At 37.3% G+C, this 72089-nt stretch overlaps 1 long non-coding RNA gene and 1 pseudogene across 1 annotated transcript; both read left to right on the forward strand.

The window, feature by feature from the left end:
• The first annotated feature begins 5709 nt into the window (after positions 1 to 5709).
• On the forward strand, positions 5710 to 51243 carry LOC149241571 (nucleobase-ascorbate transporter 6-like; annotated as a pseudogene).
• Positions 51244 to 52367: 1124 nt separating this feature from the next.
• Positions 52368 to 52998, forward strand: LOC149241572 (uncharacterized). Its single transcript, XR_016245642.1, has 3 exons — positions 52368 to 52646; positions 52743 to 52801; positions 52906 to 52998. It is a non-coding gene; the product is annotated as an uncharacterized LOC149241572 (long non-coding RNA).
• The last annotated feature ends 19091 nt before the right edge of the window (positions 52999 to 72089 follow it).

Genomic DNA, 72089 nt, shown 5'->3' on the forward strand with positions numbered 1-72089 from the left:
CCTCAAAAGTGAGGTGAGACAGACCATTGCCATGCAACTTGATACATTCTGAATCTAGGAAAAGAAAGAGGAAGCTGAGAGGGCTTTGGCCATCTTCTGTCCTAGGTGTACAAGGAAGCACCCTAAGAACGAGTGTCCATTACACTCGATAGAGGCATGTTTCGTTTGTGAGGAGGATCACCCCACAAACCAATGCCCAACCTTACCTGGGTTCAAGGCAATGTACCAAGGAACCAAGGCACCCACTGAACCTCTCTTCTTCCTCAACCAAAGGAGGCCGCATGGACCTAGACCTTACCAACAAGGGATGCAAGGGACATCCCAAGCTTATTATAGCCCCAACCAATCTGCTCCTATGCCTTCTTGGGGTCCCCCTGCTCATCCTTCCTGGTCCGTGCCTCCTCCATGGTCTTACCCACCTCAATACCATACTCAGCCCACTACTCATTCGTTTCACTCCCATGTCCAGCCACAGCCTCAGTGGAATGCACCTCAACCGGGGTGGAGGCCCCAGTACAACACTCCTCCCGCCATTTTTCCTCCACCACCAGTTCAACCACAACCATTACCTCCTGCTCCTCCAAGACAACCCCAAATGCCTGCTCAACCGAACCCGAACCCTAACAACCGACAGACCCAGCAGGTATATACCGGGGAAACAACATGCCCTACCTATGTTGTGGAGATCTAGGAGATCAACCTGTGATCCAGGAAGACTCTTCCGGATCGCCAACCTCCTCCCCCAGAGGACGAGGAAGATAAACACGAAAGTGAACCCAAGGCCACTCCACCCTTTCCTGAAAGAGTAACAGTCACCACACAACTCGACCCAGAGGAGAATGAGCTTCTAGGAGAACTCAAACAGTTGTGTGTGAGAATACCACTTCTCCAAGCCATCAAAGATGTACCGATATACAACAAATTGGTTAAGGAAAAGTGTTTCAGGCACCCAGGCAGGCGAAAAAGAGATGCCTCAACCATCAATGTCATAGGACAACTGTCTGATCTTATGTTGGGGCAAGTAATCTGTCCAAAGTATTTGGATCCTGGGAGCCCTGTAGTTGATGTCCACATCAATGGCACCATCATACCCCACACTTTGATTGATTTAGGGATACCATTAATGTGATGACCAGGGATACCATGCTCAAACTCAACCTTCAAGGTTCCTTAAGGAAGACCTCGATGGTCCTGCAGTTGGCAGATCGCTCCACCGTGACTCCCGAAGGGATTGTGGAGGATGTCTTGGTCTCTGTTGACTCTTGGGAGTATCCTGTGGACTTCTTGGTTCTTCAACCAAATGCAAAGCTTACTAGATACCCCCTTATTTTGGGAAGACCTTGGATAGCCACTGTGGATGCTTACATAAGCTGCCGAGCAGGAAACATGACCATCAAAAATGGTCCTATGTCCAAGCAGCTAGTCTTATACCCTCCTGCCCAACCTCTATTAGAGCATGACTTACCACTTTGGTTGGAAGAAGGAGAAGAGTATGAGGTGTACTCTGCACCCTTGTGCACCTTAGAAACCAGCAGGGGAGGTCCTCAAACCGAGGATGATTTGATTGAGACCTTGATTCAGAATCAGCCTCCCACTGCATTTTCCTTAGAGAAATTGGTGGAAGATACTCAAGCCAGCACCTTAGTGGACCTTTGTGTGACCGATCCACTCTCTCCTAGAGTCAAAAATGTGGAGTTTGGCCCCGAGAGAACGTTAAATATCAGCTCCTCCCTATCTCCTTCCCAGGAAAAGGATCTGTATAGTCTGTTGGCCAGTCATCTAGATGCTTTCGCTTGGAACTATAAGGAGATGAAAGGAGTCCATCCTTCGGTCTGTACCCATCACATCTACATCAAAGAAGATTGTAAACCGATCAGGCAACCTCAGAGGAGAATGAATCCAGCCCTTAAGGACATTGTCAAAGAAGAGTTGCAAAAACAGTTGGATGCAGGATTCATCTACCCCATCTCGGATAGCGAGTGGGTGTCCCCTCTGGTGTTGGTACCCAAGAAAAATGGAAAGTGGAGAATCTATGTGGACTACCGAGAACTGAACAAAGCCACCAAGAAAGACCACTTTCCTCTGCCTTTCATAGATCAAGTGTTGGATGGACTGGCGGGGAAGAAGTTTTTCTCTTTCCTAGATGGGTTCAGTGGGTATAACCAGATCCAAATCACCCCGGAAGACCAAGATAAGACCACCTTCACTTGTCCTTGGGGTACCTTAGCTTACTGAGTCCTTCCCTTTGGGCTATGCAATGCTCCTGCCACTTTCCAAAGAGCAATATTGAGCATCTTCTTTGAGCTGGTCCATGATTCGGTGGAAATCTATATGGATGACTTCACCCCTTATGGGTCCAACTTCCAGGAAGCATTGTCCAATCTATGAAAAGTTCTAACCAAGTGCATTGAGATGAACCTATCCCTTAGTCCTGAAAAATGTGAATTCTTGATGACTGAAGGGACCGTGCTAGGACATACCATTTCTCGCCAAGGATTGCAGGTGGATCCTAATAAAATTGCTCCCATCAAAAAGGTTCCACCTCCTCAGAAGGTAAGAGATGTTCAGAGTTTCTTAGGCTTAGCAGGATATTATAGAAGATTTATTAAAGACTTCAGTAAGCTAGCCTCGCCACTGTTTGGCCTCTTAGCAAAGGATGTTGAGTTCAAATGGACGGATGACTGTCAAAGGGCTCTGAATGAATTAAAGGATAAGTTGGTGTCCACCCCGATATTGAGAGGTCCAAACTGGGCCCAACCTTTCCACATCCACACTGATGCCTCGAACAAAGCCATAGGGGCAGCCTTAGGATAGGTTGAACAAAAACTCCCATATGCCATATACTTTGTCAGCAAAAACTTATCCAAGGCAGAAATGAATTATACTGTAACTGAGAAAGAGTTCTTGGCCGTGGTCCATGCCCTGAACAAGTTCCGCCACTACATCACTGGCTATCAAACATTTGTACATACTGATCATGTTGCAATTAGATATTTAATGAATAAACCAGATGTCAATGCTCGTATTATTAGATGGTTACTTCTATTGCAGCAGTTTGATTTAACTATCGTTGACAAACCAGGTAAAGAAAATGTTGTTGCTGACTTCCTATCTAGACTGGATTTACTTGCAGGTGAAGATGGAACAGTGGACGACCAGATGCCAGATGAACATCTGTTTGCTATCTCAGTACTCTCTCCATGGTTTGCCGATATAGCAAACTACCTGGTCTCAGCACAGTTCCCTCTGCATCTATCTTCAAAAGAGAAAAGCAGAATTGTAAGGAAGAGTGCCTCATTCACTTGGATCGGGGGCAACCTGTTCAAACTTGGCCCCGATCAGATCTTAAGGTGTTGTGTCAGGGAGGAGGAAGTCTTTGACATCCTCCTAACCTGTCATGATGGCCCTTGTGGAGGACATTTTGCACCAAGAGGACTGCCTTCAAAGTTCTACAGGTAGGCTACTATTGGCCCACACTTCATCAAGATGTCAAGAGATATATCAGCCAATGTGACCGATGCCAAAGGATGGGGAAGCCGACCCCAAGGGACGAAATGCCTCTCCAACCTCAAGTGACTCTTGAACCATTTGAGAAGTGGGGTATGGATTTTGTGGGTCCTATCAATCCTCCTTCGAGGCAAAGGTCTTACATCATTGTGTGCATAGACTATCTGACAAAGTGGGTGGAAACCAAGGCAATCAAAGCAACGACAAAAGAGAAGGTGGTTGAGTTTTTAAGAGAAAACATCTTCTACAAATTTGGCTACCCAAGAGAGCTAGTCACCGATCAAGGAAGCCAGTTCACCTCCAACTTAGTTGAAGACTTGCTTGCTCATCACAAGATCAAGCATAGGACTTCCACCCCCTATCATCCTCAAGCAAATGGGCAGCTGGAAGTCACCAATAGAGCACTAGAAGGGATTTTGACTAAGGTGGTAAGCAGTAGCAGAAAGGATTGGGCAGATCGCCTGGTTGAGGCCACTTCGGCTTACAACACCACTTGGAAGACCACAACCGGCTTCACACCTTACGAACTGGTCTATGGGTAGAGAGCTTTGTTGTCAATTCAGTTCAAGTACAACACATTGAGGATGGCAGCTCAGCTGGACCTAGATCTCAGCCATGCCCAAGAAGAAAGGTTATTGTAGCTGAATGGGCTAGATGAACACTGAATGCAGGCCCTTCTCCACTCAGAAGTGGTTCAACTCCAGAGGAAGATATGGCATGACTGGCACCTCAATGACAAGCAATTCCAACCGGGAGATTGGGTGCTGCTGTATGATTCCAGACATAAGGATTTCAAGGGGAGGCTGAGGACAAGATCGCTAGGACCATATGCAGTGGAGAAGTGTAATGATAATGGGTCTGTTCTTATTCAGACCATTGATGAGGAAGCCATCCCCATGCTCGTCAATGGGCATCGACTAAAGATCTACAGGAAACCTCTTTCGAGGCAAGAGTTCATCAAAACTGTGGAAAAATCAGTGCTGGTCATAGAGAAGGGTTTTGCCTCTATTTCGGGCATACCCTGAGCATAAAAAAGAAAAAAAAATCATAATAAAAAGATCCTTGGGTGAAAACCTTTCTGAGGCTCCGAAGGCAGATGGTAGGGGTGAAAACCTCATTGAGGCACCCTTGTTGTCTCTCTGAAAAAATTGGAATAAAAAAGACCCTTGGGTGAAAACCTCTTTGACGCACCCAAGGCAGATAGTAGGGGTGAAAACCTCCTTGAGGTGCCCCTGCTGTCTCCTAAAAAAAAGAAAAAACAAGGGAAAAGGAAAAAAGGAAAAAAGAAGGAGGCAGAAACAGAAAAACAGGCTCAATCTTTGGAAATTAATGCAGGTTGCAGGTATTCCATGCAAAAAGGAGGCCTCTCAACTCAAGAACAAGGGTCCCTACCATGCTACCAGGCGACCTCACCAACATTCCCTCCATAAACACTCATCTCTTCCAAGGTTTGGGCACAATATGGTCATAGTTTAGCCTTCTATAGGAAGCTACAGGACTTTCTACAGGAAGTTCTGTATTTCTACAGGAAACTTCCTGTAGAATCCTTGGACGGGCCAGGACCAACTATGTAGAAGAATTTGAAGCTCGAAACCCAATAAGGAGGCATGCAACCAATGTTTTTCTCCATCACCCACTGCTGTCATCTCCTTCCACCACCATTGCTACCATACGATTGAAATACCTGCACAGTCATACCAGAACATTGGACTCTCAGAAGAAATAATTTTCAAATGGAAAATAAAGCATGCAGAGGCCCAATGCGCTACCTGTCAAGGCGATCCGAGGACCCTGCACCTGTGAACGTGACTCCACCATTTCGGCATGCACCCTAGGAGGAGAAACGGCTACAGGATGTCCTACAGGAATCCTGTAGCAGTTGATCCGGCTAGAGCACACACCATGAAGGAACCTGCAACTCATAAAGCTGGTGCATTCACCATCCACAGCAAGGAAACCAGTCTCATAACTAGTAGCAGTCAATGAAAAGGAGCTCCCATGCCTGTGCACGAAGCGGCAGCAAGCGGATCCGTCACCCCTCATCCTGAAGCATGAGAAAAATCACGTCCACGGCCGCACAGTTAAGTGCCTCACCCTGTTTCGTCAAATTACATGAACGATGCTCTAAAATGTGTGTAAATATGAAAATGAATAGATTGAACAAGTCAGGTAGCCATTCAACTGGCCACCACAACCAGCCCGATGGCCTCGTCCGATCCGAAAAGCTTTGGTTGTGTCGACGAGACAGGAAATGGAGACGTGGGAAGCGTTCAGTCGGAGAGAAGCGGCGATCTAACAGGAGTGGCGGTGGTAGATATACAGGGAATGATTTGGCGGTCAGGCAAACATGCAGTGGAATGATAGCAGGTGATGTCGGCCAACGGGCCGAGAGGGACAGCTCACCCCCGTGCCACGAATTCTGCAGAAATTCAAATCCGCCGGCTAGATCACGTATGGCGCACTGCACTCATTTATTCTCAACCGCTTTGCAGCCGAGTACGCATCCTAAATTTTCTGAAGGTTGTTACTTCGAGTTCTCGGCCTGTTCCAACATCCTGTTGTTGCACAGAAGGCCCAGAACCACTGAAGCGCTCCCCAACACCCGTGCACGACTTCTACAGGAAGCTGCGCTACAGGAAGCTCAACATTATGGAGGAAATTGAACTGTTCATGTCGAAGGTGGCAATTCGGGAACGAGGTAAGCCTAAACATAGTCCTCCCATGCAATTGGTTCGAAAGGTGGTGAATTCGACGTGTTAAAGGGGTAAGAAACCGTGAATTACAGTCTGTGCATGAATTTGCAAGCGTCTTCTTAATGCTGCATGAGAATTGTCGTCGTAGTGTGTATGCCGGATTTTCTCCAGGGTTTCATTCATAATTGAGCCACTGTCAAGGCTCACTCGTAGACAATCGTGAATTTTATAAACTGTGTGCATAACAGAGGCATAGCTCTGCGCTCTGTCTAAGGAAATCCCAAAGACCCACTTTTGTATACGAGCAGGCAAGCTCAAGCCAACACAACAAGTGTTTACCATGCCAGGAGGGTTCATTAGAAAAGAGCCTATAGATTCAAAGAAGTTACGGGAAACCCCTCAGGTGGTGGACCTATTTTCTCGTGCATGATGGATGTCCTTTTGTGACAAGCTTCAAGGTCACGATGACGAGGTTGGAGAAGAATTCCTGTGATCCTTGCAGCCAAAGTCAAAGACGTTGGCCGTTGTCAACTTCAGAGGATTGACCCTCAGACTCACCCCACAGTTCACTAGCAGAGTCACTGATCTACCGATGGGGGTACCTTGGGATAAGGAGGAGAGAAAACTGGGTTAGAAAGCTAAGAAGGAGTTCTTTTTGCCAGAGGAACAATTCTCAGAAGACAAGAATGGATTTCAAAGAACCAGCCTACAGCCGTTCTGGAGTGAGGTCAGCCTCCAAATTATGAAGTATATCACGTGTGAGGGGCGATTCAGCATCGTGTATGGATATCATTTCCGTCTGCTCACAGAACGTTGGCACCAAATGGACCTACCCTCAGAGAAAAAGTTGAGCATTCCTTACTTCCTCCTGCAATCCATGACTGAGTGTGCCACGAAATTGAGAGAGGGAACGCCAGACTAGATAGCCCATCATGGGCTCATTAAGCTCCTCGTGGAAGATGCACTCCACACGTACATCGTCCCTCTCTCCTGGGAAACCTTTCGAAATTTGACTAAGGATGACGACATCCGAGTGTTCGTTGAGGAGCTCACCTCCTCCAGCAGTGAGGAGAAGGAACCCATTCAAGCAGAGAAGAAAGGTAAAGGCCAAGAAACCATGGCCAAAACACCAAAGAAAGAACACAAGGGAAAACAAGAGAAAAACCAAGCTTCCAAAACAGAGGGTGACAAAACCACACTAATACCCAGGGAGAAAAGACTATAGAGCAGGGTGGAAAGGACTGAAAAAGTCCATGTCAGTGAGGGCACCTCTACGGCAGCCTTAGCAAAATTGAAAGAAAAAGCACCCTCAAGCCAAGTAGGCTAAAATAGTGCGTCTGTTTCTACAGGAAAGTTAAAAACGGCTTCTACAGGAAGCCAGAAATCAGCCACTACAGGGCTTTCTACAGGAAGTCCTAAGAAAGGAAAACAGAAGGAGAAAACGGCCGAAATTCTTGCTAGGGAGGTAGCAATTGTGCTGGCCACCCTAAATACCTCTCCCAAGCCAAAGGAGAAATGAAAGAGGGAGACTCCTCTGTATTTCAAAGCGAGGAGAAGTGTAAGAATTAAAACTGGCAGGCCCCAACCTCCATCCAAAGACCCAATTACCATTGAAGACACCCCTACCTCGCCAAAGGAGAAGTCCCCCTCCAAAGTATCAGTCACTTATGAGCGAGGGAGCTCGAAGAAAACTACCTGGAGGGAGAGAATGGAAAGGTCAACATCAAAAACCCCTCTACCGGATGCTGAAGCAATTCTACAGGAAACATTAGCCAGGCTCAAGGAGACCGAAAGAATGGAGGGGGAGGTAGCCACATCACCACAAAGGGAAGAAGAGGTAGAACACATTATGGAGCCTAGCCCCCAGCCCAGCTTGAGCTCTTATTATAACTTTTTGGAGGCTGGGAAAATTATTCCACAAAAATTCACAGTGCCGCTTTTCTTTGCGCTGGAGGAAGAAGGAGTGAGGACCCACACATGGATGAGGATAGCTAAATCTAAAGGAATAGCAGATATAGGCCCCTTTGAGGAACAACTCAAGGAGGCAATAAGGGAATTATCTATGGCAAAACACGTGGGAAACTGCCAACGAGTATTTCTACAGGAAGAGAATGAGAAGCTCAAACTGCAGCTACAGGAATAGAGGAAAGAAAGGGGCATAGCATCAGAGGACACTACAACAGAACCTCAAGGCAAAGAAGGAATGCAAGCTAATCTTGAGGAACTAATCCAGCAACTACAGGAAAGGGAATTGCAAGCAAATATAGAGATACAAGCTCTCAAACAACAGTTGCAAGAAAAAGAGGCACAACTGGCCTGCATGGCCAGTTGGTCTATGGATGCTCTACAATGTAGGCAGCCGGCCAAATCTTATGGCCTATACCTACAGGACCAGTGGCTGCAATTCCAAATTAATGCATTAGCACAGAGGGGTATCTCCCAGATCTAAAACGCCCAGCAGTTCACAGATTTATGCAACAGAAGCTCCACAGAGGACAAGGCCAAGCTATCAGAGTTCTACCTCCATAATTTGGCCCTTCCTAACGTAACTTCATGGGACCCCAACACAGTCGTGGGAGATATGCAGCTGATGGCATTTACCTCATGGTTAAACCACAAAGAAAATAGAGCGACAAAGGTCAAAGATGTTATGAACCGAGAGTTACATGAACCACTGTTAATTAGAGCAGAGCCAGGGGACCCCACTGCATTGATATCTGCCCACCAACACCTAGCAACCAACCCTCAGGCTTTATTAAAATACATGGATCAGCAGGCTCAGGCTGTAGCACATTTCGAGGATATGGAGCGATTATTAGGGGACAATTGTGTTCATGCTTGCACCCGAAGGTGGAACACATTGTCCCACAGCCTCAAAATCAGGGAGTATCACACTCCAACTAGAATGAGGGAGGGCATAGTACGGGTACCTCTCTACAAGAAGTGGCCTGGATCGACGTCAAGCTAAGCCCACCGTTTCTTTTGGGATTGGTAGAAGGAAGCACAGAAAAAGAAGAGCATAAGCAGTGGGAAGAGGTGGAAAAGAAGGTCGAGTTCCATGATAGTGAGGAGGATACTACTTCAGAAGCCTAGGATGTGAGAGTGGCGTTTAAAGCAATGAAGGACGAGGAGCTAGACTAGTTGCTCAGGGATGAGCAATCATTTTAGCAAGGGGGTGATGATGAGCCCCAAATTTGGTAACATTTTGGGCTCATTTGGCCTAATTACCCTTGTTCAATCCTTCATATTTCATAACTTATGCATTATTTTTTAGTATGTTTATGTCATTTGTACGAATAAGGGTAGTCACTATTCCTAGGTAGCTAACACGTGCTCATTTCAGGATTTTTTGACACATGTTGGAGAAAAACCGAGCAGACATGGGCTAGGAGACAGCCAAGCTTGGGTTGAGGATTTGTAGGGGGGTTGTCTATGGCATTAAATAGCCTCCCTTGGGATCTTCACCCCAAACTCCGAGCTCCAAAGACCACCAAAACCGGATCTAGAAGGCAGCCAAACAGATTTCTTGGAAGGAGCTGTTCACTCACAGTTTGGGTAGCCAAGTCCCATAGATTTAGGAGGCCAGCTAGGGTCTCCTGGTGTATAAATGTTAAGGCCTCAGCCTTCGAAAAGGAATTTTTGAAAAACTCTTGCATATTTTGTACTACAGTGCTGCTAGCTCTATTTTGTTCTTTTGTAGCCATTGTTGGCATAACTCTTGACTTATGATTATTTTTTGATAATGGGAAGCAGTCATATTTGATATCAGCTTTGAGTTTTCTATAGGAGCCATAGCTCTTGGGGTTGGGCCCAACCTGAGAGCCTAGGGCTTCCTTCTTTGTATTGTTATCTTTCCTTTAAGCACTGTGATTTTCCTTTTATGCATTTGAAACGTGGTTTTGTTGAGCAAGATTTAGTTGTGTTGGTTAAATAGGTCATTGTTGAGGAATAGAATTGCTTCAGATGTGTAGAATAGATTGATAGGATAATAATTGATAAAAGCTCCAGAAAAAAGGGTTGCCTGCACTCTCATTTTCACCTCTCCCTTATTGGATCAGGGGCTGGAATTGCAGAAACAGTGTTGCCCAACAAAAACAATAGTTTGCTTGACCATGCAATCTTTGGTGTAATGTCTTCATTTGTAGAAGTTAGTCATGCGTTCAGACCTTTGTGGATGTTTCTTTGATTAAGTGTTGTACATGGTTCTCTTTGGAAATAAAGCTGTTGTCCATTTGTTTCGTTGATAGTTAGGATAGATTGGCTAAGACTTTCATTGTGTGCAGGATTTGGTTGATTCAGTTAAGTACACACCATGTAGGGCATATCCATCTCTCTCTCATCCACCTAAGCTTCGTCTAGACCAGCTGCTCCATCTCCTAGTTAGCTTCCTCGTCTCACAACTACTCTTCTGCCCACGTAACACTACCTTCTTGCTCTTCCATTGCCTTAGCCTTCCTTAAGTCAAGTTAGCTTTCCACATCCTCTCATCAGTTCATCCATCAGTCACTGGGTCATTTCAGACCCCTACCCTACCTCTTTATTCATTCATGCATCCTCTTTCACTCACCCATCCTCCAAAATCCAATTTTAGAACATCTTGTAGAAATCCCTGAACATCCTGTAGAAATCCCTGAAACATCCTGTAGAACCCCTGCAGACTTCCTGTAGAAGCTCACAAGTGAGGTTGCTGGATAGCCAAACTTTGTGAAACTCTCTAGAAGGGTGTTAGGGACTCCTTAGACCTTCTCTGAGCCTTCCCAACCTTTTCCAAGCATTCCCCTTCCCTGATCCACCCCCGCACAGTAAAAAGGCAGTTAAAACACATGCATGATAATTCTGATAATTTATTTGACAACACAAAAAGATGTTTCCTTCAGATAGAGATAGCCTAGGCATGTGAATTTTACCTTCATAAAAGTAACGACATCTCTTCTAATAGTTTGCATTCTCTCCTCTGCATTAGTAGGACTAGCTAGTAGAATTAGGGTTTGCTAGGGTTTATGTTACTTTTTGGCTTTCAGTTTCTTTCTACAAGTAGATCAGCTTCCTCTGAGTTAGCTTCCATCCAAGTTTGTTACGAACTACCGGGTTGATAAAATTAAAGAAGGGAGTTCTAGGAGTTGCAACATTATTGCTGCAATACTGGGGTCCACCACTACCCTTTCACCATTAGTAAGCATTTCTTGTAGAAACTTTGTCAAATATGTCTTCAAATCTTCCATGCCTGTCTTCAAATGAATCTTCAAATCGTCCATCTTAGCTTCCATTCCATTCATCTTAGCTTCCATACCCTTTATCTTATATTCCACGCCATTTATCTTAGATTCCAGGCCATTTATCTTAGCTTCTGTTAGCTTTTGTGAGAGTGACATTTGTTGCACTTGGTCTTGCAATTTTGATATATCATGTAGCATTTATTCCTCTTCTTCATGAGTCATGCTAGCACTTTTAGGTTGCTTACTAGGTGTTTTCATTTTCTTTCCTCGGGGCATCAGTTACCAATAATAATGCTCTACTATGCCCTATGAATTATTCAAAATAATTTTTCAAACCAAGCTTAAGAAAAAATTTAAAAAAATCTACACACCTTTTTTCACTTTGTAGGAGCTCGATATTGCCTCTGATGTATCTCTGTAATTTCAGATCATCCAGTTCTAAAATTGTGACCTACATTATCCCTTTGTGTCCTCTTTCCAATGGCACCAGTCTGATCCAAATTGGATTCTCCAAGAAAGAGTTATGCCAAATATCCCACGGTGACCTGATCATAGACTAGTTCAGTAGAGCGAACTTGTACGATGTACCACGAGTCACTGTTTTGACCTTTTTCTCTAAAAAAAATATAAAAGAAACTACAGTCTGTCCTCTTTCTGTACCTTCTTATGAAATTTCAATCCGATGCTCAGAGAGAAAGTTATGATGATTTTCCCCAGGTCACCTGTTTGGAATGTAATTCAGGAGTCTGCAAAAAGACCAACTTCCTCAGACAATATCTCTGCAAATATAGCGCGAAAAGATCTGAAATTTGAACCCAAGGTTCAGTGCCATTTCTTCTTAAATGTATTTTTTTTTTATCTTCTGAAATGTCATAGAAAAAAATTTATAGCGAGAATGCCACGATCACTTATTTGGAGCAATGAAACCCTAGAATCTAAAGCTTTGATACCAAATGTTATGAAACCAGCTCAAAAACGATAGAATGGATAGATCAACACCTTAGAATTCAGCCTCTTCGAGGGGGCAACCTCCTTTACATTACATAAATGAACAATTCTTGGATGGTTCAAAAGACAAAACCTCCTTTCTATATATAGGAGTCTAAGGAGTCACAATATAACCCAACCGACCTAACAATAATAATATAAAGCCACAAAAATAACAATAGAGGGATTCTATGGGTCACAGTAATAACAATATGGGGATAATAGGGGCACAACAATATTAATAAGGGATACAGCTACAATAGTAATGGGGTAATCACTAGTATTATAGGGACCTAACATCATCTCCTAGGGTTAGGTTTTTGGATGTTTAGGGTTTTCCATTGTTTCTGAACAATAAATAGGCCTTTGAGCCTCATTTTAAGACAGTTCAGAGGCATGTAGCCTCCACATCTCTTCTCAGAGATAAGCTACCATCGCCCTAGCTAGTCTATTTCCATTTCTGTCTATAAGCATATTTCAGTATTTTACATTAATGAAATGAAGTATTTTTTATGCTGCATCTCTATATTTATGGTTATATCCGTAATTTGTTGTGTTCCTATTTAAATCTGGATCACCCATGAAAACACTGAAATAGGGTAACACGTATCCTTTGTCATGTCGTGAACCATACTGCCACGTCATTTCTGACATGAGCTACCATGTCTTCTTTGATGACCAATCAGAGGCCACCACGTGGCCCCCTGGAGGAGAGAAAAATAGTTCTTCCCAGCCTCGGTTTTGCATGGAATTCCTTTGTATTTCCGAATCAGCCTTCCCCAACGATTTCATATTAAATGGTAATGTCGGTGGTTTTGTGATGTTTCAGAGCTGTGACCTCGCCAATCACTGATCGTCGATGCCATGTGGAGGAGAGAAAAATGGGATGCACGCCCCTTGTTTTGTCAACCATTTCCTTTGTATTTGGTTTTCTTAGCCCCTTAACTGTGCACCAATTTATCACATGATCAGTGGTTCCCACGGTATCGACATTCAGTGATAGTTCTGGCCTTGCTCTAGTGTGCACCCCTCGAGCCTGCAATCACCGATCTGCGATATCTACACTCGGCCTTGAAACCCACTAATAACATAAATATGAGACCTAGGTCCTGCTAACCATTGATACGCGATTACGATCAGCCTTGGACCTCTAATTGTGATTTTTATTCTACACTTAGTCATTTTTTTCTTCATCAGCCAGGCTTTTCGAAGTTAATATTCAAAATGCTTTATCTTCTACTCCAAGAGTCCATTTTTGGACTTCCATACTGTTGGAAAGATTTTTCTAAGCACTTAGCAATGAAGAGGGTCTGATGAAGCTTTGATAGCTTCTATGTCCTGAAAAATGGCTTTAACAACACTGCACTTGGGCAATCTTAACCAATTGAAACCCACAAGGCAGTGAGTGACCATAGGGACAATGATCATAATGTGATATCAAGAGCATACGATATCAGTTTTGAACGATTCAAGTTTTGTTGGATTTAGGTCACTAATTGATCCAAATGGATCTAGAATAGACTTCTAAGTATAAAAATGTTCCTCACAAAGGAAAATGAAAATGAAGGGCTGCTCTTTGAAATAGTCCCATCGCATAGATCTTGTCATTCTGAATCTACTGCAATTTGAATAGGCTAAAATGGATTTCGAATGAAGAAGTTATCATAGAAAGAAGATTTCCTATTGTCCTTTGAAAAGGAGGCAAATTCTTAGAAAAATTGCATTGGAGGGTTAAAAGAAGGACTTAGACTAAAGGTGGAAGGACTCCCCCGATTAGCGATCTCCGATATATCAGGTCGGAGGTAGGTTGCATGCGATATTGGGACCCAAGCAAAGCCAATTGCGATAAAGCGACATTGGATCAGAGGATCGGGTTGGCATAGTCCATGGTATATGGAAAGAACCCCCAGGCTGTTACATAAGTGATATGTCATGATGCAATATCGACCGTCGGATCAAGGAGTCAGATCAACTGTCCAGATCTGATCGGAGTGATCGGTGATCCCCATTACAAAGTTCCAATGCACATTGCGACTTGTGATTGTGATATGGCGATAAAGGGCAGACCCGATGGGAATTATAAGCGCAAATGCATAAAATTTGAAATCCGTTTTATTTGGATATTCTTTGTATTTCCTGTATATTGAGGTTTTGACCTCCAGCCTAAGCGATTGCGATATGTCGATAGAAGGCAGACCCGATGGGAATTATGGATGCGATTTCATAATATTTGAAATCCAGAAATTTGAATTTTCAATGTATTCCCATGTATTGGGTTTTTTGGCCAATACGTCATGCGATTTCAATTTGCAATGGAATGGTGGATGCGATAGGTTTATAGATTCGGTTGCATTCTATTTAAAGTCTGGATTTTCCCTCGATAGTGTATTTCTGATATATTTCTGTGTATCAGAATTTTGTTTCGTTTTTGGGTTTTCGCCTGAAGAAAGGCCCTGATTCCTTCGTAATTGTCCCTGATCATTGTGCCATGCTGCAAGCGAGTGTTTTCTAACAATGATGTGTTTGTAACGCGCAGAGCCACAAAGCCAAAAGCCACAGGGCCCGTCAAAGAGATATAGGAATGATTACACACAGAGAAATGGACAGGAAGTCGTAGAGCTGGAAGGATGCCTCATAAAAGCCAGAGAACACAATTGACAAAAGCAGAGTTTTTGGAGTCACTTGGAGGTTGAGCGAAACACGAAAGGGACAGAGAGCCCAAGGACTAGAGCGCCACGAGCTAGAAATCTTGAGAGCTTCAAAGGCAGAGCCATCGGAGGTTGGAGGTAGAGCCAGACGGATAGAGCCAGGATAGCTAAGAGAGCCAAAGCCAAATGAGCCATAGAGCTCAAAGCCCGATCCAGTTAGCTAGAGAGACAGAGAGCTCAAGCAGACTTCTAAGAGCCATGGAGCTACAATGAAGCTACAGAACAGCAAAGAGATCAAATGATCAAGTTGTTGCTGGTGCCCAAAGTGTGCTGAAGAGAAGCTCAAGAAGCTTAGAGAATTAATTGAAGGAGTCAAGTCCAGAGAAGCCTAGATCTATCTGCAAAGTATGGACAACTAGTGGGATAAGATGGTATTCTAAACCCATAGGTTTAGTTGTAAACCAACGGAGCTGAGTGTGGAGCTTGTAAAAGAATCTATGCCATAATCCCAAAGAACCTAGTTGAGTTAACTAGAGCTCATGGAGACGTAGCCCAAGAGGTTTGGGTGAACTCCATATTATATTGTTGTCTTACGTGTTTGATTTTTTGTTGCTTTATTTACTATTATGTGTGTTTAAATATCAGCATAAGCAAATGTACATAAGCACTTGAATAGTCTAAAAACAAACACAAGCATACACCTATTTCAAGCACTTTTTAATTCCGCAATTGGTTAATCATAAGGTCTTGAGAATTAATAAGCTTTGGAGTGGGAGAGGTTCTTGTAAGCTAACAAGAAGCCTTTAGAGCCCCATTTCAAATCAAGCGGTATCATAGCAGGATGCGTGATTGACAGAGAAATCTATATGCTTGTTTGACTTGAAAGGTGTTCAAACAGTAGAAAGAATTTAGTTGTTTGATTGTTTGTAAGCTGACTGTTTTTTGAGTTTGCAAATGTTCAGGGAAAGCTACTGTTAGCTAATTCCAGGAGAGGACAAGAAGGAAGAAGGGATGAAGGCATTCTTCTTATCCCAAAGGACCTCAAAGCAATCCTTGAAGAACAAAAGGTTTGTTGCAAAAGGTTGCTTGAATAAGCTCTTTGTTAATCTTGTTTGAAGTTATTTTTATCATTAGCATAATGACAACTTCCACAAGTGAGTCCTCAAAATCTTCTTTCTTCACAAGATTCTTTGATGAATACATGAAGCAAGACTTGTTCATCATGATGGAAAAGGTGAGAGAAATGTATGAGGATGGAAGGAAGAGTAGCATTCTTAGAGAGCAGTTGAATTCCGTGGAGGAAGAGAAGCAGTCAAATTCATATTGCAAATATGAATCTGAAAAGGATTCATTAGTTGGAGACACAGCTCTTTGTTGCCAAAGAAGCCTTAGTCAAGTATCATCTTGAAGAAGAGGTAAACAATTCCTGTTTGTCTTCAAATTCTTCTAAGAATGCTTATATTGGTTCTTTTGAAAAACATACCAGAGGCATAGGTTCCAAGTTAATGTCCAAGATGGGGTATGAAGGAAAAGGCTTGGGTAAACATGCGCAGCATATTATTGAACCAATAATGGTTGAGGAAAGGCCTAAGTATTTGGGTCTTAGCTATGGACAGTCTTATGGAGAAAGTTCCAAAGCTACCATGAAGGCCATTGAAACAGCTGTAAGAAGGAGTTTCATTTCAGGTCTTCTACCTCAAGAGTGTGAAGATTGTATTCTTGGGGAATGCAATGGTGTGAATCATACCTTGCAGAAAGAAGGTGTATATTAGCATACACTTGAACCAGAGAGTTGTGGAAACTCCAACAACCTTGAAGAGATGGATGGTGTTTCAAAGGGAGCTACTTCTTCATTCAATTCACCTCCTCATGAAGGCAATAAAGGTGAAAAAGAAAGGTATAAATCTGGTTCTAATCATATTCCTCTTGATTATGTTCAGCATGGTAAATTTCCATATAAGCATTGGAAAAGAATTGCATGTTCCTTTTGTGGTTGGGATAACCATCATATTTCTAGATGTTGGAAGAGAATGGCCACATAAAGGAAACTTTTGAGGGAAAAGAAGCAAGAAGCCAATGTCCACTAGACAAGGCAAATCATGCTATCAAGAAGGTGCACATGTGTTGCACTTACTGCCATAAGCAAGGACATGTTGCTGAAAAATGTTGTACTCTGAATCCAATGATGCTTCCATGAAACTTGAAGAAGGTGGAAAGAGAAAATGGCAGGAATGGAAAGGAAGTTTCCATGAATGATGTGTTTCAAGATGATTCACATGTTGATTCTGATGTGTAGACAAAGGTCCTACCTTTGAAATGGATTGGCAAGAAATGGTTAGAATTATTATCTAATGAAGATTGCATGTCTATTGATATAAGGCATCTATTTACATTTCTTTGTTAATGAGATGCAAGTTGCAGGGTTTTACCAAGAAGGTGAATGGAAAAGTTGAGTAGGAGACTCACTTTATTGCTTCAACATTATATTTCATTTCAGCTTTGAAAGTACAGTCTGCTTAAGAGAAAGTTGAAGGATGAAATGCATGCATAAGAATGATGTACATGAACACAGGGATCTTAATGATTTCCGTGTATTTAAACATGTATATGTCATTAACTTGAAGGGTTGATTACTTTGTTATAAACATGCATGTAATGCCATATTGACTTAAGAAAAGTTGATTTGGTCTCCAAGATGGAGATAATGATGAAGTGTTTCATCTTTTGAAAAAAGAGTCCTAAAGGTCTTTTTCAACATGCTTGACTTGAAGGGTCAATTGTTTTAAAGGAATGTTTTTTTGGCTTGTTATCTAGTCAATCATTTGTATGCAGATGTAAAGAGATGAAGGTGTTCACAAGATGCGAAATCTATTTCTTTTGTTGAAGTAGGAGTTTAGGCCATCCAGTTGTTGTTTGTAATCTTGTTGTTGTTAACAATTGTTGTTAGCAATATGTCAACAGATACAAATGAAAATTTTGTGAAGAAAATGTAACTTCACATTGGTTTGAGCCACCTTGGATCAACGATCAAGGTAGAGAAGTTCAAACTACCTTCTGTGACCTTCTTAGCTGGAGTTCTGCAGGAAGTCAAGGAGGAAGACAATTCTCCCCAGGAGGACCAACACATCTAGGAAGGAAGTGGTCAAAGGTTTTGGTTCAGAGGCACTATGCAAGGAAAGTGTATGGAGGCTGAAAGAAGAGGGTGATGCACTCTCATCTACTGTTTAGATCAGTATATCAAACATTTAGGGACCAAAAGTTCTTTTAGTGGGAAGGTGTGATCCAAAATGGATCTAGAATAGACTTCTACGTCTAAAAATGTTATTCACAGAGGAAAATGAAAGTGAATGGCTACTCTTGGAAATAGTCCCATTGCATAGATCTCGTCATTCTGAATCTACCACAATTTGAATGGGCTAAAATGGACTTCGTATGAAGAAGTTATCGCAGAAATAAGATTGCCCATTATCCTTTGAAAAGGAGGCAAATTATTAGAAAAATTGCATAAAAGGCTCTTTAAGGAAAAATCACATCGGAGGGTTAAAAGGAGGACTTAGATCAAAGGTGGAAGGACTCCCCTGATTAGCGATCTCTGATATATCGGGTTAGAGGTAGATTGCATGCGATATCGGGACCCAAGCAGAGCCAATTACGATAAAGCGGGATCGGATTTGCGAATCGGGTCGGCACAATCCATGGTATATGGAAAGAACCCCCGGGTTGTAACATATGTGATATGTCGATGAAATATGCCATGATGCGATATTGACCGAGTGATCGGTGATCCCCGATACAAAGGGCCAATGCACATTGCGACTTGCGATTACAATATGTCGATAAAGGGCGAACCCAATGGGAATTATAAATGCAAATGCATAAAATTTGAAATCAGTTTATTCATATTTTCTTTGTATTTCCTGTATATTAAGTTTTTGACCTCCCGCCTAAGCGATTGAAATATGCCAATAGAAGGCAGACCCGATGGGAATTATGGACGCGATTTCATAATATTTGAAATCCGTAAATTCGGATTTTCAATGTATTCCCGTGTATTGGACTTTTTGGCCAATATGCCATGTGATTGTGATTTGCGATGGAATGGTGGACCCGATAGGTTTATAGATGCGGTTGCATTCTATTTGAAGTCCGGATTTTGCGCCCAATAGTGTATACCGATATATTTCTATGTATTGGAATTTTGTTCCATTTTCGGGTTTTTGCCTGAAGAAAGGCCCCGATTCCTTTGTAACTGCCCCTAATCATTGTACCACATTGCAAGCGGGCATTTTGTAACAATGATGTGTTTGTAACGCGCAAAGCCACAGAGCCAGAAGCTAGAGGGCCAGTCGAAGAGACAGAGGAATGATTACACACAGAGAAATGGATAGGAAGTCGTAGAGCCAGAAGGATGCCTCACAAAAGCGAGAGAGAATAATTGACAGATGCAGAGTTTTTGGAGTCACTTGGAGGTCGAGTGAAACACGAAAGGGACAGAGAGCCTAAGGACTTGAGCACCAAGAGCCAAAAAGCCCGAGAGCTTCAGAGCCAGAGGGCCGAGCAGAGGCAGAGCCACTAAAGGTTGGAGGCAAAGCCAAATGGACAGAGCCAGATAGCTAAGAGAGACAGAGCTAGATGAGCCAGAGAGCTAAGAGCCAGAGCCAGTTAGCTAGAGAGCCAAAGCTGCAGAGTCAAAGAGCTCAAGCAGACTCCTAAGAGCCATGGAGCTGTAATGAAGCTACAGAACATCAAAGAGTTCAAATGATCAAGATGTTGCTGGTGTCCAAAGTGTGCTGAAGAAAAAATAAGGAGTTCCATAGACAATACAGAATTTTGAGGGGGTCAGAGAAGCCAGAAGCTCAAGAAGCTCAGAGCACTGATTGAAGGAGTCAAGTCCAAAGAAGCCTAGATCTATCTGCAGAGTATGGACAACCAACGAGATAAGATGGTATTCTAAACCCATAGGTTCAGTTGTAAACCAATGGAGTTGAGCGTGGAGCTTGTAAAAGAATTTATGCCATAATCCCAGAGAGCCTAGTTGAGTTGACTAGAGCTCACGGAGACGTAGCCCAAGAGGTTTGGGTGAACTCCATATTATATTGTTGTCTTATGTGTTTGCTGGTTTTCTGCTTTATTTACTGTTATGTGTGTTTAAATATCAACATAAGAAAATGTACATAAGCACTTGAACAGTCTAAAAACAAACACAAGCATACACCTATTTCAAGCACCTTTTAATTCCGCAGTTGGTTAATCATAAGGTCTTGAGAATTAATAAGCTTTGGAGTGGGAGAGGTTCTTATAATCTAACAAGAAGCCTTTAGAGCCCCATTTCAGGAGCCCCATTTCAGACCATCAATATCTACGCTTTGGTATAGGTTTCGAGTACTCTCGCACACTTTGAATTTTAAGCACTAAACTGATCCCTTGGATCACTCCTCCCCACTCGAAGCTTTTGGACCTCCAAAAGACTACTTTTAGTCAACAAATAGATGAGGGTATAGTTCCCGCACCATTCCAATATCAACCCATTTGTCTTTTCTTGGATTTGTGCCTTTGAGTCCCACACAAAGGTAATCCACATTCCCTCGTTTTGAAGTTCTTGTTCTATTGTCAAGGATAGTATCATGTTGCAATTCCTCAATAAATGCTAGAGGGAAATATTCTATTGAAGGAATCTGAACATTCTCTCCTTAATCATCAACCAAAGGAGGATAATATAATCTAAAACTATCAACATTAACAACTGCATACATTTGCATATATGGAGACAAATCCAACTAGAAGGCATTATTACCAATATTTTCTAGAATCTTAAAAGGTCCATACCTTATTTTCTTCAATTTTTTTAAGTTCTCCTTTAGGATTCTCCTTGCTAATGTAAAGACAAACTTCATCTCCAACCTGAAAACTATGGTGAACATGATTCTTATCATGCCTTGTATTGTACATGGCTTGGCCCTTTTCCAACTGTTCTTAGATGATCTGATATACCAATTTAACTTATTCAAGGAATCACTTGGCCTTATCAATGTCATTATGACCATCAATAGAAACATCTTTCAAAAAGATGAAACCAAAGGGATATTTTGGTAAGTAACCAAATCATTCCTCAAATGGAGATGTTTGAGTCGATGAATACTTTGCCCGATTATAAGCATGTTGAATGCAGTGTAAGTGGTCATCCCAAAGCTTGGGATGTTTGCTGTAATAACCATGATGATGATGATGTACTACCATTATGTTCGCCACTTCTGTCTGACCATCGGTTGTGGATGGAATGTTGTACTCTTTTTCAACTTGGTATCCATGAGTCTGCATAAGCTTGACTAAAATATCCCAACAAATCGAGAATCTCGATCGGAAATAATGGATTCGGGCAACCCAAAATGTACCCATACATGTTGAAAGAACATTTGTGCAGTTTGTTCAACTATAACCTACTTCTTACAAGGCATCAAAATACACATCTCACTGAAACGAGCCACCACAACATAAATATAATCATGATTTTTTTTGGACATATGCCCTAGGGAGTCTGCCTACAAAGTCCATAGAAACAATTTCCCAACGACGAGAAGGAAATGGAAGTGGAGTATATAATCCTAACTTTATATTGCTAGGATTACTTGCAGCACATAAAAAGCATCCTCTTACATATTTTCACACACTTTCATTCATTCTAGGACAATAACAATACCTTTGTAATTGTGCCACCATTCTCCCTACACCAAAATGGCCAACAATAAGAGAAGTATGCACTTCCCTTATGATGTTGACTCTTGCGCCCTGCGGAATGCATAGCTTGCCAAGATGATACAAAATTTTATGATGCACATGGTAATCCAATTCCTTTACTTGGTTGCCTTAACAAAAAGTTGCATTTACATCTTTAAATTCATCATCTAAAGCATATCGTTCAACATATCTCTCAAGCATGATAGAATTATGCTTAAGAATAATTGAAGCACTAACAATTGGTCTAGAAAGCATGTTAGTAACCTTGTTATAGATACCTTCTTATACCTTATCCTCAAGTGGAATTATTGCAAGGAACCCATCCATTTGAAATGTCTCGTTTGTTGTAGCTTAGTTTGTGATTGCAAGTATTGCAATGGTTGATGATCAATGTGAATGATAGTTTCCTTTCCCATCAAACAATGTTTCAACAATTTCACACTTTGCACCAATGCATACAGTTCTGTGTCATATGTAGGATAGTTAAATACTGTACCATTAAAATTTTCAAAATAGTAACATATGGCCTTACCATGATGCATCAAGACCACTCCCATGGCATAGTCACTTACATCTGTTTGTATCTCAAATGGTTGTCTGAAATCAAGAAGTGAAAGAAATAGAGCTGTGTTGAATCTCTCCTTCAATACATTAAAGGATTTTTGCTACTTGCCTCCCCACTGAAAAACATGCTTTACACTTGTCAAGGCATGTAATGGAGCTGCAATTGAAGAAAAGTTAGAAATTAACTTTCTCCAGTATTGGGTTGCTCCCAAAATGTTTCTAACCTCAGTTACATTATTGGGCTGATTCTAATCTACAATGAATTTGACCTTTGAGGGATATATCTTCAATTCACCCCCTCCAACAATATGTCCCAAATACACTAATGAGGTCTTTCCAAATTCACATTTAAACATCTTTAAAAACAAATTTTCTTTCTTCAAGACATCTAAGACTTGCTTAACATTCCTAACATGTTCTTCACGGGTTTTACTAAATACCAATATGTTATCTAAGTAGACAATCACAAAATCATCAAGAAAAGGCCTTAATACATCATTCATAGCTCTCATGAATGTTGCAGTAGCATTACAAAACCCAAAAGGCATAACTAACCATTCAAACAAACCTTGCTTTATTTTGAAGTTTATCTTCCATATGTCTCCTTCAACAATTATAACCTGATCATAGCCACTTCTCAAATCCAACTTAGTGAAATACACAACATCTTTCAACTGATCAATAAAATCATCAATTTGAGACAGAGGGTAATAATTCTTTACCGTAATATTCTTCAAGGCTCTGAAATCCACACACATGCACCATGTACAATATTTCTTTGGTAGTAAAACAATTGGTGACCTGCATGGTGATGTGCATGGTATGATGTCCAGTTTATCAAGCAACTCTTGGATTTTTTTCTTGATTTCTGCATTCTCCACAACTGACATCCTGTACATGCCAATATTTGGAACAGGACAATTTTGCTGCAATTGGATCTCATGTTTGATTCCTCTTTGAGGAGGCAATCCTTTGGGTTCTTGAAACATCTCATCATAGGTGTTAACAACCTCATATAAATCAGATTTTAACTTTGCATCACATCCTTGGAAGACTTCATTTTCAACATTCTCTTTTGGTTTGATCATCAAGAGTACAAAGTTCTTACTAGCATTAACAAGCCTCTTAATTTGTCTAGCATTCACAAGTGATAAATTCAATTTCTTTCTATGTTATCTAACAATGTACTCAACCTCATCTTTAAACAAGTGATATTTGTTCTAGCTATCCTATCATATATATATGGGTTTCCCAAAACAATACCACAAATGTCAAGTGGAAGGACATCAAGCTCTACCTCATTTACAAAATTTGTAGTAATGGAAAATCTCAATTTACATCCTTTTGTCACATGTAATTTTGCATTGTCACATATCCAACCTAAAGGATAAGGTTTAGGATGTGGAGTGGTTTCCAAATTCAATTTCTTAACAATGTATTCTGAAATAAGGTTTGCTTGTGATCCACTATCAAATAATGTATCTATCTTGGTATGTTTTAAAATGACTATAACGTGGAAATTCTCTATTATATCTTTTCATGTTGAGTTTCAATGAGGCTACTTGAGGAAATAGTTCTTGCAATAGAGTCCTTACCTTTGACTCCGATGGATGTAATCTCTGTTTCATCCTAAATCATGTTGTGTAGTTGCAATAGTCTTTTTTATCCCTTTGTTGTTAAACTTTTTGGGTCTCATTTGAGGACGAAGTTTCCAACAATGGTCTTCATCATGGCATTCTTTTAAACAATCTTTACATGTAAGTTTTTCTTCGTCTTTCTTGACTAAATAATTCTCCTTCCCTTTTCCTTTGAATTTCCCCTTTCCTTTGTCTCCACTCTTAAATGGCTTTTTGTTTCCCTCTTGAGAAACACTCTTCCCTCTTTCTTATAAATGAGTTTCATGTACAAAAATTTTATCTAGTTTTCTAAGGTTAAACATGGGAATTGTATGTCTTGAATAACTATGTAATCCTACAATGTATTTGAGTAAAGTGTCTTGAGAGAACAAATATATACCCAAAATCAAAGCCCTTTTCCTGAATTCTTGAGTATATATTTACACATTTTGACCTTTAGATTGCCTAAAGTTTTTCCAATACATAATAGATTTTTTCATGCATGCTACTAGATAAAATTTCCTTCTTATTGCAACAAAAAATCATTCCAAGAGGATAAAACCTTACCATGTTTCTTCATGTCCTCTTGAGTTTTGGCGTCCCACCAAATAAGAAATTGAGCGCCTACCAGATTCAGCGTAGACACAAAGGTTTCTTGAATATATTACAGAAAACATTCGCATTTGCTGTTTTCATTTTGAAAAACTGATTCACCTTCCAATCTAAGAGAAGCAAGCTGAATTTTGGTGTCATCATCCTTGATTCTTTGTATCGTACAATACGCTTCAATCTAACAAACCCAATTATCAAATTTCTTAGCATCTACCTCCCCATTGTACATTGTCAATTCAAACTTTATATCAAGCTTTAGCAAAGGAGTTTTAGCATGTGCCTTTGGTGAATTTGGAGGTGTTTGTGAAAGGGTTGAAGAAGTAGAGGAAGATGAGGATGAAGATGAGGATGAGAATGGAGGTCATGGTGGTGGCTTGTCACCATTCCCTCCATTCCATTTTGGAGGATTGTCTCCTTTTCCTCCATCTTCTTTTGGAGGCTTTGAGGTCTCTCCATACAACCTTGAATTCCTCTATTCGTAAAGAACATTTACTATTTTAGACATCTCAAAGAAACATTTTTTAAAAGTTATTTTGTCTTCAAAAATCCCTTCAGGACATTCTTCATGTGACATGGCTATTGAATCTTGAGGTGTGTTTGTTCTCCTTGAAACATTTAGAGATCTTGGCTCCACAAGTTCTCCTTCTCCTGTTTTAAGCTTCAACCTTTTAAACATTAGAAAAAAACTTGCAAACTAAATAAAACCTTCACAATAACCTTGACCTCTGATACCAAAATGATCTAAAATGTAAACTTGAAGGTGATAGTTAAAATTGGAAGTAAAATTTTATTTATTGTAGGTGATGGATCACTTTGCAAAACACATAAAATTATGGTTTTTTTTCTAAACTCAGTTAACAACAAAAACAGAGACAAAATACTATATCAGAAACACATAACAACAAAAATGATAAAGGAGTTCACATCTCTCCTGGGTTACGTCTCCTGGTCCAACTTCCAATGTTGGGCATATTTCATTAAGTGCTCAAATTTGTGTTTACATGTCTTTAAATTGCTCAGTATCCAATGGCTTAAGAACTATCAAAAACCCCCATCAGGGCTCCTTCTGCACCTCATTTGGCCAAAAACTGAGAAAGTTATGCTTCTCCCAGGTTTTTCCAATTTTCCACAGCTAAGAGTCCTACAATTTACCCCAAGCCTAGCTTGAGCACCCCAAACCTGGAATCAGCGCAAAAATTCCACCTACAATCATACACAACGATGCAAATTGTCAAATGTTTTAAATGCCCTATAACCCTTAGTTTTTGAAAATAATGGTCGTATGGAGGCCACATGCCTAGGGGTCGGGGCTAACCACTGGCCACTATTGGCAGACCCCCAAGGAACTAGCGATTGGTTACAATGGGCACATAAAAGCAGGAACCTTGGGCCTAAATCTATGCACCCACCTTTTTGTTGGAGGACGTGGTAACATTAATAACCATGTGGCCTGGGTTAGGCCGCTCTTCCCACACGCTTAGTGGTTAGCCCCTCCGTTAAGCCTCTCATTGTGGTCGTATTGGTCAGGCCCGTGACTTGGGGTTGGGGTAATCCCTGGCCCTTGGTCCCACCTCTTGGTTCTGTGGGTGCAGGGACCAGGGTTGGGGCTTAGCCCCAACCCAACCTCCAAAAACATTTTATGCTCAATTTAAATATAACAAGGCAACTTATATATTTAAGTCATAACGTATGGTGTAGCGGTATAACGCCTTGTTGCTTGGGAATAGGTCTTTTGTTCAACCCCGGCGTGGTCCCTTTGGACCCTTAACAAAATTTTAACATGCCACTAGGAGGCCACGCGGCAACCATTCATTGGCCCACGTGGCTTCCCATCATTGGACCATAATAAATGACAGCTAGCTAATTAAATAACAAAAAATTCAAACCAACCAGATTCTAGCCATTTTTGCACCAATCTATAGAGAACAAGTGGCAGCATGCCATTGGCCCAAAAATGTACAACCAACCTATCAAACCTACAATTTTTTACCTATTTGGGAAAATGATTAGAAAGAAATATCAATAGCACATGATATTGGTTTGAACAATTCATGTCGTGTTGGATTCAGGTCACCGATATCTACACTCTGGTACATGTTTCGATCACTATCGCACAATTTGAATTTTGAGCACTAAATTAATCCCTTGGATCAGTTCGGGATTTAGTTTTTCTCTTGATCTCACCCAATGCTCTTATGGAGTCTCTCCAATAAAGAATGGAGATCATCGATTCAATGAACAACCAATGGTTTAATTTCTCTCACGCACTCTCTCCACATGGGATACAAAGATATTAACCTATTAATGATGCTACTATGGACTTCCATGATAGCTTCTAATGGAAGCTTAACTCCTCTCGACTATCATCACCCCCTTTGGATGATTATTCTCTCTTTGCAATAGAGGTGCTCTCTCTTTCTAACATGACTTCATTTTTCTTCAATGTACATACATTCAGACATAAATATAAACAAAGAAAATCATGCCAAATTCTATTAAACATAAAGGAACTATTTAAAGAGGAAGTGCCATGGATCACTTCTCGAGATCTTCTCTCTTCTACAAAAGCTCTATTTCATCTCACTCTACATCTACACATATACAATTCTTATTTGTGGGAAAAATATGTTTCTAGACAAAAGAACTGAACATCTCTCCAAAACTTCCCAACACCTAAGCTAAAGACTTGTCAAAAATTTACAAAGACTCACTTCAAGATATCTTAACAACTTAAGAATCCAGATTTCTCTAGAGTTAAAATAATTTTCTTTATAATAAAACCCCTCTAATTCTAGTTTATATAAATAAATTAGAAAAAATGAGACCTGCGTCCAAAATTGTAAAACAATGGAAGGAATACATCCTTTATTCTCAACTTCCTCCCACAAATCTTGTAACTCTTTATTCTCAACTTCCGCTTCCACAAATCTACTAACTCTGAAAACCAAAACACTCTCCTCACTATGAGAATTTATTTCTCCATTTCGATGATGTTCTTCCATTGTTTCCCAATGACCTCCTAAAAGAATTTCCCGCGAAAGAAAACCACAGCGACGATACAAAACCCAAGTGGTATATTCCTGCAATATTCAATGTGGTTAAACAATTGAAATGACTGTTGCAAAGGATTTTGTTTTTTAATGATAATATATGTGACACATGGACCTCTCACGATTATCAAGTCCATTTATCAAGATCTCGAAAACTGATCAAATGTTAAAGTGTGAAGTCTTATCGTTTCCTACCCACAATTTTTTGAAACAGATATGGTGCATGGCACTCTAATTGAACATATCTTTTGAACATATGGAGAAACATTAAAATAATTAGCAAGAAAGCTTGCTATTTCAATTTTAGGTGAAGGAAGAGTTGTTGATTATTTTAAAATTTTAATAGACCGTAAGAATAAATTATTAAAAGAGTCTGCTAGACATATCATTAAACCTGACTTAAATATTAAGTATTACATAAAAAAATTAATGATTCGTTTATTTCTTTCTATCTTGATTATTAATTATCATATTATCCTAGTAATAAGTTAAACAAATATTTAAATATCATTAACTTACGCTATAATACGAAAATGACATTGCCAAAAATTAAAAATTATTCAAACTTTAAACACTGTGGATTCCTGGTGTATGGGCGAACAGTAAGTACCCGACTGCTCTGCATGGTTGGGTGTGGCCCATTGAATCGTAATTGTGAAGTATGGACTCCTTCAACGGGGATCATAAACTCAACACTGATGTTGTGTCGGGATTCTAATTCGTAGAACAGAAATGTGAGCCCTCACCGAACCATATTTGCAAATTTATGTATTCTTTAATGATATTTTAATGGCTCGGCATTCATCAACAAGGGGAGCAACTAGCGTAAATAACAACATTGACTTCTTAAGCAGTTTTCATTCTATTTAGGTACATGTTATAATATTTGGCGGGGAAAAGATTTTCTGTTTCATAAATTAGGTAAAAATCTCTAATGTGTGACAACAATAGGAATTGGTCGCTAGATTAGCTCCAGGTTGTTGGGAGGGAGTTAATGCATCCTAAATTTGATGTGAGAGGATTTATGAGGCAGTTAGATTCTCCTTGCTATAAAACAGGTATCCATACGGATTGTTTTTTAGTGTGAGAGTTTGTGAGGATTTAATTTATGTAATCCCCTGTTTGATTAATAAAGAATTGCCGATGCCTATGTTTGGTGGACGTAGCCCAGATTGGTTGGGTGAACCACGTTAAATTCCTGTGTTGCATGTGCATGATTTTATGGCTGTGTATAAGTTTTATTATCTGTTGTTGCATTTACTGCTAATGACGATGAACCTTTGTGCTATCAGGAAGCAATAGAAGGTTCGAAAAGTGATAAGTGGAAAGCAGCCATGAAGGACGAAATGATGGCCTTGGGTAAGAACGGCACATGGGATCTCGTTGAGCTTCCGAAAGAAAGGAAAAATGTGGGGTGTAAATGGGTGTTCAAGCTGAAACGGAGTGTGAGAGTTTGTGAGGATTTGATTTATGTAATCTTCTGTTTGATTAATAAAGAATTGCCGATGCCTATGTTTGGTGGACGTAGCCCAGATTGGTTGGGTGAACCACGTTAAATTCCTGTGTTGCCTGTGCATGATTTTATGGCTATGTATATCTTTTATTATCTGTTGTGCATCTGATCTTCAACAAGTGGTATCAGAGCAGTTGGAGGTGGAGCGTGTACTGCAGGTGGAGCGTGTGCTGGAGGTGGAGCGCAAAGGCGTGTTAGTGACTGCTGGTGCATTGAATGGTCCTGCGTGGCGAGTTTTGGACCTGCGTATATCAGCAATTGTTCAACTGCTGTCCACTGTTGTTTCCAGCCTGCGTGAAGTGGTGTGTGTTTAATGTATCAGCAGAGAGGGCAATCAGAATACGACTGTGTGAAGTGGTGTGTGCTGTGTAGTGAACCGACAGTGAAATTAGTATACAACTGCGTGAACACAAGCCTAAAAACAACGACCAAATCCGAGGCAGAAGAGCGGTAACCGAGTCTGCTAGTGGAGGTATTACCTGCGTGTTAATGCGTGAAGGTTTTTTTTTATTATATGCAACTGCTGCGTGCGCATTGTTATATTAACAAGCTCCAATTAACAAGTGTTAATGCGTGAAGGTTTTTTAATTATATGCAACAACTTACAAAAGCGTTAAGTATAGAACAACAACCCCTTTTTTTTTGAATGCGCATTGTTAAATTAAGTAACAAAAGGAGCAGAAGCGTTAAGTATAGACCAGAGATGGTTGCTGCGTATATGATTGCTAGAGCTTTTAATTGGTTTTGCTGGTGCGTATTGCATTGGTTTTTTTGTGGTGTGCGCATTTCTCCATTGCACTTTGCTCTACTCAGTTGTGTGTTGTAATATGCACAGCACAAATAAAACAAGAGTTTTGTTTTGAGATTATTTTTTTTGTTGCCCAATTTGCACAGTAAAAAAACAAAAAAAATGTTTTTTTTTTAAGGCAAAGGCATTGTATTGATGAAAGGCATTTTTTAAACACAAACTTCATTTATTTAAAGTTGGTTTTGGAGATTATTGTGTTTTTTGGTTGATACAAAATGGCGAAAACTCAAAGTGCCCGGTTTGAAATTGAGAAGTTTAATGGCAAAAATAATTTTGAGATCTGGAAGGTGAAGATGTATGATTTGCTTGTCCAACATGGTGTGGCAAAGGCATTGTTGGGCAAATCCAAACAACCTTACAATATCATAGATAATGAGTGGGCCGAGATGGATGAAAGAGCGATAAGTGCTATTCGACTGTGTCTAGCTGATGATGTCCTGTTTAATATCGTGTCGGAGACAACAGCTGCTGGTTTGTGGATGAAACTGGAGAAACTGTACATGACCAAATCCTTAACCAATAGGATTCTCCTGAAGCGATAGTTGTACAGTTTGCGAATGAAGGAAGGTACATCGATTGCTGATCATTTAAATGCTTTTAATACTCTTCTTGTGCAATTACAAAGTATAGAAGTAAATATTCAATCCGAGGATAAAGCTATTACTTTATTGTGCTTGTTGCCCGAATCATGGGATCATTTTGTTACTTCTATAAGTCTTAGTTCATCAGAAACTATTGAGTTTGATGATGTAGTTGCATCCTTATTATCGGAAGAAACAAAGAGAAGGTCGCATTCCGAAACCTCTACATCAGAAGCTATGATGGTTAGAGGTCATTCAAAAGAAAGACACTCCAGGAGGCCGAGCGACTCACGTTCAAAGTCGAAAAGGAAGAAGAGTAAGCTAAAGTGTTGGTTTTGTGGCAAATCAGGGCATTTAAAAAAGGACTGTTGGAAGCGACAACAGCAAACTTCAAAAGCAGATTCTTCGACAGAGAAGAAAGAGGCAAATACGACAGATACAAGTTCGGCATTTGGTTCAGGTATGAGTGATGAAGTATTATCAGTTAATGTGTCAAATCATGGTAAACATTGGTTGTTAGATTCTGGTGCATCAAACCACATGTGTGTTCATAAAGAATGGTTTAAGACATATAAATCAATTGATGCTGGTGTTGTTTACATGGGTAATGATGTAACATGTAATATTGTGGGAATTGGGAGTATACAACTGCAAATGTTTGATGGGACAACAAAAATATTAACTGATGTGAGGCATGTACTAGATTTAAGAAAAAATTTGATTTCATTAGGAGCACTTGATTCAAATGGATATAAAACTGTAATTTAAGGTGGAGTAATGAAAATTTACAAAGGTATTTTACTAGTTATGAAAGCTAAGAAGGTAGGAAATCTATTTCAGTTAGAAGGAAGTACAGGGTCAGATTATGTGTCTACGGTGTCTGAACATGACAGTAGTTCCATTCACTTATGGCATCAAAGATTGGGGCATATGAGTGAAAGAGGGTTAAAAATTTTCGCTGATCGCAAGTTACTTCCAAATCTAAAATATGGAAAGTTAGATTTTTGTAAGCATTGTCTGTTTGGAAAACAAAGTAAACAAAAATTTAAAACAGGCAAACATATTAGTAAAGGCATACTTGATTATATCCATTCTGATGTTTGGGGACCAGCCCCTACAACTTCATATGGTGGTTCGTCTTATTTTGTATCATTCATTGATGACTTTTCTAGGAAAGTGTGGGTCTACATGTTGAAAAGGAAGTCTGATGTTTTTTCAGTTTTCAAGCAGTTTAGAGCATTGGTAAAAAATAGCACTGGTAGAACAATAAAATGTTTAAGAACTGACAATGGTGGTGAGTTTACTTCCAAGGAATTTGACAGCTATTGCAAGGATGCAGGGATCGAGAGACATAAGACCACAGTTTATACTCCTCAGCAGAATGGAGTTGTTGAACGCATGAACAAGACTCTTCTAGAGAGCAAGGAGTATGTTGAGTAACGCCGGGTTGCAAAAGGAGTTGTGGACGGAAGCAGTGGCAATAGCTTGTTATGTGATAAACCGATCTCCATCAACGGCGATAGGCTGCAAGATTCTGCAAGAGGTATGGAAAGGACACCCTTGTGACTATTCTAAACTTAGAGTGTTTGGTTGTGATGCATATGCTCTAGTGCCTAAACATCAGCGAACTAAATTAGATCCAAAGTCTAAAAGGTATATCTTTGTTGGGTATGGTGTTGGAACAAAGGGATATAGATTGTGGGATCCTACTATCCGCAAAATCATCATCAACAGAAATGTAAAGTTTAATGAATCCTCTATTGTACAGTTAGATGTAGATAGTAGATTGAAACAGGATGATGTATCTGATTTTCAGCACATTCAGTTTGATAGCATTTCTAATGATAGTCATGATGACCATAGTTCAGATACTAGTCATGAACAGGTTTCAGAATCAGAACATGAACAGGGTTCAGGTATAGATCATGAACAGGTTTCAGATACTGGTCATCAAGAAGTTCCTACAGATGGTAGTCAGCCAATCGAGGAAGCACCAGAAACATCATTAAGGAGGTCGACAAGAATCAAACGGCCACCGAGAAGGTATGATGATTATGTCACTTCTGTTGCATTTACTGCTAATGACAATGAACCTCTGTGCTATCAGGAAGCAATAGAAGGTTCGAAAAGTGATAAGTGGAAAGCAGCCATGAAGGACGAAATGATGGCCTTGGGTAAGAACGTCACATGGGATCTTGTTGAGCTTCCGAAAGATAGGAAAACTGTGGAGTGTAAATGGGTGTTCAAGCTGAAACGAAGTGTGAGAGTTTGTGAGGATTTGATTTATGTAATCTCCTGTTTGATTAATAAAGAATTGTCGATGCCTATGTTTGGTGGACGTAGCCCAGATTGGTTGGGTAAACCACGTTAAATTCTTGTGTTACCTGTGCATGATTTTATGACTGTGTATATGTTTTATTATCTGCTGTGCATCTGATCTTCAACATTTAAATGTGTGTGGAGATTTATAATTTTTTGAAAGATTTAATTGATCTATAAAATTCAAATATATTTTAAAGAAGAAAAGATAATAAATAAATTTTATATTAAAAACTCAAAATTGCTTAAAGAATCACAAGTTGTGAACACAAACATTTTAAAACTTTTAATTAGTTTCCATACAACACAAACACTATATTTTAATGGCACGGCGTTCATCAACCGGGGGAGCAATGATCTTAAATAACAACATTGACTCCTTAAGTAGCTTTCATTTAATTTATATAGAGGTTAGAATATTTGTCGAGGATTATTTAAATGTGTGGAGATGTATAATTTTTTTTTAAGATTCAGTTCATTTATAAAATTCAAAAATAATAAAAAAAATATCAAATATATTTTATATAAAAGAAAAGAAATATATGCCGTAAAACTGCTTCTGCTTGGCTAAGAGCTCGTCTTCCTCGGACGTAAGGAAACAGGTTAACGGCCCAAGACCCAGAGGCATCTGGCAGGAGTGAAAACCTGCTCCCTTACGAACCACCAGCGGGTTATTACAGGTGGCGTGGTTTTCCTTGATAACGGTGATGAGTCAAATCGACATTCGCGGATAGCAGCCAGAGATGGTTGTCCTCACTGTTGGTTTGACACCTGAGTTTGATAGGTTTTGCCACCTTCGGAAAAAAAAAAAAAAGAAGAAGAAAAAAAGAAAAATATAATAAATTGATTGAAAATCACAAATTGTGATCACAAACATTTATATTTTTTTAATAAGTTCCAATACAATATTGTGTTGATGAATGTGAATCATAATGTGAAATAAGTGAATGATAATGTGAAATAAATGAAAGATGCTATTTTGAAATGAATAAATGATTTTTTAAAATGTGTGCAGTGGTTATGATAAAATTAAAGTAATATAAAATTAAGAAATGAAGGAAAAGAAAATTGCAGGAATATGTCAACATGATCCTAATTGTTATTCTAAATAATAACATATGATATTATAATACATAAAATTGAATATTTTTATTGCCACAAGAGGTGTAAATATTAATATTCTTTAAAATAAAATGATATTAGAGAAAGTTTTAGCATTCTTTATCAAAACTTACACATTGAGTAATAAAAAATAATATTTGAAAACATAATATATGATTGTAAAAAAAATGATACCAGAATAACGTTTTACGTTTATTGGTATAAAATAAATATTATTTAACAAAATTATTGCTAAATATCGTTAATAAATTATTTTTTAATTTATGTTTTAAATGATCATTAAATTATTAATATGTATTTTATAATAATTATTTTATGTGTTTTGTATGATTTTTTTGGATTATTATATATGGGGTTTAGTTTTATTTATTTATTTAATTTTCAATTAAAATTTTGAAAAAATTATCTTAATTCTAAATTTCAATTAAATTTTTCAGAAGTAAAAGTCATTATGCCACTAAAAATTAGAATTGTGTCATTGCATTTCAACTTAAAAATTGAAACTTAAAACAATTATTTTATATATATATAAATAATTAAAAGCTATACATTTTTATATAATCACTATGTATCTGATAGTATACTAACTTTTGTATTTTTTAAGATAAATAAAGTTTATAATTATAATAATAATAATTATTTCATTTTAAGGTTACAATTAAGCTAGATACTAAATTAGTGTAGGGCACTCTTAAAACAACCTTGTACTTATATTAGAGTTTATATTTGTCTTAGTGTATATATATCTTGGGTTTATAATATTAATCCCTTGGGTTTAATATGATTATCTTGGTTTTATAATACATTGGGTTTTTAGTATTAATCACTTAGGTTTATTGTTCGATTGGGTTTACAATATCAATGCCTTGGGTTTATTAATTTCAGGGTTAATGTTCCTAGGGTATAATATTTTTCATAGGGTTTATAATATTATTGCTAAGGTTTAATATAAATATGTTAAGTTTATAATCATGGTCAACCATGGTCCAATGTCAAATTGGGACAAAGATTGTCTCAATATGAAACAACAATGGTCAACCATTGTCAACCACGATCGAGCATGGGCAACCATGGTACAACTATGCATTTAGACAAATATTTCCTCAATATGGAAATCAACCATGGTTAGTCATGGTCAATCATTATCAAGTATGGTCAACTATGGTTTACTATGGTCCAACGTCCTATTTTGACAAATATTGTCTCAATATGAAAATCAATCATGGTCAACCACGGTGAACCAGGTTTGACGCCATATTGTGCCAAAGATTGTTTGAATATGTAAATCAACCATGGTAAACCATGTTTATTTTAGGATTTATAATATTTATCATAGCGATTATATACCTTGATTTATAATATTTATCTTATGGTTTATAATAGGATTTTCTCAATATGGAAATTGATCATGGTCAACGAGGGTTAGCCATGGTCCAATCTAGCATTGTCACAAAATTTGTCTCAATATGAAAATCAACCATGGTCCAATGTCAGATGTGACAAATATTTCCTTAACATTAAAATCAATCTTGGCCAACCACATTCAACCATGGTCCAATGTCGCATTATGACAAGGATTGTCTCAATATGAAAATCAACCATGGTTAACCATGTTCCAATGTCGCATTGTGATAAAGATTGTCTCAATATGAAAATCAACCATGGTTAACCATGGCCAATCATGGTCAATAACCCTAGTCATATTGTGACAAGGATTGTCTCTTCGTCCAACGTCACATTGTGACAACCATGTTCCAATGTCACATTGTGACATAGATTATCTCAATATGAAAATCAACCATGGTCGACCATGGTTACATTGTGACAAAAATTGTTTCTTGGTCCAACGTCACATTCTGACAACCATGGTCATCCATGGTGAACTGTGTTTGAACATTGCATTATGACAAAGATTTTCTCAATATGAAAATCAACCATGGTCAACCATAGTCAATCAGAGTCAACCAAGGTCAATAATCATGGTCACATTGTGACAAAAATTGTCTCTTGGTCCAACATGACATTGTGACAACATGGTCATCCATGGTCAACCATGGTCCAATGCCGCATTATGACAAATATTGTCTCAATATTAAAATCAATCATAGGGAACCATCGCCAACCATTGTCCAACATCACATTATGAGAAAGGTTGTCTCAATATGAAAATCAATCATGGTCAACTATAGTCCAACATCGCATTGTGACAAAGATTTTTTTAATATGAAAATCAACTATGGTCAACCATGTTTATTTTAGTGTTTATAATATTTATCTTAGGGTTTATATACCTTGGGTTTATAATATTTATCCCTTGGGTTTAATATTATTGCCTTGAATTTATAATCCCTTGTGTTTTTAGTATTAATTCCTTGGGTTTATAATATTAATCCTTGGATTAATATCATTCCCTTTGGTTTATAATACCTTGGCATTTTAGAATTAATCCCTTGGGTTTAAAATATAAATCACTTTGGTTTATAAATCTAAGGGTTCATATTCCTAGGGTATAATATTATTCATAAGGTTTATAATATTAATCTTAGGGTTTAATATAAATATTATGGGTTTATAATCAGGGTCAACCATGCACAACCATGGTCCAACGTCGCATTGAGAAAAATATTATCTCAATATGAAAATCAACCATGGTCAAATGTCGCATTGTGACAAAGATTGTCTCAATATGAAAATCAACCATGGAAAAACATGGCCAACCATGTTTATTTTAGGGTTTATAGTATTTACCTTAGGTTTTATATACCTAGGGTTTATAATAATAATCTTTTGGGTTTAATATTACTCACTTGTGTCTATAATCCCTTGGTTTTTTAGTTATAATCACTTGGTTTATTATTCCCTTTGGTTTATAATATTAATCCATTGCGTTTATTAATCGAAGGGTTCATTTTCCTAATGTGTAATATTTTTCATAGAGTTTATAATATAAATCCTTGGGTTTACTATAAATCTCTTGCATTTACAATCATGGTCAACCATGGACCAATATCACATTGTGACAAAGGTTTTCTCAATATGAAATCAATCATTGTCCAACATCCGAATGTGACAAAAATTGCCTCGATATGAAAATCAATCACGTTGAACCATGATCAACCATGGTCCAAAGTAGGTTTGTGATAAAGTTGAGCTCGATATGAAAATGAACCATGGTCAACCACGATAACCCATGTATATGTTAGGTTTTATAATATTTATCTTAGGGTTTAGATAATTTGCGTTTATAATATTATTCCCTTGGGTTTATAATACCTTGGTGTTTTAAAATTAATCCCTTGCATTTATTATTCCCTTGCTTTTATTATACCCTCAGGTTTAATAATTTAAGGGTTCATATTCCTAGGCTATAATATTATTCATAGGGGTTATAAGATTATTTGTGGGGTTTAATATAAATCCCTTACGATTAAAATCATGGTCAACGATGGTCCAATGTGACATTGTGCCAAATATTGTCTCAATATCAAAATCAGCCATGGTCCAATGTCACATTGTGATAAAGATTGTCTCGGTATGAAAACTAACAATGGTAAACCAGGTCAACCATGTTTATTTTAGGGTTTATAATATTTAGCTTAGGGCTTTCATACCTTAGGTTTATAATATTTATCTCTTGGGTTTATTACTATTCCCTTGGGTTTATTAATCTAAAGGTTCATATTCCTAGGGTATAGCATTATTCATAGGATTTATAATATTAATATTTGGGTTTAATATTAATCCATTGGGTTTATAATCATGGCCAACCATGGTCCAACTTCATATTGTGACAAATATTTTCTCAATATGAAAACCATCCAATGTCGCATTATGACAAAGATTGTCTCAATATGAAAATCAACCATAGTCAGCGATGTTTCAACGTCGCATTATGTCAAAGATTGTCTCAATATGAAAATCAACCATGATCAAGAATCATGCGGATATTGTCACAAATATTATTACTTTGTCCAACGTCACATTCTAACAACCATGGTCATCCATGGTCGAATGTCGCATTGTGACAAATATTGTGTCAATATGAAAATCAATCATGGTGAACCATGGGCAATCATTATCCAATGTCACACTGTGTCAAAGGTTGTCTCAATACGGAAATCAATCATAGTCAACCATAGTCCAACGTCACATTGTGACAAAGATTGTGTCAATAGGAAAATAAGCTGTGATCAACCATGGTCAATCATGTTTTTTATAGAGTTTTTAATATTTATCTTAAGGTTTATATACCTTTGGTTTATAATATTTATCCCTTCGATTTAATATTATTCCCTTGGGCTTATAATCCCTTGGGCTTTTAGTATTAATCCTTTGGGTTTATAATATTTAACTTAGGGTTTATATACCTTGGGTTTATAAATTAATCCCTTGGGTTTAATAGTATTCCCTTGGGTTTATAATACCTTCGAGTTTTAGAATGAATCCCTTGGGTATATAATATCAATCCCTTGGGTTTATCAGTCCTTTGGTCCAACATCACATAAGGAAAACCATGGTCATCGATGGTCAACCATGGTCCAACATCACATTCTCAAAAAGATTATTTCAATATCAAAATCGGCCATGGTCAACCATGGCCAACCATTGTGCAAAGTTGCATTGTGCCAAAGGTTGTTTTAATATAAAAATAAATCATATCCAGCCATCATCCAACATCACATTGTGATAAAGATTGTGTCAATATGAAAATCAACCTTGGTCAACGATGATTATTTTAGGGTTTAAAATATTTATATTAGGGTTTATATACCTTGGGTTTATAATATTTATCCCTTTGGTTTTATATTATTCCCTTGGGTTTATAATCCCTTGGGATTGTTATTCCCTTGGGTTTATAATTCCTTGGGGTTTTAGAATTAATCCCTTGGGTTTATAATATAAATCCCTTGTGTTTATTAATCTAAGGGTTCATATTCCTAGGGTATAATATTATTCATAAGATTTATAATATTCATCCTACGATTTAGTATAAATCCCTTGGGTTTATAATTATGGTCAACCATGTGCAATCATGGTCCAATGTCACATTTGGACAAAGATTCTTTCAATATGAGAATCAATCATGGTGTACCATGGTCAAATGTTCCACTGTAGCAAAGATCATCTCATTATAAAAATCAACCATTGTAAAACATGGTCAACCATGTTTATTTTAGTGTTTCTAATATTTATCTTAGAGACTATGTACCTAGGGTTTATAATATTTATCCTTTGGGTTTAATATTATGCCCTTGAGATTTTAGTATTAATCCATTAGGTTTATTATTTCCTTTGGTTTATAATATCTTTTTTTTTTTGTAAGTAAGCACCCACGAGGATTTGAAACAGTGACCTATCGCAAGGAGTGCCTTAACAGTGCACCCATTCACCATCAATCCAAAACCCTATGGGCTCCTTTGGTTTACAATATCAGTCCCTTTAGGTTTATTAATCTTTGGATTTATATTCCTAGGGTATAATATTATTCAAAGGGTTTAAAATAATAATATTTGGGTTTAATATAAATCTATTGGGCTTATAATCATGGTCAACCATGGTCCAACATCACATTGTTACAAAGACTTTCTCGATATGAAAATCAACCATGGTCCAACGTCGCATTATTACAATGAATATCTTCGTATGAAAATCAATAATGGTCAACCATAATCCAATGTTATAGTGTGACAAATATTGTCTCAATATGAAAATCAACCATGGTCAACCATGGTTGTTTTAAGGTTTATAATATTTATCTTAGGGTTTATATACCTTGAGTTTATAATATTGATCCCTTGGGTTTAATATTATTTCATTGGGTTCATAATCCCTTGGGTTTTTAGTATAAATCCCTTGGGATTATTATTTCCCTGGGTTTATAATATCAATCCCTTCAGTTTATTAATCTAAAGGTTCATATTCATAGAGTATAATGTTATTCATGAAAAAATTAATATTAGTCCTTGCATTAAATATAAATATTTGAGTTTAGTTAATCAATATAAATTATTAAAAAAAACAATATTTATATTAATAAATAATAATTACTATTATTTAATTATTTTTATTTTTTATCAATTATTAATAATGAATGAATTATTAAATTAATTAATAATATTTATATTGATGAATACAATTAACAATATTAATACCAATATTTAATTAACCATATTTATATTAATAAAACAATAATAATAATAATAATTAGTTAATTATTATTATTATTTATTAATTTATTGTCTATTAATTAATTATTAATAATAAATGAATTAGAGTAATGTTTTGTTTTTAGTTTTATTTCTTTTTAGTTTATTATTTTTCTTTTTTATATTACTTTTCTTTTCATTTATTATAATTTTTTCCCAATATTTTTAATTTAAAGAGATTTATTATTATATTAAAAACATATTTTAATAGAATTAAGTCTATGCAAATTTAATATTGCCCCTTTTAATTTAATATAATTAAAACTAACTTACCATTAGTTCACTAATTAGTTAATTATGTAATTTTAAGTATATATATATAATGATGATGATACTGGTTAACGTCCATTGAGACCAAACTTTGGTCTATTGGACCTAAAGAAATGAATTATCTAGTTTAATTTAATATTTTATTCCTATGTTCGAAAATCTTAGAGGGAAGCCTTCTGAGCTCACTGTAATTTTGACATCGTAAAAGGCTAGGAAGGTCAGTATTGCAACAAAGATTTCGAAACTGAGATCTAATGTGGTTGTACGTGAGGCACTCTAAGAGGAAGTGATTTTCATCCTCGATGTTCGTATTCTCACAAAGATTGCAGAACCTTTCCATCCATGGTGTTTAGGAACTGCCCAATGACCCATTTCACTATGGAGCTCATGAGAGTTCATTCTAATCTTGGCTATATAAATTTTCTTCTTTGTGCTAGTTGAAACATAGAGATACTTTTCATCTTCTAGGGTGGGGTTGATGACCTCCTTACAATATCCTAATTTTCTTTTAGCTACTAAATCTTTCTCACACAACATTTTTTCTTTGAACTTAGAAGTAACAATATTTTTAATGTTATTAATGTTTTGCAATGTAACATTCTTTTCGATCTCCCAATGGTTTAACCAGGCCTTGGTGTCTTTATACCAACCTTATTTGAGCCTTAGGTGGTTTTGGCTCGAATTTAAAGCTAGCTTAGGAAGTCTATGGTCTCCTATGTTATTGAATTTGTGCTTGTACAATAGAAGCTTAGCCATAGCTAGGCTCTCGATAGGGGAAAGACCCACTTCTATAAGGAGAATAGGATAGAGTGTGATTCTTTTAATTTTGAGGTTATATGTTATAAAACACTTCTGGATTTGCTCGATATTTCTCTAGGATTCGTAGAGATGCTACAACCCCAAACCTCACATCCATATAAGATAACCAGAGTAACTAAAGTTTCAGAGAGGAACTTCTTTCTATGCCACATTACGAGGTTTGTTGTTTTACAATTATTTTCAAGACCAAAATAAGTTTTCCATCCCCCATTAATCCTTTTCTCAATGCTATAGTTCCAGTTGAGCTTGTGATGAATATCAATTCCTAGGTACTATAAGAAGGTCATCAACCCCACCCTAGAAGATCAAAAGTATCTCTTTGTTTTAACTAGCTCAAAGAAGAAAATTAATATAGCCAAGATTCGAATGAACTCTCATGAGCTCTATAGTGAAACGAGTCATTGGGAAGTTCCTAAAACACCATGGATGGAAAGGTTTTGCCATCTCTGTGAGAATACGATTTTAAACTAACTAACTAATGATTCATTTATTTTAGTTAAATATAGGTCACTAATTATTTCACATTAATTAATTTAAAAAATGATAATAGGCATTTAATTGAATTATTAACTTTTTAATCATTATATTCTCCTGTCCATATCCCTTGTTCCAATCCAATTAGTTGTTTCCCAGTCAAATATAGCCGTTAGACATTCTAGTTGATCAGTTCAAGATAGTCATTGCCTGGTCAAATATAGTTGTTGGATGTTCTTCTCTGTCTATTTAACATCCAATCTGGATCTGAATATTCAACTTGTCTTGATGATGAAACACACTAATTGGTTCGAAACGCGTCGACAAATGCATTTGAATGTGATTTATGTCAGAAAATCTTCTCAAAAAACTTGATATGGATCACAAAAGCTTAAATTCAACAACAATTATATATATGAATAGAAATAAAACATACACACATAGATATATGTATATTAATATAAACAATATTAGTTAATCATATTTCTTAATTTGTGGTGGCATTTAACAATATAATATTTTATTAGCTGTTTAATTTTTTGGATGAAATCTTTGTCTTTGTTTTTTTTGTTTAATTAAGCTATATTTAAACTAAGTAGCAAGTACTAGCTACTATGTAGCCCTTGTTTATATATATATATATATATATATATTAAAATACTTATTTCACGATATATTTTATATTGAAAAAAATTTAAATAAATAAAACTTTACTTTACTTTACTTTAAATTGTATATATATATATATATATATATATATATATATATATATATATATATATACACTTCAAAAAATATGTAAGAAAAAAAATATAAAAATAGAATAGTAAATAGTATGTAATAAAATAACAATAACTTTTGCCAATATTATAACTATTTAGTTTTTTCTTTGATTGTCTTTGACCAAAAAATTATGGCGCTTATCCATATTTTAATATTAGGAATTCAATTTTTATTATCTTTTATTATTATTTAAATTTATCTATTTGTAAGGTGATTGGTTGAGGTCTTATTATGAGTTGCTTAATAACTTCCATTTCGATTAGTTACTAATTTTTTGTTTTTGTTTATTTCTTTTTTATTTAACTTTTTTATTTTTTTTCTATTACTTTTATTTCCATGAATTATAATTTTTTCACAATATTTTTAATTTAATGTCGCTTATATTATATTAAAAACATATTTTAATAAATTTAATTATAAACAATTATATATATTAATAAAACACACACACACAAATATAAATATATGTATTTTAATATAAACAACATTAGTTAATCATATTTCTTAATTTTTTGTAATGAAATTCAACAACCCAATATTTTATTATTTGTTTTACTTTTGTGATGAAATCTTTGTTTTTGTTATTTTTTTTGTTTTATTAAAACATATCTAAACTAAATAGTAAGTACTAACTACTATGTAGTCCTTGTTTAGTAATGTGATTGTGCATGTAATTGATATAAATTTTTGAATATCAAATTTTTAAAATAACTTTCACTTAACTACTTTAATAAAATACATTAAGTATAACATTGTAATATGTCTAATATGTCTTTATTAAAATTATTTTTCAAATTTATTTCAATTTCAATGGAATGGCGTAGCTTTCATTTCAAATTTAGTTCAAGCACATAGAGTCCGTGAAAAAGCTTATACGAAATTTTATGTGCAAAGAAAGCGTTTGATCGATGAAATTTGAAAAAATATTAAGGATGTAAGTTATAAATTTGGATAGTGAATGTACATGTAGCTATACATAATAAAAAAGAAAATCAATGGTAATCTAATCCAGTTTTAGATTATAATTTTAATTAGTTTATCAGAACATTGGTTGGGAAATAGTTAGGTAAGAATATGCAATGTGCCTAGATAATTATATAAAAAATAAAGCAAAATCTGATTTATTTTTTAATCAAAATTTAAAAAATAATGGAAAGAAATATACATTTTTTTATTATAATATCCCAGTAGCCATCAAACCATGAAAATTGAGCGAAAGTTTCCCTCGACCAACTAAATATAAAAATGAAATTCTCTGAGAGCCGTGAAACATGTTGGGAAATAAAATACATAAATAGCCCTAACTATAAAAGTGGTTTTTTTTGTGTTGGGATGCAACAATGGCCCAACGTACCAAAAGGTGTCTTTTAAAACGAGTGCATATGTGTGTGGAACCAGTGTTGTGCGGGAGATGCAAAGTTGTGCGGGAGATGCAAAAGTTTCTTCTGCATGTTTATTTTCCACACACATCGCCATTTTGCACACATACACTTGCATACACATAAAAATTTGAAATCTTCTTTAGATTTTAATATTGTGCATACAAAAAGCAGAATTTATATTGTGTTTTAAATTATTTTTTATGACTAGAGACCGACATCCGTAAAACTACAAAAAGCAGAATTTATATTGTGTTTTACATTTATTTTTATGACTAGATACGGACATCTGTAAAATTACATCATGCATCATGTAATTTTGGCTAAGAAATCGGTATGAGGTATTAGTATTTATTTTGTGTTTTACATTTTTTCTATGACTAGATACCGACATCTGTAAAACTACATCATGCACCAGTCAATTTTGGCTAAGGAATCGGTATGCAATAATTGTTATTTTAACATAAACTAATATTTTTAACATTTTTATTAAAATTATATGAAGCATTTTAAGATGGTATAATTTTAATTATAATGAAGAAATTAATAGATATTGAATGATATTTACATCGTAAGGCGTTTCTCTCCGGGAAGAACTCCTTTATATGTCACCGTGTCCTATTTTCAACCATTGATCTGATGTGTTAGACGATTAAAAGAGATTGTGTCGTTGGATCTGATCATTATAGTTGAAATTTTAATCAGTTAAGATTGCATGTGCTTGTTGAACTCCCTGTTTATCTCTCCCACTCGAAACCCTTCGCAGACAGTAGTGATGGCTTCGCTGGAGTTTCGATTTCCTGATTCACACAGTTGCCCTACAGATGTAGCCTTTATCATGCCCTGAGGTGTTTAATTTAGATTTTATCTCAATTTCCCATGTCTAATGTGAGTTAAATTTACTGTGATGTGTAGGGTTCCTCCCACGTTGCCCGAATCCATCACGCAGACGACTTCCCTGCTGAATCTGAAGACCCCACAGGAAAAATTCTATTCTAATGTGGACCATAAACCCTGGTAAGTGACGACTGACAATTGCAAGAATGCGTAAACCCTGGTAAGTGACCAGTGACAATTGGAAGAATTTGATTTGTTCTCCGGTTAGGGTTTTACAATAGTTTCCTTATTTCTGCTCTTGGTTGCTCTGAAGGGTGTTATTTCTGCTCTTGGTTGATCTGCAGGGTGTCAGGCCCTCTACCGCGAAGGCTTATTTTAGCCACAAGAACGGGGTTGCCTCCAACTCAATCCTCATTGCCCAAAATGCCCTGTGTTTCAACTACTGGACTAGGCCCAAATGGGAAAACAATCAGTGGATTCTTGTACAATTATAGCAGAGATGAGGTTAGTATAGTTTGTGTGTGCCATGGCACATTCTTGTCACCTGCAAAGTTTGTGTAGCATTCAGGTCGTACAAACCTTTCACATCTTGAAAGGCACATTGTTGTCAATCCATCCCCATCTTCAAATGAAGATGCATCAACCTTGCAATGAAAAGTTATCCAAATAACATCTTGTATGTATACCTAAAAAAAACGTTTCCCTGAAGGATTATCTCTATGTCACTTGCCCCAGAAAAGGTTTTTGAAATTGAGTGACTAGACATCCAATTTGGAAGCACTCCTCTTCTGCTCACAGAGCAGAATTTTGCTTCTAGACCTGGCAATCCCAAGATTAGGATTCCAATCTCTCTATGGTTTGACCCCTCCTGTGTGACATGATTTCCATTTCCATTCTCTCCGTGCTCTACCCTATCTGTATAGCATGCAGTTCAATTCAATTACCTTTATGGACGAGTTTCATTTCCAATTTCTTTGTGGTTTGCTCCACTGGTATGGTATGAGTTTCAATTCCAATTTTCTATGGTTCACTTCACCTGTATGGCATGCGTTTCAATTTGAGTCTCTTTGTGGTTCGTCTCAATGTATGACACAACTTTCAATTCAAATCTCTTTCTGGGTCGCCGCAGTTGGTCTGCTCCACCTCTACGGCTTGATTTTTAGTTCCAATCACTCTATGGTTTGGTCCATCTGCATGGCACAAGTTTCAATTTAGGCTTCCCCTCCTGTATGGGATACGTTTAAATTCCAATTTCTCTTTTGTTTGCCCCATTCTTATAGCATAATTTTCAATTTGAGTTTCTCTGTGGTCAGCTTCACCTTTATGGCATGAGTTTCGATTCCAATCCCACTGTAGTTTACTGTTTTCTCCACCTCTATGGCATTAGTTTTAATTTGGGTCTCTTTATGATCTGCCTGACCCGTATGGTATGAGTTTCCATTCCAATCCCACTATGGGTTGTCCTACTTGTATGGCACATGTTTATCAAAATTATCTCTTTACTGCATACCCATTCTACTCTTATTTTAGTAGATGGGCTCCCTGAAATCTATGCAACCTCTTGCAAACACTCAGTTTTATGATAGAAGTATTCATATATATGATAACAAAAGTAGAAGTCGATCAAATTTAAGTAGATCCAATCTTGGTTCAAGAAGTCGAAACACTGCAAATCATCCTGGGATTCAGTGGTCTGTGGGCTGTTGTTTTAAGGTTGGTTTGATCTCTATGCATTTTCTCAAGTAATTTCATTCAAATTTTCTACATGTACTAAGGATTTACAGTCTGTAGATCTTGATTTTGTTGTCTTGATGGCATGGTGCATGTCAGGTATCTGAGTCCTCTTTCAGCAGTTCCGCTAGTAACTCTTGTTGCTCTTGGGCTCTATGAACTTGGGTTCCCGGGGGTAAGTGGACACTGAGCACCATTTCTGTTATTTTCACTTGGCTTAAACAAATTCTATTTCAGAATTTGATCTCTATTGCACTCACTTGGTATTAAACAAATTTTCTATTTTCTTGAATATAATTCATATGCTTCAAGTTTCAGTGAATGCCATAATTGCATTTGAGTTATATGGGTATAAAAATCCTAAGCTTGAGTGCCCTAGTCCAGCATTTTTGTTAGTTAATATGGAAAGCTGCAGGGTACTCAAAATTACAGTGTGATTACAACTGGTTTGGAACAGAAGGACCTGCTCAAGTATGCTAGCTAACTTGACTAGCACCCATATTGCTTGGATAATTACGGGCTTGATGACGATTTCTATTAAACAAGGTCCATCTATTGGACTTTCATTTATCTTGAAGCAATAGATATTTTGATTTGATATCTGCAGACTCTTCTTTTGAATGGAGGCAGTGTGTGCTTTTCTGCATCGTAGGTGATTTATAGACTGATAGTTTGGTTGGAACTTAACACTTGCTTTTACACAGATACTCAGGATGAAATATATTGCATAAACTAGATGAAAAAGAAAATGTTTTTGGACAATGTATTATGAATAAAAAATGTTTCAGAAATGTTTGACATAGAATAGTCCTGATTTACTCCTAATTATATCGTCTAATATATATTTAAGGTTTAAACTTTTAACACAATAGAATATTATGTACGATCTTTATTAATATTAATCGCATTAGTAATAAGCAGTGTTCGGAGTTGGACTGTTTCACAAATGGATCATGGTAAGTTCTGAAAAGAATTATTTCCATAATGTATAATGGATGTATGCATAAAACCTTAAGGTTAATTCATATTGGCAGACACTTAGTTTGTACAATGCAATTTCAACATATTAGGGTAAAACAACAATTCATTGGGTACCTATATTGGCAGACAGTTTGTACGATGCAGCTTTAAAATTGTAGGGTAGAACAGCAATTCTTTGGGTTTTGCCTCATGTCAGAAATTTTTTGTATTCTTGATGAGCAGCTCGTGGGGGTCTCAGTTTCCTTCAATTTTGCAATCTAAATAGTTTCAGGACGAAGTTCATCTTGGGCTTCTCTCTGTTTTTGGGATTATCAGTACCACAGTACTTTAATGAATTTACAGTTTCTTCGGGTCATGGTCTAGTCCACACTCATGGATGATGGGTAGGGTTCTTACAACTTCTTTCAGGGACTAAATTGAAATTTTTTGGCTAGCAGTTCGTTGTGGCAACATTCCCTTCATTCTTCAAATTTCAATATTTTTTAACTTTAAACATTTTTGAATGGCTTTTTCAACAGTTCAATGACATTATCAATGTGATTTTCTCGTCAACACTTTTATTTGCTGGCAGCATAGCATTGTTTTCGGATAACACTCTACATATGGAGGAGAGTTCAACAAGGAAAGACAGAGGCCATCATTGGTGGGATAAGTTTTGTTCATTCAAAACCGATCCTAGAAGTGAAGAGTTTTATGCTCTCCCTTTCAACCTGACCAAGTTTTTCCTATCTGTCTGAGGATGAAAATCTATTTTAGAGGTGGGGTCTCTGTTTTATCAATAGCCTTGGTGCATTTGGAGAATAATTAGAGTGTCTTCAATTCAGAAAAAGACTACTTCACAGTGTGAAATATAAGAAGTCTATATTTTATATCTATCACTTTGATAGGGAACTGCTTTCACGAATTATCTTAAATGGATGCCTCTGTGCCCTGGTCAATCATTTTCAAAGCACTTCAAGATCACCACTCTTGGCAAGCAACAAAAGGAGGATAATGAAAAGGAAAATTACATTTCAGACTCTCAGAGTGGTCAATATGCTATCTTGACTCCAATTCAAAAGAGGCATGTTGTGCATAGAGTGGTTTATTTTGTAAGAACTTTTGAAGATGCAACAGAATTTTTTTGTCGTTGGTACTTCAAATTGAGCCAATGAGCATTTATCTAGAACTCGAGAGTCATATAGATTCATTTTATAGTAATGATATCTTAAGCCCCCTTGCAAAGGCATAAGTAGGAACTAGCAGTACAATTGCTTTCTGATATTCTCCACGCATAATGCGAGAATTATTAGTTATTCATAGCACATGTTTAAAATATATTTTTTTTGGTAAATGTTGTTTGCCTTTGAAATAAAGGCTTCAGCTCCTATTGACAGGGCACTTTAGGCTTACCATTAACTTTAGCTTCATGATTTTCTTCCAAAATGAGTGCATGGAAATTATTGCAGCAAAAATGAAATGACATTGGAAAAGTAACGAAAAATATAGTAAGGCTTTTTAGATGGCATTCCATTTAATGTATCACAGATTTCTTTTGGGCATTGTCATATATTCTTTTGTACTTTTTATTATGTTCTACATATGGGGGATTTTTTTCTTATGCATTTTATGCATCATGATCAGATATGCTTACTATTGTTAGCTTCATCCTAGGTATATACTTTTCAGTTTTTCATGACAGAATCATTTGTAGTTCTCCTGGGGGTAGGTAGCATTCACACATGTTGCCACCAATATAACAGGGGCCGCTAGAGCTGCAAGATCATCCCCATGTTGTAAACTTTATCTGATAACATAACAACAAAGGGAAATTCTGAACATCCATTGCATCTACCTTGTTTTTTAAGAAAGTTCTGAGCATTCTTTGATGGAGGACAGTCTTTTGCAATGATGGCTGCAGCATTTGTGTCTCTTGTTGAGGTCTGCCTGCTTGCCATATATCAGATATACTTTCTTCTCTTTTAATTTTATTTATCCCGTTGACATTTCTGAAAGTTATCTATGGGTTTCTATTAAAAACAAAATTGGGTATTGACTACTATTTTTTTTTCTTTCATAAATTTGCAGTCTACTGGTGCATTCTATGTTGTTTCAAGGTTTGCAAGTGCCACACCTCCCCCTCAATCTATCATCAGCTGTGGTATAGGCTGGTAGGTAAGGAAATGGATTCGTTGCTTTCACCCTTATGGCTTCAGGTAATTGGAAGATTGTATCATTATCGTTGATGGAATGTAATAGTCCTCTCTACAAGGAATTGGAATTTTATTGGATGGGATGTTTGGAACTGGAAATGGGTCCACAGTATCAGTGTAAGAACCAGGCAACTTGACCCATTTCTGGCAATACTAGCTCTGAAATTTGTCTTATCTTGGGAATTTGCAGTGAGAATGCTGGTCTTTTGGGGTTGACATGAGTTGGGAGTCGCAGGGTGCTCCTGATATCAGCAGGATTTATGATATTCTTCTCTTTTCTTGGTGATAATCAACTCAAGTTGGGATATTGTTCTCATTTTGGAGTTTATTCCCTAGTCTAGGATTTTGCATTGCTAATTTCATGTTAATGTGTTCCAGGCAAATTTGGAGCAATCTTTGCTTCTATTCCAGCACCCATTGTCACTGTTGTGTACTGTTTCCTCTTTGGTTATGTTGGTATGTATACGGTGTACACAAATCCTATGTGTTGAGCTGCAAAGTCAGTCAACTAGTAGTATCTTAGCTGTTGCCATAATGTATAACAGATGTATGCATAAAACCTTATGGTTAACTCATATTGGCAGACACTTAGTTTGTACAATGCAATTTCAACATATTAGGGTAAAAAAAAAATTCATTGGGTACCTATATTTCAGAAATGTTTGACTTAGAATAGTCTTGATTTACTCCCAATTATATCGTCTAATATATATTTAAGGTTTGAACTTTTAACACAATAGCATATTATGTACGATCTTTATTAATATTAATCACATTAGTAATAAGCAGTGTTTGGAGTTGGACTGTTTCACAAATGGATCATGGTAAGTTCTGAAAAGAATTATTTCCATAATGTATAATGGATGTATGCATAAAACCTTAAGGTTAACTCATATTGGCAGACACTTAGTTTGTACAATGCAATTTCAACATATTAGGGTAAAACAACAATTCATTGGGTACCTATATTGGCAGACAGTTTGTACGATGCAGCTTTAAAATTGTAGGGTAGAACAACAATTCATTGGGTTTTGCCTCATGTCTGAAATTTTTTGTATTCTTGATGAGCAGCTCGTGGGGGTCTCAGTTTCCTTCAATTTTGCAATCTAAATAGTTTCAGGATGAAGTTCATCTTGGGCTTCTCTCTATTTTTGGGATTATCAGTACCACAGTACTTCAATGAATTTACAGTTTCTTCGGGTCATGGTCCAATCCACACTCATGGACGATGGGTAGGGTTCTTACAACTTCTTTCACGGACTAAATTGAAATTTTTTAGCTAGCAGTTCGTTGTGGCAACATTCCCTTCATTCTTCAAATTTCAATGTTTTTAACTTTAAACATTTTTGAATGGCTTTTTTAACAGTGCAGTGACATTATCAATGTCATTTTCTCGTCACCACCTTTAGTTGTTGGCAGCGTAGCATTGTTTTTGGATAACACTCTACATATGGGGGAGAGTTCAACAAGGAAAGACAGAGGCCATCATTGGTGGGATAAGTTTCATTCATTCAAAACCGATCCTAGAAGTGAAGAGTTTTATGCTCTCCCTTTCAACCTGACCAAGTTTTTCCCATCTGTCTGAGGATGAAACTCTATTTTAGAGGTGGGATCTCTGTTTTATCAATAGCCTTGGTGCATTTGGAGAATAATTAGAGTGTCTTCAATTCAGAAAAACACTACTTCATAGTGTGAAACCTAAGATGTCTATATTTTATATCTATCACTTTGATAGGGAACTGCTTTCACGAATTATCTTAAATGGATGCCTCTGTGACCTGGTCAATCATTTTCAGAGCACTTCAATATCACTGCTCTTGGCAAGCAGCGAAAGGAGAATAATGAAAAGGAAAAGTACATTTCAGACTCTCAGAGTGGTCAATATGCTATCTTGACTCCAATTCAAAAGAGGCATGTTGTGCATAGAGTGTTTTATTTTTGTAAGTACTTTTGAAGATGCAACAGAATGTTTTTGTTGTTGGTGCTTCAAATTGAGCCAATGAGCATTTATCTGGAACTCGAGAGTCATATAGAGTCATTTTATAGTAATGATATCTTAAGCCCCCTTGCAAAGGCATTAGTAGGAACTAGCAGCACAATTGCTTTCTGATATTCTCCACGCATAATGCGAGAATTATTAGTTATTCATAGCACATGTTTAAAATATTATTTTTTTGGTAAACATTGTTTGCCTTTGAAATAAAGGCTTCAGCTCCTGTTGATAGGGCACTTTAGGCTTACCGTTAACTTTAGCTTCATGATTTTCTTCCAAAATGAGTGCATGGAAATTATTGCAGCAAAAATGAAATGACATTGGAAAAGTAACGAAAAATATGTTACGGCTTTTCAGATGGCATTCCATGCAATGTATCACAGATTTCTTTTGGGCATTGTCATCTATTCTTTTGTACTTTTTATTATGTTATACATATGGGAGATTTTTTTCTTATGCATTTTATTCATCATGATCAGATATGCTTACTATTGTTAGCTTCGTCCTAGGTATATACTTTTCAGTTTTTCATGACAGAATCATTTGTAGTTCTCCTGGGGGTAGGTAGCATTCACACATGTTGCCACCAATATAACAGGGGCCGCTAGAGCTGCAAGATCATCCCCATGTTGTAAACTTTATCTGATAACATAACAACAAACGGGAATTCTGAACATCCATTGCATCTACCTTGTTTTTTAAGAAAGTTCTAAGCATTCTTTGATGGAGGACAGTCTTTTGCAATGATGGCTGCAGCATTTGTGTCTCTTGTTGAGGTCTGCCTGCTTGCCATATATCAGATATACTTTCTTCTCTTTTATTTTCTTTATCCCGTTGACATTTCTGATAGTTATCTATGGGTTTCTATTTAAAAACAAAATTGGGTATTGACTACTATTTTTTTTTCTTTCATAAATTTGCAGTCTACTGGTGCATTCTATGCTGTTTCAAGGTTTGCAAGTGCCACACCTCCCCCTCAATCTATCATCAGCCGTGGTATAGGCTGGCAGGTAAGGAAATGGATTCGTTGCTTTCACCCTTATGGCTTCAGGTAATTGGAAGATTGTATCATTGTCGTTGATGGAATGTAATGGTCCTCTCTACAGGGAATTGGAATTTTATTGGATGGGATGTTTGGAACTGGAAATGGGTCCACAGTATCAGTGTAAGAACAAGGCAACTTGACCCATTTATGGCAACTTTAGCTGCAACTTGACCCATTTCTGGCAATACTAGCTCTGAAATTTGTCTTATCTTAGGAATTTGCAGTGAGAATGCTGGTCTTTTGGGGTTGACATGAGTTGGGAGTCGCAAGGTGCTCCAGATATCAGCAGGATTTATGATATTCTTCTCTGTTCTTGGTGATAATCAACTCAAGTTGGGATATTGTTCTCATTTTGGGGTTTTTTCCCTAGTCTAGGACTTTGCATTGCTAATTTCATGTTAATGTGTTCCAGGCAAATTTGGAGCAATCTTTGCTTCTATTCCAGCACCCATTGTCGCTGTCGTGTACTGTCTCCTATTTGGTTATGCTGGTATGTATACGGTGTACACAAATCCTATGTACTGAGTTGCAAAAGTCAATCAACTAGTAGTATCTTAGCTGTTGCCATAATGTATAATGGATGTATGCATAAAACCTTAAGGTTAACTCATATTGGCAGACACTTAGTTTGTACAATGCAATCTCAACATATTAGGGTAAAACAACAATTCATTGGGTACCTATATTTCAAAAATGTTTGACTTAGAATAGTCCTGATTTACTCCCAATTATATCATCTAATATATATTTAAGGTTTAAACTTTTAACACAATAGCATATTTTTTTTCTGAGTAAAGACTATTTCTATTAAAAAAAGATAAAAATATTTACATAGAGGTCTAGACCTCTGAGGGGCCGAAGCCAGCCCTCCACCAAAGAAACTTAAACATAAAGCTTTCTTTAATCACTTTACATTATTGAAAGACTTTAAAGCAGGAATTGATGAATGCTAGAAGACAAAAAGCTAACCAGACCTATAGTTGACATAATAGCTCCAGTGGTAGCTCTGCGTTTGCTGAGATACAATCTTTTGAAGCCACCATTACAAAAAGAATAAAAAACCAGGCTAGCTAGGCCATAAGTGTTTCTGAACTGTATACTATAGAGGTTCGTACTTATACCAAAAGCAATGCCAGAGGCATGATCAGATATAACAAAAACCATAGATGCATAACCTGAGAACGACAGATCATAGACGAGAATGCTGACAGAGCCTTTGAGCCAGAATTCTGTAATCATGAGTATGAGAGTCGGTCGTGTCCTTATTAACCTGGCTAGGAGAGCCAATCCATGTGACCATTTTGTTATCTTCGTCTTCCAGAACACCTCCATCTGGAGGGATTACTAGATTCAGAATGATTCCTGTAAAATGCATCGGTTCACAAGCAAGTACTTGGTCCTATGAAGACGCTGGCTGGGGTTGAGGGGCTTCCGGGAATTCATCTTCGTTCTGCATATTATCATCGTTGAGCACTACCCCAACAATCTCACCCTGAAATCCGCTTGCAGTCTGAGACTGAGACTGAGACTGAGACATGGAAATGTTGTCCGAACTGCTGGGCACATCTTCCTCCTCCGTAAAAATTACAGTAATATTGGTAGAAATCAAAGGCTTATTGAGCCTGCTCCTGAACTTAAAACGGGTGGTTTGAAAGGAACTGTTCAGAGAAGGCCGAGAATGATTAGAAGGCGGGGAGGATAGAGAGGAAGAGGCTAAAGGAGTGATGTTCTGAGGAACAGAACCACCATGATGACGTGAGACTCCGTGATTTCTAGTATTACCACCACGACGTGAGACTCCGCGACGTCGAGCCATGGCTGGATGAACAGAGAGCTTAGGAAGGGAAGATGACCAGAGCTGGAGGGGAGAGGACCAGGCGCAGGCTGAACAAACCAAACTGAAGAACCAGAGGAGCTTCCAGACAACTTGAACAGAGCAGGGGTGCAGAAAAAATAACGAGCAAAGGAAGAAGGAGCTTAGAATGTCACTTGCAGAAACCAGTGAGAAGGCCATGGTTAAATCACCTTGCCGAATTTCTCGAGCCGAATGCGCGTTGAATTCCATTAACAGAGCCATAATGTTGTACCTTTCAACTTTCATATCAGATGCTGCGGGAATGTGTAAGCTGTGTCCACCGTCCAGGTGCCAGGACAGCTGCAGTCTCTGCATGCGTTTCATCAATGCCTATTAATAACACCCGCATCCGGGTTAACATAATAGCATATTATGTACGATCTTTATTAATATTAATCACATTAGTAATAAGCAGTGTTCGGAGTTGGACTGTTTCACAAATGGATCATGGTAAGTTCTGAAAAGAATTATTTCCATAATGTATAATGGATGTATGCATAAAACCTTAAGGTTAACTCATATTGGCAGACACTTAGTTTGTACAATGCAATTTCAACATATTAGGGTAAAACAACAATTCATTGGGTACCTATATTGGCAGACAGTTTGTACGATGCAGCTTTAAAATTGTAGGGTAGAACAGTAATTCTTTAGGTTTTGCCTCATGTCTGAAATTTTTTGTATTCTTGATGAGCAGCTCGTGGGGGTCTCAGTTTCCTTCAATTTTGCAATCTAAATAGTTTCAGGACGAAGTTCATCTTGGGCTTCTCTCTGTTTTGGGATTATCAGTACCATAGTACTTCAATGAGTTTACAGTTTCTTCGGGTCATGGTCCAGTCCACACTCATGGACGATGGGTAGGGTTCTTACAACTTCTTTCAAGGACTAAATTGAAATTTTTTGGCTAGCAGTTCGTTGTGGCAACATTCCCTTCATTCTTCAAATTTCAATGTTTTTAACTTTAAACATTTTTGAATGGCTTTTTTAACAGTTCAATGACATTATCAATGTGATTTTCTCGTCACCACCTTTAGTTGCTGGCAGTGTAGCATTGTTTTTGGATAACACTCTACATATGGGGGAGAGTTCAACAAGGAAAGACAGAGGCCATCATTGGTGGGATAAGTTCCGTTCATTCAAAACCGATCCTAGAAGTGAAGAGTTTTATGCTCTCCCTTTCAACCTGACCAAGTTTTTCCCATCTGTCTGAGGATGAAACTCTATTTTAGAGGTGGGGTCTCTGTTTTATCAATAGCCTTGGTGCATTTGGAGAATAATTAGAGTGTCTTCAATTCAGAAAGAGACTACTTCACAGTGTGAAATCTAAGATGTCTATATTTTATATCTATCACTTTGATAGGGAACTGCTTTCACGAATTATCTTAAATGGATGCCTCTGTGCCCTGGTCAATCATTTTCAGAGCACTTCAAGATCACCGCTCTTGGCAAGCAGCAAAAGGAGAATAATGAAAAGGAAAAGTACATTTCAGACTCTCAGAGTGGTCAATATGCTATCTTGACTCCAATTCAAAAGAGGCATGTTGTGCATAGAGTGGTTTATTTTTGTAAGTACTTTTGAAGATGCAACAGAATGTTTTTGTTGTTGGTGCTTCAAATTGAGCCAATGAGCATTTATCTGGAACTCGAGAGTCATATAGAGTCATTTTATAGTAATGATATCTTAAGCCCCCTTGCAAAGGCATTAGTAGGAACTAGCAGTACAATTGCTTTCTGATATTCTCCACGCATAATGCGAGAATTATTAGTTATTCATAGCACATGTTTAAAATATAATTTTTTTGGTAAACGTTGTTTGCCTTTGAAATAAAGGCTTCAGCTCCTGTTGACAGGGCACTTTAGGCTTACCATTAACTTTAGCTTCATGATTTTCTTCCAAAATGAGTGCATGGAAATTATTGCAGCAAAAATGAAATGACATTGGAAAAGTAACGAAAAATATAGTACGGCTTTTCAGATGGCATTCCATGCAATGTATCACAGATTTCTTTTAGGCATTATCATCTATTCTTTTGTACTTTTTATTATGTTCTACATATGGGTGATTTTTTTCTTATGCATTTTATGCATCATGATCAGATATGCTTACTATTGTTAGCTTCATCCTAGGTATATACTTTTCAGTGTTTCATGACAGAATCATTTGTAGTTCTCCTGGGGGTAGGTAGTATTCACACATGTTGCCACCGATATAATAGGGGCCGCTAGAGCTGCAAGATCATCCCCATGTTGTAAACTTTATCTAATAACATAACAACAAAGGGAAATTCTGAACATCCATTGCATCTACATTGTTTTTTAAGAAAGTTTTGAGCATTCTTTGATGGAGGACAGTCTTTTGCAATCAAGGATAATTTTAGGGGCGAATGTTCGCCCTTTGGTGAAATTAAGGGGTTTTAAATTTTTAGTGGGCGAATATTTTGTATCATAGTACATTTTTACAAATCACCTCAAATAGCCCACCTTATTTTAAGGGAGAGGGTAAAAAAGGTAAATTTAGCCCTTGAAATTAGGACTTACAACCTTCCATTCGCCCATTTTCAAGAATAGGTTTTATTTAAGTGAATCAAAGTGAATCCTATGGGCCAAATACCATATTTATAAAAGAGGTATGGTAAATTAATAAAAATATAAATAAATGAGAGGTATGGTAAATAAATAAAACATTTTTTATATTTACTCCATAAGTCACCTTATATACATGTAAGGGTGTAAACAAATAAAAATATAAGTAAAGTGGAGGTATGGTAAATAAATAAAACGTCTTTTTATACTTAAGGGTGTAAACAAATAAAAATATAAGTAAAGTGGAGGTATGGTAAATAAATAAAACGTCTTTTTATACTTAAAAGGTACGGTAAATAAATAAAAATATAAATAAACTACACGTATCGTAAATAAATAAAACCTCTTTTTATATTTAGTCGATAACCCTCGTTCTATTTATGAACGCTCAAGAAAGAGGTTTTATTTAAGTGAATCCTATGGGCCAAATACCATATTTGTAAAAGAGGTATGGTAAATTAATAAAAATATAAATAAATGAGAGGTATGGTAAACAAATAAAACATTTTTTTATATTTACTCCATAAGTCATATTATATTTATGAACACTCAAAAAATGGGTTATATTTAGGTGAAATCTATGGCCAAAATACTATGGGACAAATACCATGGACTAGATTTTTATTAATACCATGCAAAAAACCATTATTAACCCTAATATTAGAATTAATAAAAATAAAAATGGCACATGGTATTGACCCATGGTATTCACCTGGAATGTAGCCTATTTAAATGGGGGAATTAAACCAGCATGTAGCCTATGCTAAGATTCACTACGACTTTACAAAGTTTTATTATTTAGTGAAAGACTCGCCAAGATCTTACAAGATTTTATAATTGAGTAAAATATTCGCCATGCCTGGTGAGAGATTCGCCAAAAAATTATATATACATATTATATTATTGATAAAATCGCCTTCCATTTTTCCTGTATACCATGGAGATTCGCCCATTTATTATATTTATAAATTTAGGGGGGTTCTTAAAATTTTCCGTATTTGCAATGATGGTGGCAGCATTTGTGTCTCTTGTTGAGGTCTGCCTGCTTGCCATATATCAGATATACTTTCTTCTCTTCTATTTTCTTTATCCCGTTGACATTTCTGATAGTTATCTATGGGTTTCTATTTAAAAACAAAATTGGGTATTGACTACTATTTTTTTTTCTTTCATAAATTTGTAGTCTACTGGTGCATTCTATGTTGTTTCAAGGTTTGCAAGTGCCACACCTCCCCCTCAATCTATCATCAGCCGTGGTATAGGCTGGCAGGTAAGGAAATGTATTCGTTGCATTCACCCTTATGGCTTCAGGTAATTGGAAGATTGTATCATTATCGTTGATGGAATGTAATGGTCCTCTCTACAGGGAATTGGAATTTTATTGGATGGGATGTTTGGAACTGGAAATGGTTCCACAGTATTAGTGTAAGAACGAGGCAACTTGACCCATTTCTGGCAACTTTAGTTGCAACTTGACCCATTTCTGGCAATACTAGCTCTGAAATTTGTCTTATCTTGGGAATTTGCAGTGAGAATGCTGGTCTTTTGGGGTTGACATGAGTTGGGAGTCACAGGGTGCTCCAGATATCAGCAGGATTTATGATATTCTTCTCTATTCTTGGTGATAATCAACTCAAGTTGGGATATTGTTCTCATTTTGGGGTTTATTCCCTAGTCTAGGATTTTGCATTGCTAATTTCATGTTAATGTGTTCCAGGCAAATTTGGAGCAATCTTTGCTTCTATTCCAGCACCCATTGTCGCTACCGTGTACTGTCTCCTCTTTGGTTATGTTGGTATGTATACGGTGTACACAAATCCTATGTGCTGAGCTACAAAGTCAGTCAACTAGTAGTATCTTAGCTGTTGCCATAATGTATAATGGATGTATGCATAAAACCTTAAGGTTAACTCATATTGGCAGACACTTAGTTTGTACAATGCAATTTCAACATATTAGGGTAAAACAACAATTCATTGGGTACCTATATTTCAGAAATGTTTGACTTAGAATAGTCCTGATTTACTCCTAATTATATCGTCTAATATATATTTAAGGTTTAAACTTTTAACACAATAGCATATTATGTACGATATTTATTAATATTAATCACATTAGTAATAAGCAGTGTTCGGAGTTGGACTGTTTCACAAATGGATCATGGTAAGTTCTGAAAAGAATTATTTCCATAATGTATAATGGATGTATGCATAAAACCTTAAGGTTAACTCATATTGGCAGACACTTAGTTTGTACAATGCAATTTCAACATATTAGGGTAAAACAACAATTCATTGGGTACCTATATTGGCAGACAGTTTGTACGATGCAGCTTTAAAATTGTAGGGTAGAACAGCAATTCTTTGGGTTTTGCCTCATGTCTGAAATTTTTTGTATTCTTGATGAGCAGCTCGTGGGGGTCTCAGTTTCCTTCAATTTTGCAATCTAAATAGTTTCAGGACGAAGTTCATCTTGGGCTTCTCTCTATTTTTGGGATTATCAGTACCATAGTACTTCAATGAATTTACAGTTTCTTCGGGTCATGGTCCAGTCCACACTCATGGACGATGGGTAGGGTTCTTACAACTTCTTTCAGGGACTAAATTGAAATTTTTTGGCTAGCAGTTCATTGTGGCAACATTCCCTTCATTCTTCAAATTTCAATGTTTTTAACTTTAAACATTTTTGAATGGCTTTTTTAACAGTTCAATGACATTATCAATGTGATTATCTCATCACCACCTTTAGTTGCTGGCACCGTAGCATTGTTTTTGGATAACACTCTACATATGGGGGAGAGTTCAGCAAGGAAAGACAGAGGCCATCATTGGTGGGATAAGTTCCGTTCATTCAAAACCGATCCTAGAAGTGAAGAGTTTTATGCTCTCCCTTTCAACCTGACCAAGTTTTTCCCATCTGTCTGAGGATGAAACTCTATTTTAGAGGTGGGGTCTCTGTTTTATCAATAGCCTTGGTGCATTTGGAGAATAATTAGAGTGTCTTCAATTCAGAAAGAGACTACTTCACAGTGTGAAATCTAAGATGTCTATATTTTATATCTATCACTTTGATAGGGACCTGCTTTCACGAATTATCTTAAATGGATGCCTCTGTGCCCTGGTCAATCATTTTCAGAGCACTTCAAGATCACTGCTCTTGGCAAGCAGCAAAAGGAGAATAATGAAAAGGAAAAGTACATTTCAGACTCTCAGAGTGGTCAATATGATATCTTGACTCCAATTCAAAAGAGGCATGTTGTGCATAGAGTGGTTTATTTTTGTAAGTACTTTTGAAGATGCAACAAAATGTTTTTGTTGTTTGTGCTTCAAATTGTGCTGGAACTCGAGAGTCATATAGAGTCATTTTATAGTAATGATATCTTAAGCCCCCTTGCAAAGGCATTAGTAGGAACTAGCAGTACAATTACTTTCTGATATTCTCCACGCATAATGCGAGAATTATTAGTTATTCATAGCACATGTTTAAAATATAATTTTTTTGGTAAACGTTGTTTGCCTTTGAAATAAAGGCTTCAGCTCATGTTGACAGGGCACTTTAGGCTTACCATTAACTTTAGCTTCATGATTTTCTTCCAAAATGAGTACATGGAAATTATTGCAGCAAAAATGAAATGACATTGGAAAAGTAACGAAAAATATAGTACGGCTTTTCAAATGGAATTCCATGCAATGTATCACAAATTTCTTTTGGGCATTGTCATCTATTCTTTTGTACTTTTTATTATGTTCTACATATGGGGGATTTTTTTCTTATGAATTTTATGCATCATGATCAGATATGCTTACTATTGTTAGCTTCATCCTAGGTATATACTTTTCAGTTTTTCATGATAGAATCATTTGTAGTTCTCCTGGGGGTAGGTAGCATTCACGCATGTTGCCACCAATATAACAAGGGCTGCTAGAGTTGCAAGATCATCCCCATGTTGTAAACTTTATCTGATAACATAACAACAAAGGGAAATTCTGAACATCCATTGCATCTACCTTGCTTTTTAAGAAAGTTATGAGCATTCTTTGATGGAGGACAGTCTTTTGCAATGATGGCTACAACATTTGTGTCTCTTGTTGACGTCAGCCTACTTGCCATATATCAGATATACCTTCTTCTCTTTTATTTTCTTGATCTCGTTGACATTTCTGACAGTTATCTATGGGTTTCTATTTAAAAACAAAATTGGGTATTGACTACTATTTTTTTTTCTTTCATAAATTTGCAGTCTACTGGTGCATTCTATGTTGTTTCAAGGTTTGCAAGTGCCACACCTCCCCCTCAATCTATCATCAGCCATGGTATATGCTGGCAGGTAAGGAAATGGATTCGTTGCTTTCACCCTTACGGCTTCAGGTAATTGGAAGATTGTATCATTGTCGTTGATGGAATGTAATGGTCCTCTCTACAGGGAATTGGAATTTTATTGGATAGGATGTTTGGAACTGGAAATGGGTCCATAGTATCAATGTAAGAACGAGGCAACTTGACCCATTTCTGGCAACTTTAGCTGCAACTTGACCCATTTCTGGCAATACTAGCTCTGAAATTTGTCTTATCTTGGGAATTTGCAGTGAGAATGCTGGTCTTTTGGGGTTGACATGAGTTGGGAGTCGCAGGGTGCTCCAAATATCAACAGGATTTATGATATTCTTCTCTGTTCTTGGTGATAATCAACTCAAGTTGGGATATTGTTCTCATTTTGGGGTTTATTCCCTAGTCTAGGATTTTGCATTGCTAATTTCATGTTAATGTGTTCCAGGCAAATTTGGAGCAATCTTTGCTTCTATTCCAGCACCCATTGTCGTTGCCATGTACTGTCTCCTCTTTGGTTATGTTGGTATGTATACGGTGTACACAAATCCTATGTGCTAGGATGGCCTACGAATGTTGGAGTACCCACTTTGGGGCCCCACACATATTTGAAAGTGTTTCTTGCAGAAGTATTTATTCATGTCACTCGGCAGAGATCTCACCTTTGTGAGCTCTAACACGAGGGTGTTCATTTCAATCATATTCCCTAATGTGCCTTCCCTAATAACGCCCCCATTGTTTGTTAAATGGACCCTGGTGAGTTGCTTTAAGTTGGCCAGACGCTAATGCTGGCCACTTTTTTCCATTTCTTGGGCTCACCTTTTTCCCATAGATTGGTGCATCCATACATTGTCAAACCCTGCAAAGAGGTGAGCCTTGAGATGCTGCAAGGTAGATACTACAAATGACCACATTTATCCATGGCTAGATGCCTTAAAGATTTCAAATTATGAAGGGCAGACGGTAATTCCGTGATTCTAGAGCGGCTTAGATCAAGGATCTCCAAGTTTCCAAGATTTGTAAGAGATGCAGGTAGAAAGTTGATGGGCATACCTAATAAAAAGAGGCATCTTAGCTGTTTCGAACACCCCACACTTTCCGGTAATGACTGCACTGACGTCCCACTCAAATCCAGAACCTTAAGAGAGACCATTCTCCCAATAACCCTTTTTGGAATTTTTGTTAGACATTTGTTACCATCTATTAACAATGAACATAGTTTCGGAAATCTCGTTGACTCAGGGACCGAACACAGTTCGTTATTACTGAACAAAATCTGACTTCATCTGGAACATTCATTTTCTTTCAATGTGCTCAAATCCTGACCCACATGGAAAAAGAAAGTTTCTTCGGCCTCGGCAACACGGATTCCCAATTCGCGCAGGAAGTTGTGTATCCTGAAGAACACTGCACCCGTCAATGCTTCTCACAACGGGTTCAATCAAACAATGATCTGCCAAAAGGTTGAGATAAACTCCTCCCACTGCGAATGGGTTGTAGCTAAGTTGATGGCGATATTTTCGTGCCAGCAACCCTTCTCCCACCCACAATGGAATCACATGGTTGGCATGAATAATTTGGTCTTCTGTGAATGTTGCGGCCATGTATAGAAAGCATAATTGCAAATGAATATCACATTTAACTCATGGAATATAGATGCAAGTGTCCAATCTATGCTTTATCGTCCACTTTTGCATGCAATTTTCTTTATTGATTCTTATTTTCAATGACCATTTACATTTATGCCTTACGGCGTTTCTTTTGCAACATCTGGTGCAAATGCTAGTTTTATTTGTATTTCATATGTATTTGTCATTTTTGTTTGTAAATCTAGTTTTTTTTTTTTAATTTATGATATTAGTAGATTGTGATTGGTTTTTAACCCCAAAAAAAATAGCCACACTTATTAAATTTATTAGCCAAAAGGTAATATCAGAAAACATAGTCATCAGCAGAAAAAAACTACCATATTGCATACAGATTGATCAATACAACCAAAAAGTCTCAAGAGCATACAAACAACCAATTTTTGTCCTTGAAGTGCATGTTCTCCTGGCCCTAGATCATCAGGTTGTTTCTTGGTGGCAGATGCACATGAATAGCCTCGTTCACGTGTCCCTTAATATGCTTTATCTTACCTTCCAAATGGTCCAGCCTCTCTGTAATTCTATTCTGACCCCGACACAAGGCAACCAGGTGATCCACCATATGCCACTCATTATGTTGAAGATTGTTCATGAAGCCAATGATCTCATTCCAGTCATCATGGTGATCTCGAGCAATCTGTTACAACTGCTAAGTAACTTGGGGAAGGTGGTTTTCCTATGTATTGAATGACAAGGGAAACCCTATTCTGCCCAAAGAGTGTACAACTAGCTAGTCAATCTCTTCGTCTAAATCTCTCATCTCTGCCTTATTCTATGTTGTCGGTCCCCTTGCTTTGCCACCTCAACTAGAATGACCTCTTTTACATTGCATGGCATCTGGGGTGGCACTTTTCCTATACCCAGGCCACGTCCAACTACACTTATTCCCATTCTCCCAATTATTCCACCCCTTGGGTAGTGAACCCAAAATGACAACAGCGACAACATTACAAGATATAGTGAAAAGGGCGAATTGAGTTCGACCCTTATGAGAATTTTTTTTCCAACTTTGAGGCCACAACTGCCAACCCCTAGTTTGGAGATACCATAGGTCCCTACAAAATTAAAATGTTCATAATAGAAATTAAGATGCCAATGTGTGTCACTCCAAATCACTTAGAGATCTATGAAGATAGAACTTTTGCCATATCGAAGGCCAGAATTCATAAATAGCTGGGGGGACACAGTGACAAATGTAGCTACAAAGCTATAAATTCCTCATGGTTTGACCACAGTTCTTGCCTGCACTACTTGAGGAGTGTTTAGCCCTCTCTTCAAATCATCCACGACAAAAACAAACATAACAACCAATAATTGCATTACTATCTTAATAGGTACACCAACATACTTTCTCACAATGGAATTGAAGAGCAAAATGATAGTTAAAAGGTGGAAAAATACTAGGAATTTAAGAAATGCCAATAGTTCTAGTAGAGGCTTCTTGAATGCTTGGCTCAAGAGTTTCCTCCCCTGTTAAGCTTCAAAGAGTGAGCTCTAAGAAGACACACATGACCACGAGACTAGTAAAAAATTTACCTACTCTAGGTCCCCTCCATGCCTAGATTCGTTGTTTCCAAGCCAAGTGTAGTTTTACTTCCACTCATCACAACTTGAAGGGTTAGGGATGTCCTAGGCAGAACACGACCCTATACATCTGAAGCCACAAACACCACCCTATACATCCGGAGCCACAATTCTGTCTACCACCTAAACTCCCATCACTCTGCATAATAGAATTTTCTTCAAAACATTTCCATGAATTCTTATAATGATTCTAAATTTTGCAATCTTCTAACAAAGATTTGTCATTTAAATGAAGTTATTTATAACTATTTAAATTAATAGAGAGTGTTAAACCATCTCGCTTTTGCAATCATTTAACAAACATTTGTCACTTAAATGAAGTTCTTTGTAACTATTTAAATTAATAGAAAGTGTTAAACCATCTTGGCATAGATCTAGTTGCAAATCATTTAGAAACTTTTACTATTAACATTTCAATATAATTTATTTCATAAATTTATGTGGAGTCAGGATTTATGGTAACTCATGGTTGCGATGAAGTTTAACCTAAATGCATTATTGATGCAGAAGGATCGACCCAACCTAAACTAAAATCATTTTGAGGACGCTTCCAAAAGGAGCAGTGTGGCAACCCGAGGAAAGGATCATGATTTAGTTGATTGTTTTTTAATTTTAATTAATTTGTAAGCCTATGGAAGGATAATCGCGGTAGGAATGTGTGATTCCTCGTGTGTTATTTGTGTTTCTTTATTTCTTTTAAATTGACGTCTGTAAGTATGTCAGGCTGTAAGTATGTCAGGCAGAGGCAGCTTACACAATGTAGAGATCAGGTCACTCCAGGCGCAATGGGTCGTTGCACGTAACTAAGTCATTTTCTTTAAATGCGAGAATTCAGCATGTTCGTAAATTTTGTGTGATCTTGTTTCATGTTCCAGACCCTCTCTAATATCATAATCACTGCATTTCATTTGAGTGAGGGCCACGAGAGTTTTATTGTTGCAAAGATGGTAATGGGAGTAGAAGGGTGGTCCAAACGGGAAAGGTTTGGGCCAAAGTGTCAACCTACACTACCAAGCACCAACTCGAGGAAACGAGAATGTTGGCGTCAGGAGTGAAATGAAGAACAGTTGGGTCACAGGAATGAAGTGGATCGTTGGTCGGCCTGCAGGCTTCAATTTCAGTGACTGTGCATGGAGACCTCGACTAGTCTGATCTCCGACTCAGGCGAGGCCTCGCAACAGTCATTCGTTGTGGAGAGAAAGAAAAACAACAGTCATTCGTTGTGGAGAGGAAGGAAAAGAGCTCTGGCCCTCCGATTTTGTCCGGGTCGTTAGAAATAGTAATTATTTTTGTACTTGGAGTTAACTAAATATAAAAAATCAATTAATTGGGTGGTTAGAAATAGTAATTATTTTTGTACGTGGAGTTAACTAAATATAAAAAATCAATTAATTGAGTGATTGAGTTATTGTGTTTGAATGTTGAGTCAAGTCGATTTAAATGATACACGATTTTGAGTGTATGATTCATGTGGACAACCAAAAATATTTTAGACAAATAACTAGATGAAAAAAGTTAAATACCATTTTATAAACCTTCATAAACCAATTAATAAAGGCCATTTATTCATGCAATAAATCTCAAACGTAGTTTTCATTAATGTTTAAAAGGAATTCAATAAAACTTTATTGCATTACCCACGTGGCCTTTTCAAACCTCTTTTGACCTTTTAAATGTATGTCCTTCAGTTTATTAACGTGTTGTAGTGATGACATGCCTGCTAACGCTTTCCACAACGACGAAGTCACGTGTTAGTCCTCTAACGCCATGAATATAAGTTTGACCCGTGTGCCTTTGAAAGTGAGTTTGCCTCTGGTTACATGGCTCTCTGCTGAGCCCTTGTGCCTAATAACGCCCTGTATACAACTTACAAGGTGTGTTATAGCATTATCCAGAGAAAATATTAATTTTTTTCCTTTCATACAGATTGTTGTTAATCTGTTCTTTTTGGATTTTTCTAATATTGTTGTGATATTAATTTGTTGAGAAAGGTGAAGGAGACAAAGCATGAATTATTCAGACATAAAACACGAGCTGTGGCTCTTCTATTGATCACATAATGTGACTTTGAAAGTTGTAACAACAGATTCTCTCTTCCTCAAATCTAGCTATGATACCAATTTGTTGGAAAGGCAGAGTAGACAAAACACAAATAATTCACACATAAAACATGAGTCGTTGCTCTTCTATTGATCACACAAAACATGATGCTTACAATGAACTCGGTGAAGGGTATTTAACCTTTTCCAACTAGCTACTTGCCTAAAATATCTTGACATGCAACCACATGCAATCACACACTCAAAGTCATCTATCACTTAACTCGACTTGGCTCAACACTGAATCAATCAGTTAACCGACTCTCTATGTTTAGCTAACTCCACATGCGGGAGCAATTACTATTTCTAACACTCCCCATTAATTATGACCGCATGACTCAACATGACTTAACTAACACAAAAACATGCCTGCTGTTCTATGTCTCAGCTAGGCTTACAATGACTCAAGAATTTTACAATTTTTCATTTTCTTTTTCTCTACTTCTAGATTCTATATCCTCGAAATTGTTTCATTCTCTGTTGAACTTTCTTTCTGTAGGATTTATTCACTTGTTGTTGCTGCAATTTTTCTTTGACTTGTCTTGAGCTTGTTCTGAAAAACAATTGTATCATGTCTTCTACACCTTCTTCTTCAAACATTCGTTCAACCATAGACTGTTTCCATAACATTGCATCTTCAAAAATGGTCTCAATGCATTCATCTTTGTCTTTCCTATCATTCTTTTCACTTTCATCATCAGGTACTGCTGCTTTTTTCTTGTAATCTGCATCAAATTTATTAACAACTTTGTTTTCAACTTTTTCGTCCATACTATTCTGAACACCTGCATATTCAAAAAAATGTTAAAAACACCTTTAATATGACTCTCTTCAATGAGAGTTTCCTGCTCTACTTCCGCCTTCTTTTCAACTGCATGGAGGTTGTCTTCCACTGCTATGCTGTTAGTGGATAATCTCATCGAAAACTCTTCAATCACTTTATCTTGTTCTTGATCATCAACTACTCCTAGACAACATACTACTTCATGAGCAATTCCAACGTCTTCATATCTTGTTGCTATAGTGGCAGCTTCAACCTTCAATGTTTCATCAAACATTGCGCTTACCATATTTTCACAATCAATCCTTGTTTCAAAAAAGAAACCACACATATCATCAACATAATGTTCATCCACACTATGGTGGGATATCTGAGCATGCATGTGCTCATTGTCAATTTCATTGACAATTTCAACTTCACCAAATCCAACAGCTACGTCTGGATTCACCAATTCACATATAACTTTGTAGTCATCATCCACATGTGTCTCATCACAGTGGGATTTACCATCATCCACATTACAGTGAAGTCCTTGAGTGTTTATTTGCTCTTGCTCTGTTTCACACACAGAGGCTTCAACTTCTCTCTCTGCAATCTTTGTTGCATCTTCTTCATCCATATGCATGCTTTCATAATGAGTTTCAATTTTATGGTCTTGACAACCATCATCCACCTTTGAGTGGGATTCTCCAAGCTCTATTTTCCTCTTAGAGTCTTGCTCATATACTCTCAGATCTGTGGCTGACTTCTTTTCTTGTGACATAACTTGATGTTGCATGTCACTCCCCCTTGCACCAAACTCTGCTTCCAATGACTTCCATGCTTCCTTGGAAGTTGTAGCTTTTGCTACCTTGCACAACCACTTCTCATCCAATGCTTGTTTTATAAAATTCAATTCTAAAACATCACATACTGCATCATATGGCTTATTAGACCCATACTCAATTAACTCTTTAGCTCTAAGAAAAGTTAACATCTTGATAACCCAATGATCAAAATAGTCACCTATAAACATAGGAGGTGATAGTAGATAAAAGCTACACCAATCGCCCTCGATTTCTTATTTGTCTTCTGCTAGACTTCTGAGTGCCTTGGCTACTCCCTGAACCTCTCTAACCATGGCAATGATCTTTGCTTCTTCCTTTCAATTTCTTTTTTTAATATACTTCAGTTGTGCTTTGCGACCCATCACTGTTGTCATTCCCTTTTTTTTGTTTTGCTATTTGCTTGACGCTGTGTTCCATATCACCCCCGAAAAAAATTATAATTTTCAATACGCACCCGTAAGACATAATCTTCACCAAAACACTATAATGCTTGACAAAAAAACCAAATAACTGAAAAACTTTACAAAACCCTAAATTCTCTTGCCAAAAAAAATCTTTATAAACCCTTTTATAAAATCCCTAGATTATTTTATAAATATAGATATATATATAAAACCTTTTTATAATTTTTTTAGATATAAAACCAAAAACTTTATAACAAACGCCACGAATTAAATTCAAACATGAATATAACTCCAAAAAATACCCACGTGACTATTCAATAGCGCCTTTTAAACTCGTCGTGTGACTGTTGTTGACTTGTCTTGCGTCTTTTAAAAAAAACTGCCAGTTTTCAACCAGATTCACTGTGTTGGCTCACTGACTTACGGCAGCATTTTTTTCTTCTTCCGCTAGCGGCGTCTAGCGCTGCAGCCCTATTCCTGTCTTTACGCTGCCAGTTAAAAATGGAAAAATTGATGGCTCGACTCCCGGTTACTACTATGGTTGCGGCGCTTCTCACGGCGGCTCTGCAGGCTAGTACATAATCGCATACGCAACGGCGGTTCGACAAAGTGAACGGATTTGCAGACCTTCCATGCGCGATGTTGGCACAGTAGTTCGGCTGTGGCAGTTCGTAAACCTCTCCATTTAAACTTATTGGCGTCAGGATTGAAATGAAGAACGGTTGCGTCACAGGAATGAGGTAGATCGTTGGTCGGCCTGCAGGCTTCAATTTCGGTGACTGTGAATGGAGACCTCGACTAGTCTGACCTCCGACTCGGGCGAGGCCCAGTCGAGTGGTCGGGCCTGGCAACAGTCATTCGTTGTGGAGAGAAAGAAAAGGAGCCGACCGTCCGACCTCGTCCCAGTCTCGACTCCTGACCTGTGATGTCAAGGCAGGGCGTGAGCTGGGATGAAGTTTGAGTCGCGGAGCCATCTGGGGATGATTGAGCCATCTAGACACGCTTCTAGAGATTGAGCCATCTGGGGACGAAATGAATACACCCCAGGAAATAAAAAATTATCAAGTGGTATCAAAGTGTAGGAAGAAGGGGAGATTTCTTACCCGAGCGTTATTCCAGAGTTGTGGTTGCAGTTAGAATTGTTGGAGGAGATATGGGCAAGTGTGCAGCAATGGTTCTAGTGGAGGTGAAGCAAGATGCCAAAAGTTTGAAACTTGAGCCAGAGGAAGAGAGCTGGTGAAGTGTTTTAGGAGGTTCAGTTGTAGCTCACACTTTGGTTAGTAAAGTGTTTTACGAGGTTCAGTTGTAGCTCACACTTTGGTTAGTAAAGTGTTTTACGAGGTTCAGTTGTAGCTCACACTTTGCTCAGTTGTAAGTCACTGCTAAGTGTGACACATGCCGAAAAAAAGACCGAGGTTAGAAATGGACGAGATGCACCAATGAAATGCATTATCAGGCGATCACGAAAATTTTCAAGTACGAAAATTTGATGCAGGAGCATCGACCCACCCCAAACCGAAAGCGATTTTAGGACGCTTCCAGAAAGGAGCAGCGTAGCAGCTTGACTAAAGGGACACAATTTAGTTGATTTTATTTTAAATTTTAATTAATTTGTAAGCTTCGAGAAGGATTATGGTGGCAGGCAAGTGTGCTGCCTTAGGGTTGATAGGGTTTGCTTATTTTATTTTAAATTTTTGCATGCAAGTATGTTAGGCAAAGGCGACCAACACAAGAAAGAGATAAGCTAGTCGAGACTGGCACCAGGCCCAAGGGGCCACTGTCGGTAACTAAGTCATTTTCTTTTAATCCTAGAATTCAGGGTGTGCGTAAATTTTGTGTAATTTTGTTTCAAGTTCTTGAGCCTGTTTAATAACATAACCGTTGCATTTCATTTGAGTGAAGGCCACGAGAGTTTCGTTGTTGCAGAGATCGTAATGGAGTGAGAAGGGTTGTCCAAACGGGCCAGGTTTGGACCAAAGTGTTGTCATCTGCTGCGGAGCGCCAATGCGAGGAAACGAGAATGTCAGCGTCAGGATTGAAATGAAGAAAAAATACCACATCGTGAATGGGAAAAATACCACATTTTTGACTATTCATCTATAATTATAAACGCAACTTCCGTTGTGTCAACTTCCCTTGTGTCGAGATGCAACACATGACTCACGTGTGTGGAATCTCTCTACATGTTCCTCCTTCCACACACATCTCTGTTTCGGCACAAATAAAAAGAAATGAAATCTTCTTTGAATTTATATGAACTTATATGAAAATAGGAATTTTTTTAAGTGAATAAATACATACAGCGGTAAAACTACATCGCGTTTCTGGCTAGGAAATTGGTCTTAGCAAGGTATTAGGGTTAGGTCAATTCTATAGTAATTCTCAATTTAACAGAAGTTGAGATATTTATTTTTTTATTAAAATTATATGATGGATTTTGAGATTGTGTAACTTTAATTGTAATTAAGAAGTTAGTAGATATTGAATTATGTTTTTAGTTTTAATAAAACAAGCATTCGAAAATTAAATGAGGCTCATCGTAACTATTTAAATTAATAAACAGTGTCAAAATCGCCTTGGTATATGCTAGGTCTAGTTGCCAATGGTATAGCAAATTCTATTATTACCATTTCAATCTATGCATATATTTATGTGGAGTCGGTATTTAGGTTAACTCGTGGCTGCGATGAAGTTTAAGCAAAGTGCATTATTTTGAATAGCTTTTTCCAAAATAGTTTCAGGTAAAAAATGGTGCATTTTTTCCATTCGATATGGGCTTTCAAAATCGATTTGCAGGTTCATTAGTAAACGTACACGGACAAAAATATGTTTTAGAGCATTTAACATCACATATATATATATATATATAATGTTTTGGAGCATTTAACGTCATATACATTTTATATTTTACGTTTAATTCTATTCAATGTTACTATTTTACAGTTCGGGTTTCCAAAACTGGTTATTGGGCGTTAATTAAAGGCATCATAACAAAGGATGAGTTTTACTTGCTCATGCTTTATGCCCAGTTCATGGCTTGTACATCGTTCATGACTTCAAGCTACTATTTATGCTATCCTGAATATAAATCTCTATTGATTCTAGCTATCAATGCGGGTGAATAAAAGTTTTTAATATTTGTGGAGTGTTGCGCTAGAGTTGCACTATGTTCTGCATGTTGGGAAGTTGTCATCTTATCCTTTTGAGGGGAGCTCCATTTTCTAGATCAAGAATTAAGTTTCTTCGCTGCCCATTGCTTGCAATTGCTTCAATGCTTCCTCCCTGGCTGTAAGAGCCTCGTTA

Source organism: Pinus tabuliformis, chromosome 8 (genome assembly GCF_031772625.1).
Source record: "Pinus tabuliformis cultivar Carrire ecotype Pingquan chromosome 8, CPIR1, whole genome shotgun sequence".
Lineage (NCBI taxonomy): Eukaryota > Viridiplantae > Streptophyta > Pinopsida > Pinales > Pinaceae > Pinus > Pinus tabuliformis.